This window comes from Bidens hawaiensis, unplaced genomic scaffold, assembly GCF_021521415.1.
Source record: "Bidens hawaiensis isolate Kalapana, Puna unplaced genomic scaffold, B.hawaiensis_p1.1 tig00001721_1, whole genome shotgun sequence".
Lineage (NCBI taxonomy): Eukaryota > Viridiplantae > Streptophyta > Magnoliopsida > Asterales > Asteraceae > Bidens > Bidens hawaiensis.
In genome coordinates this window covers 344211-416299 of record NW_027491098.1, presented here as the reverse complement: position 1 = coordinate 416299, position 72089 = coordinate 344211, and the positions used below count along the sequence as shown (strand labels likewise).

Sequence of the window (72089 nt, the reverse complement as noted above, 5' to 3'; positions counted from 1 at the left end):
CTCAGTCGCCCGACGAGCTTCCCCCACCTTCCCACCTAGAGTATGCCACTCACTTAAGACCTCCTGGCTACCGGCTAAGGCATTAGCCAGATGATAAGCAACATTTGTATGAAGGTCGTGGCGGGAAAGATCACGCTGATATGCCATCTCAGCAGGGGGTGCGCAATGTTCGACAAATTCCATACAAGTTCTAGGTTGGGAAAACCGGGAACCATTGGTGATGCCCCACGGAGGGACAAACAACTCGTGTTTGTCACCCAAGCCCGTATCCCCGTAATAACGGGAACCCGAGGGTTTAAGGCGAGCCGGGGTAGAAGAAGACTGTTGAGGAGGAGGTTGACGTGGAAGCTCGTCAGTCTTAATATGCTCCTCCTCAGCAGTAGGATTGTCTTGCTGATTGCCAGTACCACCTCTAGCCTGAAAAAGATAGTCAAAACGAGTATCAGATTCAGACTGGACATTAGCTCCTTCCGTTGAAGTATCAATCGGAGGAGTCGGCATTCCCTCATCTACAGTAACCTGGGGGAATGTTGGTCGATCCTCCATATCAGCAACATCAGGCGGAGTAGATGGTTTATCTTCCGCCTCTCCCTTTGTCAAATGGGATGATGGTTTTTCAGTATAAGGAGTGGGTGTTGATAATTTCTCAGATACATCCTCGCTAAAGATCAACGGATCTGCACAAAGAGTTATGCTTAGCCAAACATCCATAAAAAAGAATATAGTATTTAAAGGCTGGCATGTACCTTCAACAGTGTCAAGACGGTCACCAAGGCTATACTGTGGCTTCTTGTGACGATGAACTTTCCGTTTCTTCTTTGATGGTCCCGCTTCAGGAGTCACGGTCCTCTCACTCGCAGAACTAACCTGAGAAGCAAAGAAATCTCTCTTTTTCTCCAGCTCTGCTAACAAATGAGAGACAGAGGAAAATTCAGAAGCACCCTCATCAGAGTCTTCCTCCCCTTCCGAAGCAGAAAACTGAGAATATCTTCATAATCATCACTTGATGATAAGATGGCAATCGTTCCGTCGGAAGTAACGGCAGTAAGAGGAGGAGGGTTTAGAACATACGCACCTGTTTCAAAGGTGGCGTTGGAAATTACAGGTTCAGCCCGAACCTTCTTCGGAAACAAAAAAATGGGACTTGGTTTTGTCAAGAATAGGTTGGTCCCCCACCTGGCGGATACTCTTGCGGACACAACCCCTGTCTCCAAAAAGAACATTAAACATGGAGCTTCGACCTGCAAAGATAGAAACTTAACCATCAGAATATTCAAAAAAGAGAAGAGACAGCACAAAGAATCTTATGTTCATGCAGATATGAAAAAATGGGTTCCATAAACCCTGTCGGCCACAACCGGCTCATGCCCGCCCACACCAAAGCTTCTTCCGGTAAGGCACGCATAGGTGAGGGCTCCATGGTAAGTACACGATACCATTCACGACCCTCATGAGTGGTCGTGACAACGTCCGGAAGAGCAACATTCACTGGACGGCGAACCATGGCAAGAGGCACCACATCCTCAGATATCCAGAAAAACTTGTTGCGCCAGTCAACGGACAATTTTTCGACTTCATACCCAAGGCTTCGATCAGAGAACCCTTGACATGTATACCAACCGTTACGGTTAGTAAGACAGTAAAACACTGGAAATCGATCTATGTGGGGAATCATATCACGTGCTATACATACAAATTCATAATGACGAATTCGCATCATAGCACGCGGGTGTAGTTGAGATAAATGAATTCCATAAGCGGTCAGAATTCTCTCTAAAAATTTTGTTATAGGAAGACGAAAATTCCCATGAACAAAATAATCGGCATACAAAGCCATTTTCCCAGGCGGTGGGAAACTGGCTATAGATCCAATGGAAGGAAACTCTGGTTCCCACTCGGGTGGAATACCATACGTTTCCAGCAGTTTTTCATACTCTGAATAGTCCCATGCAATTTCTATCTCATCAACCTCAGTTTGAATATTCGCCATTATAAGAAAAATTTAAAAACATGAGAAAGATCGGTAATTTATCAGAGAGAAAGCAAGAAGATAATCAAGAGGAAAAGAGCGATAAAACTTCAAAAAGAAGAAGTTTCTCCTTATTTATACTCATCGCAATTAATGCGATGGGATATGAATACTAGAGAGAGAAGAATATCACCCAACCAGCGACAGACACGTCACGCGGAAAATTCTAAAAGGAGAAAAAGTTGTACAGTCGGGTACAGTGACAGCCGTCAAAAAGTTCCATCATCTGTTCACGCGCCTGCGAAGGGTCAACTTGTCCTTTTTCATGATTATCCATACAACAGAAGATATTTTCTACCTAACTTCTGAACAACAAAAATCCCCAACATACATTAAGTCCAGAAATTTCACCCGCACAAAGACTTCACGCGGAAGAAACACTGGACTGGGGGAACTTGTAGAGGTAGGATACCAAAAAGACCCAAATACCCTTAAGTACCACCCGCGGGTCGTAGAGAACCATCTTCTAAATCACCCTCGGGACATTCGGTTCACTCGCATATCAAAAGTGAGGAGGAACGTCCTCATAATACACGCGGAAGCATCCTGGCGTCCTCAAAAGTCGTCCGCAAGACAGGACATCTGTCTGCTTGAACAATTGGAGGACAACGCCAGCGGGACAGCTGTCACCACTCAAGTATTCTATAGAGAAAGGTTCATGACTCTTACTTGGGGAATACTTGACATACTAACCAATGAATAAAGGACACCTGGCCAGGTTGTTATAACCGTGCACATGGCAAGGGTGTGGTAGTCCTATCATTTGGTGACACGTGTCCAAGTTGTTATACCCATGCACATGAGACGTATAGCTCAACCTATCACAAAAGGACACGTGTCCAGACGGTTACTAGAAGATCCTCTAGAAGAGGACAGCTGCCCCAATCACCTTCCTTCATCCTTCGGCTATAAATACCTTGTCAAATGGTATGAGGTATTCATACATATTCACTCACCTATATTCTGACTACACTTAGTCTTTATACTTCAGTACTTTCTTCATTACGAACGTTACTGATTCTCACTCCGGAGGGTGGTTACAGGAAGACCCTCCCTCTTGTCCTTTCTGTAACGAGACTCACGGTGTCTGTTTTGCAGGTTCCGGTCACTGGACTTTGGGAAATGTTACTCATATCGTGGTTGTAGTTATCGTATTGTATCATGTGGACTCATTGGATCCAGGACCCATACCCGGGGAGTGGATCCGTGTTTCTTCAATTTGGATGTTCATATAGATCATCATCCTCCGTATATCCAGTAGCATAGATCTTAAAACTCTTATTTCATCTTGTAGTTGTAAATGTTAATTTTTAAGTTAATTGAAGCTGGAAATTTGATTTGATCAGAAATTAAGTTCGCCATTTGTTAATTTGTGAATGACGCAGTGGTGCAGGTTGTCATGGTGGAGGTGGTGGTTGTGGCTGCTGGCATGGTGGTGGTGGTGCAATCTGCTACATAAGCACGCATTGTATGTACCACATAAGCAATAAGTTTATGACACGCAGGCATACCACGTCATAAAAAAACTAACGACATTATGATCTCGTTAGTCAAGGTTCGTTAAAAAAATGATAAAATGTGGGATATGTACCAATCATTTCGTTGGATGGTACCTGTAGTGATCAAAAGGTGATAGTTGAGACCATCTAAAATCAATATACCTTTTTTTATTAACGATCTATGAATAAAACCCTGTTACCCGAGGTAACCCAATGCAAAAGGCGACTTCATACGTGTGCAATTGCAGGCAGCGCTGGGTAGCTCAAGCACACCATCTCCTGTTTAAGTAAAACCCGCTTGAGATCAGACTCGAAATGGAAACCTTGTAGTGTCTGTAGCCAGGGCCGGCTCAACGTCCTCGGAGCCTAAAACTAACTAAAATGTTGAGGCCTTTTTCTTTTCTTTTCTTTATGCGTATAGCGTTAGTGAGTATACAAGAATTATAGAATATGGATGATATGCAGTGATAATGTATATGAAACAATCCTTCTTAGCTTGTGGCCCATTAATAAGTTACTAATTTTAAAAGAACTTTACTTTCAAAATCTCATAATACGTAACTCTTATTTAAGATGGATACCTTATAAAACTGGAGGCCTAAAGACATCGCCTCATTTAGCTTACCCACGAGGTGGCCCTGTCTGCGGCCCTGTCTTTAAACTTGTTTTTACTAACGAAGGCCAATCTGCCAACAAAAAAAAATAGAGAAAAACTGTTCATTTAATTTCTTTTGAAAATTTCCCAGACTTTCTCATGTTAAATTAATGGGTTGCTAAGTAAGTGGGCCTGTTCTCTAGCCCAAAATCATGCAGATTTATTATTTATATATTGTTTTAGAGGGATCACAAACACGTTTGAATAACAATTAAAAACATTTTACTAGTCGGATTTTATAAAAGCTTTAAATGTGATTTTACAAATCTATGGTTCTTGTAAACTTGTTCCTATAACATTAAAGAAAAATTTCAAACAATGCTAATATTAGTAAATGTGATGTATTAATTAGAATATTGTATATTGAAAAAAATGAGAATATTTACACAAATGGCGAACGATTTATCAATTTATATTTTTATAATATTTCGTAGTTGAAGATTTAGGGAATTTAGCGAATTGTAAAGTTGAGTTTTTGGAACACTTCATACAGTAATGAAATAATCTATAGTTATACATGTTGATTAAATTCAAAATGATTTAAGAACACAAACGAACTTATCAATTGAAAAAACTTGGTTTGGTATTTGATGTTCCGTTAAAATGCTTGATGTTCCCACTTGGATCTAATAAAGATTTTAAAACCCACTTGCACCCTACCGGATTAGCATCCTGTGGAAATTCTCTACGTTTCCACGCATACACTTGAGCTCGTCTTTCATAGCTTTAAGCCACGCTGACTGTTCACTATTAATGACTTTACTAGTGGAGAAAGAATCGTCAAGTTTTCCCAAGTCATAATCAGGCTCATTTAGATATGTTATGAAGTCGTCATATTAGATTGGTCTACTTGCGACTTTGTGGCCTTCGTAAAACCAATTCAACTTCTTGAGAGTCAATTTGAACATCATGGTCGAATCTCAAGGACTTCAATAGTTTCATCCCTAGGCTATATTTTTATATTTTGGATACGTATATAAATTGCCATCATTTTTTAAGGTGTCTCTAATAATTTCTTATTTAGTTCAGTTGTCCTGTTTCATCATCCTTCCCACTAATGCTTGAGTCCTAAAGATGCTTAATATTACAAGTCTCAATTATACCAGCATCATGATTTGGGCAATAAAAAAGATATGGATATCCTATAAAGAAACAACTGTTTGTTCATTATGGATATCCCGCTGAGCTTGTCTTTCAAGGTTTAGGTTGTTTACTTTGGGTCGACTTTCATGGTTATAGGCAACTTTTAAGGCCTCAATTTAGGGAGATCATATTATACTTCATACCAAATCCATTGAGGTATGGTTTCGTCCTTCAATGACACCATTTTACTGTGGCGGACATAGCATTGGAATTGATTAACAATTCCATGTACTTTATAAAACTCAATGAGCAAGCCTGGACTTTTACCCACATTCGTGTGACGACCATAATACTCACCACCCTGATATGATCTTATGAGTTATGACTTTAAACTTTTGACCGAGCTTATTTTTTACTTCGACTTTATACGCTTAAAACATATCAAGAGATTCAGATTTTTCATGTATTAGGAACAAGTACGTAAAACATGAGTAGTCGTTAACGTTGGTGAAAGTGATAAATGAGTTTTACCCTCCAATGCTTACAAGAGAAGGACATCTATGTAACTATGTTCATATGGATCAAATTGTATAATCCTGTACTTTTTGATGAACCTTTCTTATTTGATTTGGCTATTTACCCTTAATACATGGAACACATTTCTCAAGATCAGAAAAAGTCAACTTTTAGTAGTACTTCATCTTTAACAAGTTGATTCATTTTTCTCGTGAAATCTAACCTAACCTTTGATGACATAACTGAGATGAAATCTTCATTTTTCTTTTAATCTTATTACTCACTTAAGTGGTCACATTTTGGGTTTTTGAATTGGGCTTGGTTCGGTTTTGGTTTTACTATTGGCTCAAATATACTAGGCTGCAAAAGAAAAAGTTTGGTGCTAAATCTTTTTGTTTATTAACAGTTAATTGATTATTATTTGTCTGAAATAAAAAATTTGAGTTACATTAATTATATACTAAATCATTATGAATTGCGTATAATTCAAGAAAAAAAGAAGCAAAATTACGCTATAATTGTATCGGTTTCTTTGGATTTAATTAAACGTAAAGGCGATACCAAACTAAAAGTTCAAATTTTACGAAGACATAAAATCAAACTATAAACTATCAATTTATATCTCGGTTTGTTTGTTATTTTTATTTTTTATTGTTTTATTTTCTTAGCAATTTTCTTTCTTTTTTTTTTTTTGTCCTCAGGCTAGTAATTCTAAATCTAGATAAACTATAAATCATTAAAGTGTAGTTGCATGTTTGAGGATAAGCATCCCCGTCAATAGTCAATACGAGGCCTTATGAGATAAGAGAAATATCCAACACAAAAAGAAAAAGAAAAAACAATAATGATTAAAGAAGTGAGGTGCAGCGCACCGTCGCAGCTCTTTTCAGTCTCTTTTGTTTGTTTTCATGAGTTATTGCTTGTCTTCTTCCTCATTTATGATTTGCTACATTGAAATATTTAGGTTTCCAGAATAAATATCTAAACTAAACATTTTTTAGTTTGCTTCCCAAATATTAAAAGATATAGATCAGTTATATAACCTTGCATTTGTACACGCACTATGATTATGGACAAGCTTCAATTCAATTATAAGATAAAAACTACAACTTCGTATCAGTCGATATGTTTAACTCTCGTGGCTCGAATCAGATTTGAACATGTATGTTTCTTAGTACATAGAATACGTTTGAACTTACAAAATTATAAATTTAAACATCATAATTGTGTTAAAACACTATAAAATTACATATTGGCGTAAGAGAAAAACTGTTCTATTTCTTTAGGAATATATAGATTTAATGATATTAATAGCGGACAATTTCATATTAATATTCCATTAGTCAACATAAGTAATTATTTTTTTACCATCTAAATATTATTGTATACTACGAGGGTTGACATTTGAACATGAAGAAACACGGATCCACTTCCCGGGTATGGGTCCTGGATCCAATGAGTCAACAGGGTACAATACGATAATTACAACCACGATATGAGTAACACTTCCCAAAGTCCAGTGGCCGGAACCTGCAAAACAGACACCGTGAATCTCGTTACAGGAAGGAAAAGAGGGGGGGGGTATTCCTGTAACCACCCTCCGGCGTGAGAATCAGTAACGTTTGTAATGAAGAAAGTACTGAAGTACAAAGACTAAGTGTAGTCAGAATATAGGTGAGTGAATATGAATATCTCATACCATTTGACAAGGTATTTATAGCCGAAGGATGAAAGGAAGGTGATTGGGGCAGCTATCCTCTTCTAGAAGATCTTCTAGTAACCGTCTGGACACGTGTCCTCTTGTGATAGGTTGAGCTATACGTCTCATGTGCATTGGTATAACAACCTGGACACGTGTCACCAAATGATAGGACGGACCACACCCTGGCCATGTGCACGGTTATAACAACCTGGTCATGTGTCCTTTATTCATTGGTTAGTATGTCACGTATTCCCCAAGTAAGAGTCATGAACCTTTCTCTGTAGAATACTTGAGTGGTGACAGCTGTCCCGCTGGCGTTGTCCTCAAATTGTTCAAGCGGACAGATGTCCTGTCTTGCGGACGACTTTTGAGGACGCCAGGATGCTTCCGCGTGTATTATGAGGACGTTCCTCATCACTTTTGATATACGGATGAACCGAATGTCCCGCGGGTGATTTACAAGATGGTTCTCTACGACCCGCGGGTGGTACTTAAGGGTATTTGGGTCTTTTTGGTATCCTACCTCTACAAGTCCCCCTAGTCCAGTGTTTCTTCCGCGTGAAGTCTTTGTGCGGGTGAAATTTCTGGACTTAATGTATGTTGGGGATTTTTGTTGTTCAGAGGTTAGGTAGAAAATATCTTCTGTTGTATGGATAATCATGAAAAAGGACAAGTTGACCCTTCGCAGGCGCGTGAACAGATGATGGAACGTTTTTGACGGCTGTCACTGTACCCGACTGTACAACTTTTTCTCTTTTTCGAATTTCCCGCGTGACGTGTCAGTCGCTGGTTGGGTGATATTCTTCTCTCTCTAGTATTCATATCTCATCGCATTAATTGCAATGAGTATAAATAAGGAGAAACTCCTTCTTTTTGAAGTTTTATCGCTCTTTTCCTCTTGATTATCTTCTTGCTTTCTCTCTGAAAAATTACCGATTTTTCTCATCTCTTTAAATTTTTCTATAATGGCGAATATTCAAACTGAGGTTGATGAGATAGAAATTGCATGGGACTATTCAGAGTATGAAAAACTGCTGGAAACGTATGGTATTCCACCCGAGTGGGAACCAGAGTTTCCTTCCATTGGATCTATAGCCAGTTTCCCACCGCCTGGGAAAATGGCTTTGTATGCCGATTATTTTGTTCATGGGAATTTTCGTCTTCCTATAACAAAATTTTTAGAGAGAATTCTGACCGCTTATGGAATTCATTTATCTCAACTACACCCGCGTGCTATGATGCGAATTCGTCATTATGAATTTGTATGTATAGCACGTGATATGATTCCCCACATAGATCGATTTCCAGTGTTTTACCGTCTTACTAACCGTAACGGTTGGTATACATGTCAAGGGTTCTCTGATCGAAGCCTTGGGTATGAAGTCGAAAAATTGTCCGTTGACTGGCGCAACAAGTTTTTCTGGATATCTGAGGATGTGGTGCCTCTTGCCATGTTTCGCCGTCCAGTGAATGTTGCTCTTCCGGACGTTGTCACGGCCACTCATGAGGGTCGTGAATGGTATCGTATACTTACCATGGAGCCCTCACCTATGTGTGCCTTACCGGAAGAAGCTTTGGTGTGGGCGGGCATGAGCCGGTTGTGGCCGACAGAGTTTATGGAACCCATTTTTGCAGATCTGCATGAACGTAAGTTTCTTTGTGCTGTATCTTCTCTTTTTTGAATATTCTGATGGTTAAGTTTCTATCTTTGCAGGTCGAAGCTCCATGTTCAATGTTCTTTTTGGAGACAGGGGTTGTGTCCGCAAGAGTATCCGCCAGGCGGGGGACCAACCTATTCTTGACAAAACCAAGGCCCATTTTTTGTTTCCGAAGAAGGTTCGGGCTGAACCTGTAATTTCCAACGCCACCTTTGAAACAGGTGCGTATGTTCTAAACCCTCCTCCTCTTACTGTCGTTACTTCCGACGGAACGATTGCCATCTTATCATCAAGTGATGATGATGAAGATGTTTCTCAGTTTTCCGCTTCGGAAGAGGAGGAAGACTCCGATGAGGGTGCTTCTGAATTTTCCTCTGTCTCTCATTTGTTAGCAGAGCTGGAGAAAAAGAGAGATTTCTTTGCTTCTCAGGCTAGTTTTGTGAGTGAGAGGACTGTGACTCCTGAAGCGGAACCATTAAGAAGAAATGGAAAGTTCATCGTCCCAAGAAGCCACAGTATAGCCTTGCTGACCGTCTTGACACTATTGAAGGTACATACCAGCCTTTAAATACTGTATTGTTTTTATTAGTATTTTGCTAAGTATAAATCTTGTTGTGTAGATCCGTTGATCTTCAGTGAGAATATATCGGAGAAGTTATCCACACCAACCCCTCATACTGAGAAGCCACCATCTCCTCTTCCGAGGGAAGATGTTGAAATTGAGCAAGCTACTCAGCCGAGTGGTCTTAATGCGGAGGGTCAATCAACCCTTCCTCGAACTGAGACTATTGTGGAAGACAGGGTATTGACTCCGCCAACTGATACTGCAACGGGGGAACCAATATCCTGTCTGAGACTGATACTCGTTTTGACTATCTTTTTCAGGCTGGGGGTGGTACTGGTGGTCAGCAGGAGAATCCTGCTGTGAATGAAGAGAATGTAAGGAACGTGGAGTCTCCTCCTCCACAACAACCTTTTTCTACCCCAGCTCGCCTTAAACCTTCGGGTTCTCGCTACTATGGGGATATGGGCCTAGGTGACAATCATGAACTGTTTGTTCCTCCATGGAATATTACCAATGGGTCCCAATTTTCTCATGCTAGGGTTTGTATGGATTTTATTGAGAATTGTACACCACCCACCGAGATGGCATATCAACGTGACCTCTCCCGCCATGATCTTCACACTAATGTTGCTTATCATCTGGCTAATGCCTTGGCCGGTAGCCAGGAAATCTTAAATGAGTGGCGTACCCTAGGTGGGAAGGTGGGGGAAGCCCGTCGGGCGGCCGAGGCTGCCCAGAAGGAGGCTGAGGAGCATCGTCTTGCTGCCCAAACCGCCAAATGGAAACAATCCAATGCGGAAATCTCCCTAAAGGCCGAGCAAGATCGTAATGCTGATGCTGCGCGCCGATGGAAAGAAGCTTGCGAACGGCTGAACGCCTGTCGTGAAGCTGATCGGTCAAGGGCCCAAAAGGATAAGGACGAGTTAGTCCGTGTCCAAGAAGCCAATTTCGTGTTGGAAAATCAAGTGGCTCTTCAGGGTGCCCGAATCCATGATCTGGAGGAGGAACTGAAGTTGCAGAAGGAGCGAGTCGAACTTAAAGACAAAAGTGCTGCTGAAATTCAAACTGCCTATGACTCTCTCCTACAAGACCATGAGGAAGCTATCGCGGAGTCAAAGGAGTTCCGAGCACGGGCGGAACGTGCGGAGCAAAGACGTCAATGGTTCCTTACTCGGGGAGTTGATGCTGTAAGTAATACTTTTATCCTTTGTTGTTTTACTCACGCCTTTTGATATTGGGAACTTACGTTTTTATCTTACCATGTCGTCCGCCATATCAAAGGAAGCAAGGAACTAACTCACAGTTTTGCAAATGTGATGGATGCATCCTCATCACTCGGGCGTGTTACGGGTTTTCATGAAGGGAAAAACTATGCTAGGAGTAACCGCTCCTTTAAAGATCATCCGCTTTATGGCGTAAACGTCAAACAAGACCGTACCGACCGTGTTAAGGAGCATGACACGTTAGTCTTCCCTCTACAGGATATGCTTCCGGAATTTGCTTCCGCATATGACGGTGTACAACTTTTGAAGAACTATCTTGGGGAAGAATCTGAGGATGATTCTTCAGAGGATACATCTACGAAGGCTCCGAAAGGCCCGTCCGCCTCAAATCCTTAGAGTAGGTTTACCAGTTTTTGTAACTTGCAAAATTTTTCCCTTTTCCTTCTTGTAATTTTTTGGATCATTAATGAGGAGTATTTCTGTTGTCTTTTGTGAATATTCTACTCTTTTAATGAAAATATCTTTAGGAAATGTTTTTGATATTTTATATCTCTTGAGAAGATTTCTCTGAAATCTTCGACTTTTTTGAAGTGTTTGAAAGTTTGGATAACTATGATGACGTGGCGGAGAGAGAAGCCTATTAAGGACAACTGATAAGACGTTCATGACGCTTTTGACAGCCTGTCTTCATTGTCTTGAATTTCTCGCCTGACTTGTCAGTTATCTGGCGGTCCGCGGTTTCTCTCTCTTCTGGCAATTTATGAATCGCATTAATTGCGATGAGTATAAATACAACCCTTGTGGTTTCCATTTAAACTTTATCACTTTCATATTTCTTCAAACACTTGAGGCCTTTCAAACTTCTCCAAAACTTCTTCGGCTTTCTGATATTGTCATGGCGAAAGAGAGGAAGAGTACCCCTACCATCAACGAGGTTGAAGTCTGTCTTAAAGAAGAAAATTATAACGATGTTGTCAACGTGTACGGACTGGCGACGGAGTGGGAACCGGAACTTCCTGCTAGTGGTTCTATCGCCACTAACCCTCCTCCGAGGAAGATGGCTGTTTATGTGGATCATTTTACCACTGGAAACTTCCGGATTCCGATTACCAAATTTGTCCAATCAATTTTAACGACTTATAGGATTCATCTTTCCCAGATCCATCCCTTCGGGATGTTGAGAATTCGACACTTCGAATTCTGTTGCCAGGCTCGCAACCTTGACCCATCTGTTGGCATGTTTGCCGTTTTTTACAGGATGACCATCCGCGATGGGTGGTATAGCTTCGCGACTGTGGAGAAGAGGGTTATAGGCACGGAATGGCTCTGTAGCCTCCATGGCTGGAAACCTAAATTTTTCTGGATATGAGAGGATGTTATTCCTTTCGCGATGCATAAGCGGAAGGTAAAAGAGGCTATGCCAGTGGTTGTGGCTTCCGCCTATGAAGATCAAGCATGGTATCAAACGCTGATCTCCATACCGACTCCCATGCGCCCAATCCAAGAAGGGGCAATGGTGAGTGCGAGGATGAGCCGATTGTGGCCATTTCCAACTCTGGAACCGTATTATGAGGATACCGACATGAGTAAGTTTGTTATTGTCTCTGTTTTGTACTTAAGAGATTTCTAATTTGTTTCCTTGCTTTGTGTAAGTGAAGGTTCCGCCTTTAGCACCTTGTTGGATCGCAAGGGGGGAATGATGGTGCGCCGCCCAATTGATAAAAGGGATACGCCCTTTCTTGAGCGCACCCGTTATAACTTCGTGTTGTCCACAGCTTTCTGCCCGAAACCCAAAGTGTCCGAGGCGATGTATGCTAAAGGTGAGGCATACGTTAAAGAATGCATCCAGAAAGGTGAGGGCATTTCGAAACCCAAACCTATAACTGCTCTTACTTCTAGCGGAGTGATTGTGCTCTTCACGTCTAGTGAGGAGTCATCATTTTGCGAAGAAGTTTATTCAACTGATGCTAATAAAGTTGTGAGCTCAACTGCAGGTCTTACCCGTCAACGAGCCGCGGTTAATCAGGCAACTAGCCATGAAGATGTTGATGCCAGCGCGGATGTTGAGGGTCCGGGACCTGATGATGCTACCGTCGGGGGTGAACGTCCGATCATTGATGCGGGTGCTTCCAAGGCGGCAGGCAAGCGAAAAATTCATCTTGTAAAGGATGTTTCCAAAAAGAAGAAGTCCAAAAAGACCAAACCTTCCGCCTTGGAAGCGCGATTGGAACAACTTGATGCGGAGGACCCTTCGCTAGGTATGCAACGTTTCTACTTCCCTTTTTCTTTTTGTTTGTTGTGAAATAAAACACTTTTCTGAATCATTGTTGGTGTTCTTCAGTGAACCTGGGTAACCTTTCTGGAAGGTATTTCCGGTTTGAAAGATTCTCCCGTTCATCCGCCACCACCGCCTCCTAATACTGCTGAGGATCCGGTTGTTGTGACGGACGACTCCCCATTAAAGAACAAGGAAGCTGTCATAACTGATAATGCCAAGAAGTCGCCTCCTCCTTACGTTCATCATTTTAGGGATCAAGGGTGTGTGAGCACATTTCCTTATGCTTCCCCGACTTCTCCTCCTCCTGAGGGGGAGGATCCCACCCCGCACCAGCCTAACTGGTCCCTCCGTCGGGATTCGACATTCCGAGAAGTGGACACATGTTTTGAATTTCTGGGGGAGTGTCTCCCACATGGTGAAAAGGAGAGACGCCGCCTCAGTGTTCTCCAAGAATTGCTGAACTCCCACTCTTATTACTTGGCGAACTCTCTTTCCACGACCCGCGAGATAACCAGGGACTAGTTATTGATGAATGAGCAGTGGGACGAGTTAGCAGCTTCCGCCTCTGATGCTAAAGACGAAGCTCTTAAGGCTATGAATGAGGCTAGGGAGGCCAGACAGGACCTGGAAGCAGAGAAAACTGCTCAGTCTGCTGCTGAAGAAACCAAGGTTGTTCTCCAGATATAGTTGGAGGAACAAGCCAAGTTAGTGGAGGCATTTCGAGCTGAATCGGTGGCCAAGGACAAGCGTTCGACTGATCTCAACGTCAAAAGTCGTGATCAAGCCTTGGAATGCGCCAAACATAAGATGGAGCTTGTCCGCACCAAGGCGGACCAAAAATGGCTGTTAGCAGAAGCCATTCCTGTTGGTGCATGTTTTGTAACAGATGATCTTTTGTGTTTGTTAGAATTGAGAGCAACGGTCAAAGGGGAGACTGTTGGTGCATTTTGTGACCGTCGCTATGCAATTCAGACCAGCGGAGACGCCATAGGTGAAGTTAGAACAACTTCGCCTTAGGCGAAGTTAGAACAACTTCGCCAACGGCGAAGTTAGGACAACTTCACCTTAGACGAAGTTATCACAACTTCGCCATAGGCGAAGTTATGAACAACTTCGCCTACTGACGCCTACTGAAGTTTATATATATATGTGTGTGTCTTGTTTAGGTTAAGTATCCAGTAATTCAGAGAGTTGTGTGTTACAGTTTGAGTGTCGAGAGAGAACAAACAGAGAGAGAGTGTCGTTAGGGACGACCCGAGGTAGAGCTCACCTCGGGTCGGACGTGTTTCTGTTTATGTTACGGTATGTAACTTGTTTGCTTAATTATTATTATAAAGAATCTGCAGATTTGTTTATCCCGTTCTTGTATTTGTTCGTGTATTTGTTCGTGTACGTGTTTGTGTTCTTCATCTTTACACCAATAAACGAGTCTAGGAGGATTCCGCACTCCTAGACCTCGTGCGGATCTCGTATCGATCGGCGACGCCCCCGGGGGGACCTACAATTCCCAAGGTATGTACTTTCTACCTTTGTATAAATAATCTAAGTGTTTAAAGTTATTTATACATGATTAATTCAACAGGTCATTGCTGATGTTCGCGCAAGTGATGAACTTGGGAATTGTGTTGCTATCCTCCTCAAAGCTTCGAAGCAAGCTGGTCGCCAACTGGTCTCTAAAGAAGGTTATCAGTTTGGTTCCACTCCTAAGCTTCCTGAGGAGTATGTTCTGGCTGGCCAGGATACTGTTGCCATTCTTAAACAGAAATCAAAGGACTTTGATTATTTGAAATTTTCTTTGTCGGAACAGATATCCGGGCTAGCAGACAAGGAGGATAGCATTCCGCAATTAAAGACTCTTCTTGATCTCGATGAGGCAAACAAGGAAGAAGAAGAAGAAGAAGAAGAAGAAGAAGAAGAAGAAGAAGAAGAAGAAGAAGAAGAAGATCATGCTGAAGATGCGGGAGGTAACGATGCAGAACATGAAGATGCCGCGCTATAGATAGAATTTTCTTTTTTTATGTAACTTGATCTTTTGTTGTAATCCCATTTGTGTATATAAAGAAGTTTTAACTTTGCGTCCGTTACACTTTGTTTATCTTGTCATAATCTTAAGTGTTTTTGGTAGGACCTTCTTTGTATGACAATAAAGGATTACATTATAATACAAGTCTCAAATGACTGAAATGAAAATTTTCATAACTGAGGCATAAGCCAAATTACAAGAAATGAAATTACAGAGTTTTTAACATCTAGTTAGGCATGCAGGCCAAAAGACAAAACTACTAAATGTAACATTTCTTCAGTTGGGCCCCATTCCAAGTTATAGGGACCTCTGTCCCGTCCAACCTTTCTACTTTATAGGCACCTTTAGACAGAATTTTCTGAATTCTTTAAGGTCCTTCCCATGTAGGGGCAAACTTGCCCGGAGGCTCTTGCCCTGAGGCTTCGTTACTGCGGAAAACATAGTCTCCCGCATCGAATTCACATCTTTGAACCCCGCGAGTCATAATATTTTTGCAACTGTCGTTTGTAATTATGCTTGCGGATCGATGCCATTTCCCTCCTCCTCGAGGAGGTCAAGGTTCATCCGGAGTTCATGATTATTATCTTCAATCATAAGGACTCTGGCGGATGGGATACCAATCTCGGCGGGAATCATGGCTTCAGTGCCATATGTGAGACTGAAGGGGGTTTCAGAATTACTGGAATTCCTTTGAGTGCGGAAGGCCCATAGTACATGGGGCAATTCGTCCACCCACCCTGTTCGTTCCGTTCCCAATCTCATTTTGATTCCCTCTTTGATCGTCTGATTGGTTCTCTCAACTTAACCATTCGCTTGTGGGTGGGCTACAGAGGTGAAGATTTGAGAAATGTGTAACTCTTTTAACCATTCTTGCAACCTACTGTCCGCAAATTGTGTTCCGTTGTCACTAACGAGCTCTAGAGGGAGACCAAAACGGCATATGATAAATTCCCACAAGAATTTTTTAACACTTGCTGCTGTTATAGAAGAAACTGGTTTGGCCTCCACCCATTTTATAAAGTAGTCGATGGCTACTATCAGGAATTTGACACGTCCGGGGGCTTCAGGGAAAGGTCCCATTATGTCAACTACCCATTTCTGGAATGGCCAAGCTGAAGTGACTGGAACTAACTCATTCTTTGGTCGAAGTGTGTTAGGAGCATGGCGTTGACATGAATCACACTTTCTGATCTCATTTACAGCATCCATATGCATCCCCGGACAGTAATATCCAGCGTTCATTACCTTTGCTACGACCATTCGCGGACCCGCGTGAAGACCACAAATGCTTTCATGAACTTCTCTGATTAAGTAATTCGCGTCCTCGGCATCTACACATCGGAGTAGTGGGCCAAGGAAGGAACGTCGGTATAAAACACCGTCAAGTATCTGGTAATTCAAAGCTTTGTGCTTTATCTTCTGGGCCACGGCTTTTCCTTCCGGAAGTGCTCCGGATGACAAGTATGCGGTGATGGGTGTCATCCAGGATTCTACTCCCGTTTGGATCACTAAAACTTGATGTTGCGGAACAGACGGGCGATCTAATACCTCGATGCGGATGTCTTTGGCGAAATGTTCAAAGTTTGTTGAAGCCAATTTACTGAGGGCATCCGCTGATTTATTCTCACTTCTCTTTATATGAATGACTTTGCAAGAAAAGAACTGGAGCATCAAATCTTTCGCCTGTGACACATATGAAGCCATGACATCTTTTTTTGCTTCGTATGTGCCATTGATCTGTCCCGCAATCAGCATGGAGTCTACTCGGGCTTCCAAATGTTTAACTCCAAGCTTTTTGGCTATCCACAAGCCTTCAAAGAAAGCTTCATATTCTGCCTCGTTGTTGGTACTTTTGAAGTCCAATTTTATGGCATATGTAAACTCATGGCCCTCGGGATTAACCAGTCTGAGATCAGCGCCACATCCTTCACTGCTTGAAGCTCCATCCGTGAATAAGGACCAAATCTGTCCCAATTCTGGAGGTGCTTAGGGTTGTTGCTCGATCAACATTCTTTCGTTGTGATGCGGAACTTCTGTCACGAAGTCCGCCAACACCTGCCCTTTGATTACTGGCCTGGGTTTGTATTCTATTGCATGCTCACCTAGCTCGATGGCTCATTTTTCCAGTCGCCTAGACAATTCCGGCTTACTTAGGACGTTTTTGAGCTTGTACCTGGTTAAGACATTGATGGGGTGTCCTTGAAAATATCCGCGGAGGCATCTGGCAGCATATGCTAGTGCTATGAAAAGTTTCTCGAGCATGGAGTATCTTGTTTCGGGGTCCAAAAGTGTTCTGCTGACATAGTAGATCGGTGTTTGAACGTTCTTTCGATCTGTCAAGAGGACGGCCCCGATGGAAATGTCTGACGCTGATAGGTATAACGTTAAAGGTTCCCCCGCACAGGGTGCTGTTAACGTGGGCAGCTCCATCAAACATTTTTTATCCTCCAAAAAAGCTTGTTTTGCTTCCGCAGTCTAATTGTAATGTGCTTTCTTAAGGCAATTTCTTAGTGTTGAGATAAATGGATGAGATTTGGCTGCATGATTTGCCAAGAAACGATTCAGAGCAACCAGTCGGCCATTGAGTGTCTGGACTTCCTTGAGAGAAGATGGGGAAGGCATGCAGGCTATAGCTTGAACTTTATCGGGATTAGCTTTGAAGCCCGCATCCGTAACGATCACTCCCAGAAACTTTCCCTCTTCCATTCCGAATGAACACTTAGCCGGATTCAACTTCATGTTGATATTCTTCAAAGTATCGAATGTTTCTTCGATATCTCTCAACATTTAATCTTCCTCAACACTTTTGATTACGAGGTCATCCATATATACCTCTAGATTTCGACCAATTTGACTTTTGAATGCTATGTCCATCAATCGTTGATATGTGGCTCCCGCATTTTTCAGTCCGAAAGGCATCATTTTGTAACAAAAGGTGCCTTGATCGGTGCGAAATGGTGTTTTGTCCTCATCACCCAGTGCAATGCGGATCTGATGGTAGCCTTTGTAGGCATCCAGGAAACACTTAAATTTGAAAGGTGCCACAGCATCAACCTTGAGGTCTATCTTGGGTAAAGGATAACAATCCTTGGGACATGCTTTATTTAAGTCCTTGAAATCGATACACATCCGCCATGCTCCATTACTTTTGGGGACAATAACCGGGTTGGCGACCCAAGTTTGGTAACGTATTGGACGAATGATCCCTGCCTGTAAGAGATCCTGGACTTGTTCGTTCATTGCTTTTGTTTGCTCCAGACCCATCTTACGTTGTTTTTGAACAATCGGTGTAAACAACGGGTTTACCCTTAGTTTGTGTTCCGCAATGTTCCGCGGGACACCCGTCATTTCCGCAGGTTGCCATGCGAAAACATCGAGGTTCTTGGATAACAACTGTTTCAAGAAAGTCCGCACTATCTCGGAGATAGCAGGTCCAATTGTTACAGTTTGATCAGTGAAATATTTGTTCAAGACCCATTTTTCTGGTTCGGTTCTCAAAGTTTGTTTTGGAATCTTGCTAGGCTTTGAACTCTCGGTTGCAAAGCAGTGTCGATTGACATGGATTATTGCGATACCGGTACAAGTCGGAACTCCTACTGCACCATGCGCTGTGGACGGGTGAGCGTTGAAGTCACCAATTGCTTCTCGTCCTAGAATAATATCATGTTTCGATGTCGCTGGCAAAACCAGGAATTCGACTTCTTCGGTTCTCGAGTGAACTCCGTCACTTAAGGTAACTGGAAATGAGATTACCCCTCGCGGATGCATTATTTCCCCTCCGAACCCAGATACTGGAGCGTGGATGGGTTTCAACCTTTCTTTGTCTTCCTCGTCGAGCTGGTCAAAACATTGTTCATACATGATATCCGACGTACTGCCAGTGTCGAAGAAGACGTAATGAGAACGATAATGCCCGAAGAGAGCAGTGATGATCAGGGGATTCTTATTATTCGGGCCCCCTTTAATTCGCGGGAAGATTACTCGTTCATTCTTCCATTCTTCATCATTTGACTCTTTCCTCTTTTTCTCTGTGTGGTACCCGCCTTCTATCATATGGACATTCATATCTTTGATTTGCTTCTTACTTGGACCTTGGATGTCCCGAACCGGTGCTTTTCTATTGTTCGGTTTTCAATTTTTTACCAAGTGTTTGAGCTTTCCCGATTTCACAGCCGTTTCGATTTTATTTTTCAATGTTCTACATTCATTCGTATTATGACCAATGTCACCATGATACGAACAGTGCTTGGTAGCGTCCAAGAATGATCTTCTTGTTAGTGGCTGTGGATTTCTAAATTTTATATTCTCCGTAGTGAGAATTTCAACGGGAGTCTTTGAAAGAGGAGTCCAATTGTTGGGACCTCTGTTTGCGGGCCCTGCTTTGTTCTTGTTGCCTATGAGGGATCTTGCATCAAAAGGTTTTGACACTTCCGCACTTGGCTGAAGTCTTGACCAGATAGGGAGTTTTACCTATCTATTAGGGCTTGGATACTGAAATTCAACTTTAAATTTTTGCTTCGGGTTACCATTCCTCAAAGTTTTCTCAGTGTTAGCATACACCTTTGCCGCAGTCATAAGGTCGTCCCACTCTTTTGGCATTCCATCCCTACCAGTATGTGTGCGGACTAAATCATCACATTTAACGTTTTTACGGAAGGCACCGCGAAACATGTCTTTGCTTATCCCACCAATGTTCAAACTTTCGTCATTGAACCTGGTGATAAAATCTTCTATGGACTCGTTATCCCGGCGGACAACATCCAAGATTTCTGACTGGTCTCGCGTATGTTTTTTCTGTTGACTGAAGTGTTGGGAAATTTTTTTCACCAAATCGTCCCAACTAGAGACTTCCTCATCAGGTAACTTTTCAAACCATTCTCTTGCTGCCCCTATTAGTGTCAATGCGAACATGTGACACCAATAAGGGAGCGTCCAACCACTAACACCACCTACCAAAATAAAGTTCTGGAGATGATCACTTGGATCAGTCATACCATTATACTTATCCACCGATGTAGGTATCTTAGCATTAACAGGAAAGGGTGCTGTGACAATACTTGCTATGAATTTTGATTTTTCGGCGAAGGCCGCGGGGGCGATACGGTTTGGTGAAGTCTCGTTCCGCATTGCTATGGTATTCAGTATGGCGGACTATGTCATGCGGACGGCTGCTTTTTGCCTGATAACTCATCCTACTGTCTCCGGTATACATACTGTAATCTCCCGGGTGATAGGATGAATCGTAACCATCTAACTCGTCTAAATAAGATGGCATCCGCATATTTATGCGAGGACGAGGACGTAGCCTCGGAAGTTCGCAAAACTCTAGTTCTGTCTGTTGACTGTAACGGGTTTGACTTCCGCGCACTGTTGGTGGAGGAGAAGGAGATCCCCTAGGGGATTCCTCGTAATCCAAAGTGTGGGCCTGAAGTTGCTCGTTACGCTTTCTACGCTTGTATTCAGCCACCAAACTTTGTTGTTGCACGTGGAGCCACTCTTCAGGAGTCAAGGCTCCTCTGGATCTGGAATTACGTCTATGAGATCTCGCCACGTCAGAGTCATCTGAATCATTTTCTAGATCCAACGCTGACCGCTTTCGGCGAGTTTCTTCCGTAATCCGTCTGAGATTACCCAAATTAGAACCTTCCGGTGCCGAGGCCCATCCCATATCTGGGGGGGTCGTACCGGTTGGTGCTATGACGTTCTCTAGGGTAAAATCCCCAGGTGTTACGTCAATGTTTCGTGACCCTGGAGCCGTGACTCGGTCAAGAGTACGGCCACTTGGAGTCGTGATGCGTGCAAAAACACTAAGACCCGGAGGTGCTTCTGTGTTAGTTACACGTGACTCAGTTGCAGGAGTTCCCGTAGGCCCTTCAAGAAGTTTACTCATATCAAACGAACCAAAAAACCAACGAAAACTATTACTGTTCTAACACAAATCACGGATGGCGCCAATGAAGAAACACGGATCCACTCCCCGGGTATGGGTCCTGGATCCAATGAGTCCACAGGGTACAATACGATAATTACAACCACGATATGAGTAACACTTCCCAAACACAGGGAACATGCAAAACAGACACCATGAGTCTCGTTACAGGAAGGACAAAAGGGGGGCTCTTCCTGTAACCACCCTCCAGCGTGAGAATCAGTAACGTTCGTAATGAAAAAAGTACTGAAGTACAAAAACTAAGTGTAGTCAGAATATAGGTGAGTGAATATGAATACCTCATACCATATGACAAGGTATTTACAGCCGAAGGACGAAGGAAGGTGATTGGGGCAGCTGTCCTCTTCTAGAAGATCTTCTAGTAACCGTCTGGACACATGTCCTCTTGTGATAGGTTGAGCTATACGTCTCATGTGCATGGGTATAACAACCTGGACACGTGTCACCAAATGATAGGACGGACCACACCCTGGCCATGTGCACGGTTATAACAACCTGGCCAGGTGTCCTTTATTCATTGGTTAGTATGTCACGTATTCCCCAAGTAAGAGTCATGAACCTTTCTCTATAGAATACTTGAGTGGTGACAGCTGTCCCGCTGGCGTTGTCCTCCAATTGTTCAAGCGGACAAATGTCCTGTCTTGCGGACGATTTTTGAGGACGCCAGGATGCTTCCGCGTGTATTATGAGGACGTTCCTCCTCACTTTTGATATACGGGTGACCCGAATGTCCCGCGGGTGATTTACAAGATGGTTCTCTACGACTCGCGGGTGGTACTTAAGGGTATTTGGGTCTTTTTGGTATCCTAACTCTATAGAAAACTAAATTCATACCATCATAACCAATCAAATAAACAAGTTAAGTTAAAAAAAATAAGTTATTTATTTTTTAACGAAAATAATGATATTAGAAATAAATCATTTGAACTCAGAGGAATTGGTGTAAAGCAATGCACATCTATAGTAGTCGTTCTCAACACCCGCGTGTCGATATATTTTTGGTACCTCTGCAAAAAGTAGATAATGCTAAACTACCTTTCAGGTAGTTTTTCTTTGTTAGCCTTACCATTTCTATTCAAATTGCTAACTATGTTTAGCAATACTAATGGGTTGGGTTTTGGTATTTAAATTCATATTCGATTATTAAGGTTTGTTCCAACCTCGTTGAGTATTTTTCAGGTAATTACCTGTCTGGTATCGGGTATACCCGTGAGGTTCGGGTATATACGTTAGTAAATTAAAAATACCCGCCGGTATACCCGTCTACTCGTCTCGAAACCCGTCAGGTTTCTATCGGATTTTGACAAATTATAATTAATTAATTACAAAAGTTGAACCAGTTGCATTGATGTTTTGAATTTGCGTCACTATCCTAGGGATCGCAGCAGCTATCTCTTTGGCGATACAGGCAGAAATACGGTGGTCGTGAGAATCAAACGATTGATGTCGAGGATAACGCTGGTTTCTTGAATGAGACATTCAATAGGGACCAAAAATGAGGATTTATAAGATGAAGGATAAACTCGGGAATCATAAGAATAGTAAAATGTTTAATTATGTGGATAACTTATAACAACATTGCCTTAAGAAGTAAGAGGAATTGCGTCATGAGGATTAAAAGTAAAATATTATAAGATGAGGGGGGTACATAGCGTAAATAGTTATTAAAGATGTAGTCAATATGATTAATGTGTGATGACTACATGAGGAGTTAAGTCAGTTTAAAATTTAGATTTGATTAAGTTTACAATAAACTAACGAAATATAAATTGTGGATGTTGGCCTCCCATGAGCTTTCCATGGCAATTTGAATGGCCCAACGAACTAACGAATAAAAACAACTGAGTTGGACAGCCCATGAGCATTACATGGCAATTTGATTGTCCCAACTAATTAACGAATTAACAATACAATGAAGTTTGTCGGCCCAATGAGCGTTTGATGGCGTTTTAACCGACCAAACTAAATAACGAACTATCGAAATAAATATGGGTAGTCGGAGTATCTTGTGAATCACCACGTTGATCACTCCAACAAAAGTACGAAAACAAGTTAAGAAATGAATAATAGGAGTGTCCATGGGTTCCATGGATTTTTCACCCAACTAACCATTTAAATAACGGAGCACAATAATCGGGAAAATCGAGTTTAGCCACGAATCACCGTGAATTCGGTTTAATTATAGGGATGCAACCACTAATGTGGTCACGGTTGACAGCCTAGGGTGTCGGTCATATGGTATTTGTGGGTCTCGCTTGGGTTCATACGGTTGAGTACTGTGGTCAGGTTATCACCCAGGTAAGGAATAGTATCTTACCTTTGGTTCTTGGAACCGTTTTGCCAGTGCCCAACTCACAGTTTCTCTCCCCTTTTCATTTGTGATAGGGACATGCCACATAACCTAGCCCTAAGGTGTACGAGCGAAAACAACACGTGAGAATTCTTAAGGAATTTCCCGCAAATAAAAGCAATCTAATTTTTTTTTTGAAAAGTTTTCTTGAATTTTGAGCCATAGCCTCGGAGTTTGTGTGTGTGTGTGTGTGCATAACAATTCAATAGATAGTAAATAAATAATTATTTCGTTTTTTTGTTTTACATGTTCTTCTTCTTGGTTCTAAATAAAAATCATTTTCATCCATGGACAGTATCATTATTTTGTTTTTCCGGTAAGACACATTTAAATTATCCGGTTATAAATTATAATTCTAATATTCCATAATATCAATGTTATAACAAAACTTTATTATTTCAGGTTATTTACTCAATTGATTTACGGAATATTTCAGTTTACCTTCTAAATCTAAATCTGAGATACCATGGTTATTATCATTATATCATTTTTCCGGTAAGACATTCAAGTTTTCCGGTTATAAATTAAATATCAAATTTTTCATAATATCAACATTAATATTCTACCCTAAAATTTCAGGTTAATGTCCCTACTGATACAAGCTAATTTTCATGGATTGAGCATTACTTTATAAGATGTATTTTTTTTATATGGATGTATATTTCTTTTTTGAATATTCAATTATATTCATTATGTGTAGATAAAATAATATATTGATGTATACCGGAGATACCTTGATGTATATTTTTTTTCTAGCGTACCTTAGTATACATAAATTACACATTTAAGTATCTCATTAATACAATTTATTGAGTTTGACTATCCTTATTTGTTTAATTAACGAATTAACAAGTTAATTAACTTTCCAACTTAATAAGTTTTCCGACCATTTCTAATAATAAGTTTTTAAATTTAAATTACATTTACATATATATTGTAATTTATATATTTAATTATCCTATTATTATATTTTATATACTTTGACTTTCCTTAATTTATAAAAAGCCGATTGAAAAATTAACTACATTTCCGACTTCATTTACTATTTGACCATTTATATTAAATCGTTTTTGACCATTTATTAAGGTAAATTGTTTTAAATATTAAATAACATTTGCATATTCATAGTACTTTCTTACTACCATTTTTTTAATTACGGTGATTCCTTTTATATTATATATTACCTTAGTGATATTTTAAATTGTTTTAATTGTTTATGGCTTTTATAACAAAATTTTACTTTTTCAGTTTATATATATTATTAATTATGTGTGTTTAAATTTTCTCAGATTTAACTTATTTAATAAACTAGAATAAGTTATCATTTTAATATTCAAAAAACTGATTGTCAAACTAAAAATACTTACCATAATTGTAATGTAATCTTACTTTAATTTACGTGAATATTAATTATTAATTAATACTAAAATAATAACCGCGTTATTTTAGAACACAATATTCAAATAGACATAATTTCTAATAATCAATACTTAAGATATCATAAATTAAATAACTATTTTATCATCATTTATAAATATTATTCGGCACATATAATTTAGTAAATATTATTAAACATGACAACTTTTCATAATTTATTAATATTATTATTCCCATGAATCAAGATATTTCAAATTATTTGTATCTTTACATGGAAGACCAAATTTAAACTTAAATTTTGGTCACTTATAAGTTTACCATTCGATATCGTATTCTTCATTGATATTCCATCATAACTACATCCAAATTTCAATATTTTCGCTGCAACCATGTAATTTCTTCAACGAAGTATTAATATTCATTTCACTTTGTTTTTCAAAAATTAAATTAATCACATATTAATTTCTTATTGTTATTATTTATAGTAGATTCAATTGATTATGGGATTCCACACCCAAAACATAATTTTCTTTTTATATTCACCCTTTTAAATTTGGTTATGTATGTTCAATTTTTATTTTTTTTTTGAATTTCTGTTCCTAATATTTTTACAATTAAATTGTTCTTACGTTTGCAGTCAAGCAGGTCCAAAAGATACACAATACAAAGTTGATCATTCATTTCAAAGTTTATATTGTTAGGATAAATTAGACGAAAGTTGTGGGAGATACAATGGAGAATTTTTTTTAGGTTGTATATCAAAATGTGAATAATAAAAGATATTTATTTAAACATTTTGAAATTCGAATTCTTGACCACTTATATTAAGTTTACAAAAATAGGTTATACAGTTGGACTTTGACCATATTTTCAAACACCAAATTTTAATAGGTTAATCATTTTACTGAGTTTACTATTTTTATTAATATGATTTGATTCTTATTTTGGTAAATGTGTACATTATTATAATTTTAATAATAATAATAATGATTTATTATCATTTTTATTTATACATTTGTCCCCATTGTTCTTATCACTTTACATATTGATTTACACTTATATGTATATAAATGATTTTTAAATTCGAATTCTCAACATTTATATATAGTTTACAAAAATATGTTACACACCTGGACTTTGACTATATTTTAAAAATCCGAATTTGAATAAATTAATCATTTAAATTCAAAACATATATGTATATTTTATGTTTTCTATAATTGCCGCCCATGCGTTACACGGGTCGCTCATTAGGTTATTTAAATCATTTTTTTTCAAGATGGTAATTTACTAACTATATATATATATATATATTTCAATCTGACATTTGTTAGAAAGAATTTGAATTTGCAGCTAAGCAAGCCCAAGAGACTCACAATAAAAAGTTGATCATTCATTTCAAATTTCATATTGCATCAAGGAGATGGAGGTTGTGGGTTGTAGTTTACTTTTAATTCGTAGTTTGGTACCATATTGTTCTTTTGTATTATTAGATTATAAATATATTTTGGTATATTGTTAATTTAAATACTAACTGGATTATTATGGATTTGAAACTATGACCCGGGTTTGAAAAAATTAAGTATATTTTTTTACAAGTTCTTATGTTATTGTTTTTATATTTTCAACCGTGTGTAACACGGGCTCAAGTTATAAAATGGATTTGGAACCATGGACTCGCGCTGCAAGTTATAAAATATTTTAACTTTTCATTTATCTTTGTTAGTCTTTGTTATGATATCTTATAATTCATGTAAAATAATCATTTATTTATAAGTACAACATTTGCATTTCATTAAATTTATATGATGTTACATATATATTATGTTTTTAAATATGTTTCACAGTGTGTAACACGGGTACTATCCTAACTTATGTTTAATATGTGTGTTTGTTTAATATGAAAGTGAAAAAATATTATGATTTTGATGACCAGTTTGTTGCATTTTTTTTAAAGAAAGCATCTGAATTTTAAGATTGTGGTTATAAAGTTATGTTAAAATTTATGTTTTTCTAAAATGTTTTTTTTTTGAAATTTTATGATTGTAGCCCTGCTTGGTGTGAACCCTCGGGTGGGCAAAAGTGAAATTGCACTAGTTTTGACGTTATTTTACTAATCTCGTGAAAATAACGTTAAAAGTGACGGACGGTTAATCAGGCATCATGTAGTGGCGTTGATAGCTGAAAGATAAGGGTACATGCACCGATCAGCCGGTGTCCCGATGATTGAGTGCTATGTGCCTTATGTCTAAGGCTTGATGCAAAACTACTATCGAGCCGGGGGTCTCACCGGAAGCAGCCTCTCTATCCCTATGGGGTAGAGGTAAGGCTGCCTACATCTTACCCTCCTCAGACCCTACCATAGCTTTGCTATTGGTGGGATATACTGAGTACGATACCCATGTTGTTGAATATCGATTGAAACACATGTAAAAAAGAAGAAATCAAACAACCCTTGTAATTCTAATGTAGAAGACGAATGCAAAATCAAACAACGATCGTTAGTTGAATATGTATATTCTAATTGCATTTATACTTTGAATTAGGGTATAATCATTATAGAATTAAGGTTGAAGATTACATATGAATATGTATATTCAAATAGAATATGCAAATATAATCTGTAAATTGAATATGCATAATGGAATCGTTTAAATTGAATATGTATAGTCCAATCAAATTACATTAGATTACGATTAACGATCATCATCATAGAATTAGCACTGAGGATTACATATCAATTCCAGTTGTCATGAAAGAATTAGGGTTATGGATAACCTTTAAAGTTGAGGACATCGATTACAAATAAATTCTGATTGAGAAGAGCATCGACCAATGAGAATTATTAGGTTTAAGACTGAAGAATGAAAATGGAATTGCCTTTTACATAGTCTGGTTGTTTACAGAACCCACTATATGTGAATTCAAATTTAATTTTAATGAAAAGTAAAAAATAAAAAAAATTCAAAATATCATGTAATAATTTAAAGAGATTTGATGAAAAGTATTTTAATGAAAAGGAAAAAATAAAAATAAAATGCAAAATGTCATGTGGCAATTTAAATATATTTGATGAAAAGTATTTTAATGAAAAAGAAAAAATTAAAAAAAAGGCCAAAATGTCATGTGGCAATTTAAATATATTTGATGAAAAATATTGTAATGAAAGGGATAAAATAAAAAAAATGCTAAAATGGCATTTGGCAATTTAAAGAGATTTAATGAAAAATATTTTAATGAAAAGGAAAAAAATAAAAAAAAATATTCTAAAATGCCATGTGAAAATTTAAAGAAATTTAATGAAAAAGTAGGAGGATATGGTTGTTTGAAAATTCACTCTTTTATTAGATAGTAGATTTAATCGACCAAGTACACAATTAAGAAGAAAATACAAATAGAATCCAAATCAATCAAATATTATTGTTTATTATAATAGCCTAAAAATAAAATAAACTAAGTACTTCAATCACTTTAACCATCCAAGATAAACACATGCAATATGCGTAAAAATACAATAATTTGTCAACAACACATGTTGACCGAGACAACTAAGTGTAAAATACATGTAAACTACATAACTTTAAAAACTACCTAAACCAAACAAAAAGCTAACCTTATTCTTGCAATGGTTGACGGTTTCCCTAAATCTTGTAAATCAAAGTGTAAAACACATGTAAGACGAATGTAACTAACTAGTAATTCTTGTAAGATGTAAAACGTATGTAAAAAGTGCACGTATATAAAAAGTACGTAAAGTATACAAGTATCACGCATGCAAATAAAAAATGTGTTAGTGCATTATTTGTTGTCCTTACAAATAAAAAATGTGGTATTTTAGTCATTACCATATGATTGTAAATATGGCTCATTATCTAAACATGTTTAGCGAATGGAGTCCATTTGCTTTGATTAACACCCATTCGCTAGACTAGGAGCCCATATGTTTAGAGTTTAATGTATGGAGGCTCATTCGCTGACTAGAGAGCCCATTCAATGAGGAATTTGGCGAATGGGAAGCCATCCGCTAATGTGAACACCCCATTCACATGAGATGTCAACCAATGGAGATTGGGCCTATAAGTAGGATGTTCCTAGATAATGGGCTTAGAGTTTTGGCCATTTCCTTCAACGAGTACCGTTACCATGCCAAAATCTCTCTAGAATGATAATCCGCCTCAAGGTGCACATCTAGGCGGATCGAGGTTAACCGTATGTATGTATGCATGTATTAGTCCTTGTAATAATTCGGTTTTTATCAATAAATGTGTAATCATTCGGCTCGATATCATTCTATTCCGTCTCGTTAGATAACGATATATCACAATTGCGACTAGCTCCATGTAACTAGTTTAAACCTTTGATATGTTACTCTTTATCAAGACTTGTAAAATGATATTAAGTCCATATAAAATTGACACAAAAATAAATTTCAGAACCAAAAGTTAGATTAAAAACCCAAAATCATGAAGTCGACGTCGATCTAAATCCAAAAGTTAGATGCCCTGAGTCCAGACCTTAAGAAACAAAAATTGAACCAAAAAGTCACAAAAATGAAACCAAACTCAGAACCAAAACTCAAACAGAAAAATGTAAACAAAAGTCACCAAACCACAACCAAAGCTAAAAACAATGGAACACACTGAAGAAGACATTCAAAAAGACACATTCAAAAAGACACATATGAAACAATAATTAATTATAAATCAGAACTAAATACACATACATCAGGTCAATTATAATTAAATTGTTTACAATAATGTTAATCCATCAATACGAATTTATAAACTGAGAAATAACCAAAAGCTCAACAAATAGTCATCAAACCTAAATAGCTACAGGTTCTTAGCCAACAATCATGTCCAAACACTGAAAACAAGCTATAATAATACTGAACAAAACGTCAACATGTTTGATCAAATAATGAAATTCAAAAACAATAAACCGATTAAGCGAAAACTACCTAATTCGTGGTCTTAATTTTCAATTTTTGATCCCGAATGCCTCCTCCAACTCAGAATCACCAAAATAGCCCAACGGGACGGTTGTAATCAAACTCCTTCGAATATGATGTGTTATATACGATATGTTTTAGGGTTTTCAGCTGTATTTTAGGGTTTTTGAGCGTCGCAAATGAGTGAACTTGATTTCTCGCGTGCCACTAGAAACGAAATAGTCGGTTACTCGGTTGGTCATTTCCTAGATTTCACGTTCCTTGCGTGTCGTTAGGCATGTCTCTAGGTTATTTGCGACCGGGATGAACCTAGACACACAGTTTGTCCACGTTCATTACGAATCGGCCCTGAATGTTAACGATATACATCCACATCTCATTTTTTAAATCTCTAACCAATTTTTAATCTCACACGTACATTATTCTTTTCGTTTAAACATCAAACTAACATTTTCTTCTCGAACATCTTTCGTTTCTTGCTTTCTTTCCATGTTTTCCCACTTATTTTTAAAATCTTTCGTTTGAATATAATTAATGAAAAATATAATTGAATATATATATATAATATATATATATACATAATTATCAAATAATGACTAAAAAATAATTATTAAACTACTGTAAATAATTAATGAAAAATATAGAAAATTATGCATGCGACACATTACACGTCATTTGTTAATTTAATAAAAAATATGTTAGAAGAAAGTAAGGTCGATTATTTGGCTTCCGACCATCATAAAACACATTTGATGATAATTGATGCAGGCCCGACTCTGAGAACGGTTAAAAATTTCTGGGCCGTAGGCGAAAATTTTTTTGGACCTTAATAAAAAAGGGATATCTTGTTGGGTTTACAATTTAGTTTTTTTAAAAAGCCTTAATTTTTTGGGCCTTATGATTTGGTTGTGTAAAAAAAAATTTTATATAAAAATATAGTCAAAATGTCTCAAATGAGGTTAGAACTCACAACCTTTTGATTGAAAGTCATACCCCTTTGCTACTAAACCAAGCTAGTGGTTGTGATATTAAGTTTAACATTATACATACATATTGTTTTTCATTAAAATATATATCATTTTTTTTAAAAAAAAAATCCGGGCCTATCGAGGTGTCGGGCCAGGATCCGTCGACCACCTGGCCCTCCCTTATAGCTGGGCCTGAATTGATGCCTTATACTAGTCTTGTCTCATAGCTTTATATCATTATATGACATTCAACAATTTTAATAATAAAACTTTACTGTTAATAAAGAAAAAAAATTATATTCGAATATGTAAAACAGATTCTCTTTAGTTAAGGAATATTATTTGGTAGATGCTCCTCCCAATCGCTCGTACTCTGAACTCTGTAGTACCTAACAGATGCATCCAAGGAAGAGGTACAATTAATGCAAGGGTTATCATCATCATACTCAGTATATCTCATCAATAGCAAAGCTATGGTAGAGTCTGAAGAGGGTAAGATGTAGACAGCCTTACCTCTACCCCATGGGGATAGAGAGGCTGTTTCCGGTGAGACCCCCAGCTCTACAATTAATGCAAGGGTAAATTATCAAAATATATAACAAGTTTGAAAAAAAAATTCTAAAGAATAGGCATTTCTATTTGGGAAAATTTTCAAAATGACAGATTTTAAATTTGTCTTCTTGAAATCTTTTTTCTAGATTTGTCAAACGCATCACCAACGATGTATTAAGTAGTTCAGTCGACGAGTTAGCTAACACATATTCAACGATGCGTTAGGCCTCCAAACACATGGTTAGCGATATGTCAGACCTCCAAACACATAGTCAAAGATGTGTTAGGTTAGGGCTGTTCAAAATGCTCGCAGCTCGTGGCTCGCTCGAAAAAAGCTCGGCTCGAAAAAGCTCGATTCTAAATGAGCTCGACTCAACTCGGCTCGATTTTTTAACGAGCTGAGCTCGAGCCAGGGTCAGCTCGGCTCGTGGCTCGGTCTTGGCTCGACTCGTTAGCTCGACTCGTTGGCTCGTTTAGATTAAACCCTAAATTTTAATATCTATATATAATAATATTATACCAAGAAATAAATAAATAAAATTTATACATATATTATGTCACTCGATACCTAAAACCTTATAAAAGAATAACGAAAATAAAGCAAATAAATTTATAAAATCTCTAAGTTTATAAATTTTATATAATATGTATGTTAAAATTATATTTTTTGTATTTTGTATATCAAAATTTGTAAAATATAAAATAAAAAAATAATAAATAAAAAATAAAAAAAATTTAAAAATTTAAAGGAGTCCGGCTCGATGAGCTCGAGCTCGGCTCGAGCTTTATACGAGCCGAGCTCGAGCTCGATTTTTCTGCTCGATATAGAAAACGAGCCGAGCTCGAGATAGCTCGATTAAGTTCGAGCTCGAGCTCGAGCACACTTTGGCTCGACTCGACTCGGCTCGTTTACAGCCTTAGTTAGGCATACAAACACATGGTCAAAGACGTGTTAGCTTATTCTTTGTTTTTTTAATATTATCATATCATAACTAATTTTACTGATAGTTTGTTTTCTTTTAAAACTTTTAATATATAAAGTTTTATATAATTTTAAATATACCATTGAAACGTGTTTTTTTATTTACGGACCGAAATAAATTTTACTAATAAATGAGCCGTGTTAGATTAATATCGAAATGTTTAACAAAATTTGACTCGACATGGTTAAAAAAATTATGTCAACATGTAGATAAAAAAAATGTCTTGATGGTATATTCAAAATTATATAAAATTTTATATATTCAAAGTTATAAAAGAAAACAAAATATAACTAAAATTAGTTATAATATTACAATAATATTTAACAAGACATCTTTGAACATGTGTTTGGATGTCTAACACATCTTTGACTATGTGTTTTGAGGTATAACACATCGTTGACTTTGTGTTAGCTAACTTGTTGGCGGGACTACCTAAGACATCGTCAACGATGTGTTAAAAGAGGGACAAATCTAGAAAAACAATTTTGATGGGACAAATTTGGAATCTCCAATCATTAAAGGGCTATATTGGGGATTTTCCCTTTCTATTTTAGCCTAGAAACTCTAATCATTGAGTCTTTATCCAATATTTTAATAAACAAGCGATACGTTATAGAAGTCGGCTAAGCCTTAACTAACACTTTATTTGCACATAAATTGATAAAAAGTCGATGGGACAAATTAAAATTCGACACGTGTCATACATGGCTAAATTTAGAGCATCCACAATATGGACTCCGAAAAACACAAAAAAAACATGAATAATTAGTTGTCACGTTATATAAACACTATTCTTTAAAAACACCAAAACTAACGTAATAAGAAATCTTAAAAACACCAAAAGACATTGTCATGTCATCATCATCTTTTACACCCAAAACCCCCCCACCCGACCCCACCACCTACAAAAGGGCCACCTCCATCTCATTTTTTTAGTTCGTAGCCAAAAACTTCTTCTAAAAATGAGTCCCAAAAATCTTGTCTACAATAAGTAAAAACTGATGACATGTAAAAATACCCAAAAACAACCCTCAAAAACACCTTATTGTATATGCTATTAGCCTACAACCATGTGTTTTTAGTCGGCATGAAATATGCGTTTATTCACTTAGTCGGCTCCAACTCGGCTCATAAGCTAAAACTTCACTTAGCCGTCTTTTTTTTTCCTTTTAGACGGGTAAGTTTAGCCTCTAATTAAATAGTTTACCACAAAAAGTTTTTGAACAACAAAAATTAATAATTTACAAACTACCCCTAGTGAAGATCAAACCCTTGACCTTCATTTTGAAAGTAAATCACATTTGTCACCACACCAAATAGTGTGGGGAGTATGGTTTACCAACTTTACGTACCCAATAAAATACTTAGCCAGATTCTATCTTTTTATCTCTAAGGCGTCTTATTAACCGGTGTAAATTTAGTCCAAAATTAAATAGTTTACTAATTTACATACCTAATAAATACTTAGCCAGCTTCTATCGTTTTATCTGTTAGTCGTCTTTTTAGACGGCTAAGAGATAAAAAGATATAAGACGGCTAAATATTTAATTAAGTAGGAAGAGTTGGAAACTATTTAATTTCAGTGGCTAAATTTACCCTGCTAAAAGGGAAAAAAAAAGACGGCTAAGTGAAGTTTTAGCCTGTGAGTCGAGCTGGAGCCGACTAAGATGGAAAACAAAGAGCCGGCTAAGTGAGTAAACACATTCCAAAGCCGGCTAAGAGTCATGTATGCCGACTAAAAACAATGAATAGTATGCTAAGTTTAGCCGTGTGTGACACGTGTTGAATTTTAATTGGCTCCTCAACTTTTACCAATTTCAACGCAAATAAAGTGTCAACTAAGGCTTAGCCGATGTATTTGCACACCAAAGATCGCGTGTCGTCGTGTTTACAAGCCAAATAAGGCCTCACTAAGTTTTTGGAAGCCAAATAAGGCATGGAAACACTTTTTTCAAGTAATGTTCACAAGTAATATTTAGAGCATGTTTGGGATTGCTTCTTAAAATGGCTTATGGCTTTTTGAAGAGGCAAAATGTCCAAAATGCCCCTCCAAAAGCACCTAATTGCCTCTCCAAAAAGCCATAAGCCATTTCTAGAAGCAATCCCAAACACCCCTCTTAATTGGTTTTCTTGTAAACAATAATCTGATTACAATAAGTATTGATGTCACCAAACGGAGGAATTAGATGGCGTCTCCGCGACTGAATTCTATTGGAACTTCAATCGTGGGTTTGTGGGAAACTAACAAACAAATTGGGACAATAATTTAAAAAACTTGTATTAAGGGTTTTTGAATTCGAATGAAATATCAAAAGGGCTACAACTGATTTGAGGTCACCAGAAGAAGGAATTGGGCATCGTCGCTGCCGCCACAGTCCTTTGGAAGTTCAGTCATTGACGCTAGATTTCTTGTCACATGCAAGATTTTAATTGAATTTGAAGTTTTGTCGTTTCATTAGTAACACACATAGTGACTTCTGTTTTGAAGGGAACAAATTAAGAATTTCTAAATTTGAAGGACATTATATAGATCTCTCTCCTAAGAAGATAGAATTTCTAGCCATCCTCTAAATTTTTGTGAGAGGTTTTTGTAAATTATATGATATGGTTAAAAGTGGTTGTGAGTAAAGAAGGAAAAAAAGTTATTATTTTTATAAATTTGATGAAAGCTTGTTTGTCCCTATTTATTTTTTTAATATTTGTTGAAATTGAGTGTGAGTAGAAAATAAAGAAGAATAAAGAAACTGTAATGATAAATGTATAAAAATACATTATTTAATTGAACAATAAAGCGAAATGTAATGTTTTTAGCGAAATGTAAGAATAGTCGTTCTAAGAACTTTTCCTCTTTCCATTTTCAAAAGCGACTATTTACCTCAACAATTAAGAAATATGATATATTACGTATTTATTTGTCTTTCTGGAAAATTTAAGATGTGTATAGATAGGGTGTTCTTCAGGTTTCGGGTTTCTTGAGTCAGGTTCTTCGGGTTTCAAAGTTTTAATTTTAGATCTGAAACCAAACCCAAATCTCTCAAGGTTTTTTCAGGTTAAGGTTATTTGGATTTGGGTTTTTTCGGGTTGGGTTAATTGGGTTTGGTATTCTAAGAAAACAAAAAGACAATAAAAAAGAAAGTAAAAAAAACTACAACGCGAAAACTAAAACAACATATTTTTCTTTACTCGTTACGCAAATAACCAAATAATAAATACACATAACACGGTAAAGCAACATATTCTTATATTAGAGTTGTTATTAGCAACAAATATCAAAGATATATAAACAACAAATAGTCGACCAACCATAATAGGTGGAATAGAAACAAGTGGAATGTAAATAGTGTTCCGTATAGTCGACCAACCATAATATCAAGTTTTCAAACAAATAGTTTATTCGGGGTTTTCGGGTTGATCTGAAGCCTACAAATTAGACCCAAGAACCAAGCCGAATTACTTCGGTTCGGGTTCGCGTTTTATGGGTCAGGTTAGTTTGAGTTCGGGTTCAAGTTTTCTCATATTGAGTTTTAGGTTTCGAATAAAAGTGGCAGCCCGATAAATAGATGTCCTTGACTCCCCTAGGTGTTTTTATTAATTCACATGTATACGAATAATAATATTTGTAGCGAAGAGACTGAGTATATGGAGCCAAGTAGTCAAGGTTGTGTATTTATAAATTTGGTGGTCAATGGTGTAGGTGGGTTTTCAAGTCTATTTCAGTGACGAGGCTTCTCGACTCTGTCCTTTTGTCTTTTTCTTGTCAATTTTAGTCGTCAATTTAAGTTCAAAGTTAAGTTTTAAAATTGATATGTTTAAGGTTTTAGCTTCCAATTTTGTAAAATGGGATTTTAGATTATTAATTATATTCTTATTATTATTATTATCTTAATCTCATTTTATCTTAAATATATATAAAATATATATAAACGAATATATAAAATATATATAAACAAAACATTTAAAACCTCTCTGGTTGCCCTCTACATTCTCTCAAGCCATAAGATTACTTTATTTGTAAATGAAAACTTCTCATGCTTTTGACTCGAATTCACGGTATGAGTCTCACCAAACTTCGATAGCCTTAAACGTGTAATAACGTCTCATTTAATTAAAAATCAATCTCACTATATATATGATATGAAAATCCTATAAAATAGGGATATATTAAAAATTAATATCATAATCTAAAAAATATTATTTATAATTAAGAAACAACAGTAAAAAACAATAAGCGGGTCATGGGTCTCACCAAACTCACATAGCTTTTAAACCGAGTTTGACATATCATTTATGTATGAACTCTTTAATTATCAAATCTTAAGTATATTATTAAGTTTTTTCTTACAATAAATAAAATTAAAATAAAAAAAAAATATAAATATTAAATATAAATAATATAAAGCAATTTCGTAATACAGAAAATAAAAAATAGTTCATTAAAAAAACATTATCCTAAGTGTAGTTCTTTGCCAGTTTAAAGAATATACCTTTTGTCTCTTACTTTAATTTATCATTAACCAATTTTAGTTTATTAATTTAGTGTCATAAGTTTAATAAATATACTTTTTATTCCTCTATTCTAATTACGAATTTTAGTTAATTAAACTTTTATCACAAATGTTTCACGTAATATTTATTGCTCCCTCAACTTTAGTAATGTAACTTTTAATTTTTCAACTTACGTCTTTACATTTTGCCCCCTCAACTTTGATAATGAAATTTTTGCTACAAAACTTTTACCCCAACGAATTAAACTGATACCAATCGAATTCCCCCTGCGTGCATAATAGCTTTCAAACATGTAATCGATTAATCATTTCCACCACAACACATGGGTAGAAAACTAGAAGTACTTGTTTTTATCACTGATCTAGCCAACGACTAGTTTCACCTCCACGACAATGTAGTTTTTGCCGGTAAACTTTCCATCTAGACCTAAAATCTAAATCGTCATCCATACAGCCCTCAATTTCTACATAAACTCAAATCACTTATTAAATTTGATATAAAATGTATTCTGAATTTTTAATTTATTTTTGGTTTTGTAAGAGAGAATCTTAAAACATTTTATTTTGGTTTGAATGTAACAATTTGTAATGTTACTGTTCAAGATATAACTTCATCAATCATGTACTTTTGACTTCTCATTTGATTTGCAAGTCCTCACCAATAAGAGGTGCAAATGATGATGTTCGTCACTCATTGGTGTGAGTATCATCAAATATCGATTATTCTAATAATTAATTGCTAACCAGAAACTTGATTCTTGGTTCTATATATCAACAATGATGCCAAGGCAAAGGGAGAAGGATTCAAATCACCGGCTATATTTTTCTAAATAAATAACTATGGCGTATAACAAATGATTTAATTTTCTTGATATGCTAGAGAAGATGACTGGAGTCTGGAGAAGATGACCAAATAGGGTGTTGGAGACGATGATCGAAGATGGTGACAAGTGGTAGAGGAGGTTTCAGGAACATCGTTTGATCTCTTTTTTTCTTCTTAATTTTTACCTAAGGGTAAAATTTTTATTTATTTATAGATCTAACGTAAAAGACATAAGAAGACCGTACAACTCACTTATCATAAGCATGACACTTTGTAAACAATGCAAAAATATGGGATGAATAATGAAATATGGATAAATCATTGGACCTATTTGTAACTCTCTCTTTTAAGCGAATAAAAATCATGCTATATAAAAAGTCATGTACCGAATAATTCTAGCAAGACCTCAAGGACCACCACATATTCAGTTTCACATAACCATTCAAACCTGTTACAAGGCTATTTTCGTAATTTCACTACCCTTCGTAAAACACACCACTGCAACTAGTGCAACTACTCTCCTATATCTCTATCTATATCTCCTTCTTTCCCGGCTCTATATATACATATAATATTTACACATACACAATATCCCATACCACAACCTGCTTTAGGATCCGGGTCAAATACCAACCACCAAATCACCAACGCAAAGATGAAGTTATTCTTCATGAATAGTAACACCGAAGGCATTAGCTCTAGCTCAATATCATACTGTGTGAAACAAAGTAAACCATGTATCGGGTGGGTTGACAAGTATTTCAAGGACTGTTTGTGCAATATTAGCGATGAAATATCATTCGGGTTAGGAATAGCGAGTCTTGTTTGTTGGGGTGTTGCTGAAATCCCGCAAATCATCACCAACTTTCGCACTAAATCCAGCCATGGCGTTTCGCTTTTGTTCCTCCTCACTTGGATTGCTGGGTACGTGTTTGTGTTCAAGGGCGAAGCTTCTAAGAGACCGTAGGGGCCCAGCCGTCATTTTTTATTGCTCAGTAGTGCAAACTTACGCGTTTTCGGTCGAACATTTTTACATGAATTGAGTCTGCCCCGAAACAGGGTCCGTCTTGGGGCGGAGTCAAGTTTCGCCACTGTTTATATTATTGTCTAAGTGAAGTTTGTTATATTTTTTCATTATTTTGTTATATATTTCTTTTTTGCTATTTTGATGTTATGCAAAACTTATGCGTATTTTTATATGTATTGAGTTCGTGTCACACCCGGCCCTGAGCGGCGGAAACAGCCGGGCGCGCGCGAGTGGGGATTGATACTTAAGCACGGGCCATTGCAAAACATTCAAAGATTTTTATTGCGCATGAGAAGTTTAATACAAATACATTACATTGTTTAAGTATTACATAAAAACATCCAAGTACAAAAACTGAAGATTTTCTCGCCATATCCCCTTGCGCGGCGGGTAACCGTGCGCATCGAGGGGATAAAACCAAAATCTTCCAAAAAGCTTGTTTTAGATGTTCAGCGTGTGGTGCTCTAAGTGTGACTCCATGCGCTACCTAGTTATCTCCTGAAAGACACGTAAAAACATTTGAATCAGTATAAACTGAGTGAGTTCACAAGTTTTAGTAACTTGATAAATCGTATTGCATCATAATCTTGATACAAATCATTCTGAAACATAATTCTGGTAGCATCATTAAACACATGCTTGGTAAAACATAGTTATATCAACATATTCTGATAAAATCGTTCCGCGGGTTACGCGCGAACATTTCTGGGAACTGTGCTCGTCTGTGTAAGTGGCGCTGCCACTACGAGCTAAAATAACGTAATACCGTCCCGCGGGTTACGCGCGGACACTTCTGGAAAACTGTGCTCGTCTGTGTAAGTGGCGCTGCCACTACGAGCGAATATATGCTGTAATACCGTCCCGCGGGTTACGCGCGGACGTTGTGCCGGAAAACAAGGCGCTCGTCTGCGTAAGAGGAGCGACCTCTACGAACGGGCTCAAACCCATAGTACTGCCCCATGACCATACTAGGCACTCGTCTATGTAAGAGGTGCGACCCCTACGAGTGGGCGGATCAAACCAGCAGTCCCTACCCTTAGAGTTCCAATGGTAAAGTGATCACTTACTCGAATCTGGTGCACTATCATCGAAAAACCATAGATAACTGTTCGCATTGCTCATCATGAAACATAACTTAAACACGTAATCATTTGCTTAGCTTGTAAATATACCATGATAAAACATTATTTAAATACGTGTCCCTCGCCCCGAAAACAGTTTAAAATGGTGAAAACAGTGAAAATAGGGGCTGTGAGACTCACCTGTGGTTCTTGTTAAGGGATTAATCGAGATTCGGGTTTTCTTGGTGTTGGCCTCGGAATCGAAGGTCTAGAATACGATTAAATAACAAATATATATATTAAGATCAAGATATAAGGGTTGGAAAGTAGATCTCAAGGTTATAATCTCGGCTTACCTAGTAACAGGATCGGAGCTGGAAACAACGGATGCTTGGGAAAAGATTAGTGCAAGTTTGTAGTTCTTTGAAGTGTGTTTTGGGTGATAATTTAGGCTACAAATTTATAGGCAAACTCAAGGGAACATAATCCCTTGCTTTAGGGAATTGTAATCTTTTGAAATGATGATAAAGTATGGAAATTATTATTATTTATTAAAAAGAGTAGAAAAGTAGATTAAAGATTCTGATTTGATATGGACAGGACATGCAGGGCTGTGGTTGGTGAGAGTGGGTGGCTGGCAGTTGACTTTTACAGTTTGCTTTTTCAGTGCTTTAGACAGTGTTCAGTAAAAAGTAGAAGTTTTCTGAAACACGCTACCGCCCTCTTTTGGGCGGGGACAATTTCCTTAAATCTGATCATTTTGACTAAGTGTTCTGCGCGTATAACTTGGTGCGCATAGCTTCCTGCGTGTAGAACATTTCTTTGCTGCGGGTAGGTGCGTAACCTTCTCGCAGTTAGGGACATTTGAGTTTCATTTGTAGATTCTCCAGGTGGTTTTGGTATTTCAACATAGTGATCAGTCATGTTGAAGTCAATTCCATCCTGGAGCTTCAGACAAACTAGCTCTCAACGTTCCCGCCATGCGGGTAGGTTAGTTCCCTTCCGCACGCGCATAAACGATGTAGGATGCACCCGCCTTAGCATCATGCGGGATGGTCAACCCATAGACAACATAACGTTTAAGTTACATGAAAACATAAGGCCAAAACGTTCACGCATGGCGCATATAACATATGCTCACGCTGGTTCTTAACATGGTGCGCTCGCGCAGGGCGCACATAACACATGCACGCGCTGACTAACATGGCGCGCTCGCGCAGGGCAAACATAAATGCCCGTGCTGATCCTTAACATAGCGTGCTCGCGCAGGGCGCACATAACAAATGCACGTGCTGACTATCATGGCGCGCATAATATTTACAATCACCTAATTATTAGGTTGATTACTTAGTTTAAGGGGTTGGGAAATTACCGGGTGTCACATTCTCCCCTCGTTAAACGAATTTCGTCCCGAAATTTAGGAGACGTTGCTGGCAGAAGCCATATTCTGAAAGAGGTGTGGGTATTTTATGCGCATCTGATCTTCTCTTTCCCAAGTGAATTCAGGCCCACGCCTTGAGTTCCATTGAACTTTTACCAACTTGATTCTGCTTCTGCGCAACCTTTGTTCTTTCCAATCGGTTACTGCTATAGGCTCTTCTACGAAGTGCAGCTGTTTGTCAATATGAATTTCTTCCACCGGTAAAATCAACGTTTCGTCAGATAAACATTTCTTGAGGTTGGATACATGAAACGTATCATGAACTCCACTGAGTTCGGCGGGTAGACGGAGTTTATAAGCAACTGGACCGATCCTCTCCAGGATCTCAAAAGGTCCAATGTAGCGCGGATTTAGCTTTCCTCGCTTACCGAAACGGGGGACTCCCTTCCATGGAGAGACTTTCAAAAGTACTTTATCCCCTTCTTGAAACTCCAACGGTTTCCTTCTTATATCAGCATAACTTTTCTGTCTGTCGCGTGCTGCCTTAAGGCGATCCCTTATCTGAAAAATCTTGTCTGTTGTTTCTTGGATCACTTCTGGACCAGTCATTTGCTTGTCGCCCACTTCCGCCCAACACAGTGGGGATCTACACTTGCGCCCATATAAAGCTTCGAACGGCGCAGCCTTAATGCTTGTGTGATAACTGTTATTGTAAGAAAATTCAACCAACGGGAGGTGGGTATCCCAACTACCTCCAAAATCGATCGCGCACGCGCGCAGCATATCTTCCAATGTCTGGATTGTTCGCTCGCTTTGCCCATCCGTTTGAGGATGATAAGCTGTACTCATATCAAGGCGAGTACCTAGAGCTCCTTGTAACGATCTCCAAAACCTTGATGTAAACCGACTATCTCGATCAGAAATGATGGACACTGGGACTCCATGTTTTGAAACTATTTCTCGAATATATAGTCGGGCTAGCTTTTCCATTTTATCAGTTTCTTTAATCGGCAGGAAGTGTGCTGACTTAGTTAACCGATCCACAATAACCCATATTGTGTCATAACCCCCAGGTGTCCTTGGCAGTTTGGTGATGAAGTCCATAGAGATTTGTTCCCACTTCCACATGGGAATTTCTGGCTGTTGAAGCAACCCCGATGGTTTCTGGTATTCAGCCTTTACTTTTGAACACGTCAGGCACTTACTGACATACATCGCGATGGCGCCTTTAAGATTGGGCCACCAATACAGCGTTTTAACATCTTGGTACATCTTGTCTGCGCCAGGATGTACGGAATACCGCGTCTTGTGAGCTTCGTTTAATACCTGCTCGCGCAATCCTCCCTTGAGAGGGACCCATATGCGGTTGGCAAAATATCGAGTGTTGTTCCCTTTAAGTTCCAAATTCTTAACCATACCCCCAAGGCATTCGTTTTTAACAAACTCTGGTTTCAAGGCTTCTTGCTGAGCGTCTCGGATGCGGGTAGAGAGATCTGCGTGAATGGTCAACCTTAGAGCCTTGACTCGTAGCGTTTTTATTCGCTCCTTTCTGCTTAGCGCGTCTGCTACCACATTCGCTTTCCCCGGATGATACTTGATCTCGCAATCATAATCATTCAACAATTCAACCCATCTTCGTTGCCTCATGTTTAATTCCTTCTGATCGAATATATGTTGGAGGCTCTTATGATCCGTAAAGATTACACATTTCGTACCATAGAGGTAATGGCGCCAAATCTTTAGCGCGAAGACGACAGCTCCAAGTTCTAAATCATGCGTTGTGTAGTTCTTCTCATTGGTCTTAAGTTGGCGCGAGGCATACGCTATGACTTTGTCTCGCTGCATAAGGACACATCCGAGTCCTTGATGTGAAGCGTCGCAGTAAACAACGATGTCATCTGTCCCCTCGGGCAGGGATAAGATTGGCGCACTACATAACTTCTGTTTCAACATTTGAAACGCTGCTTCCTGGTTTTCGCCCCAAACAAACATCCTGTCTTTCTGAGTTAGCGCGGTCAGAGGTAGAGCTATCTTGGAGAAGTTCTCAATGAAGCGTCGATAGTAGCCAGCTAGTCCAAGGAATTGCCTCACCTCAGTTGGGGTTTTTGGCGCTTCCCAGTTTTCGATGGCCTTGACTTTGGAAGGATCAACGTGAATTCCTTTCTCGTTTACAACGTGACCGAGGAAGTGAACTTCTCTAAGCCAAAATTCGCACTTGGAAAACTTCGCATACAACTTTTCTTTCCTTAACAATTCCAAAATCAATCTCAGGTGTTGCTCATGCTCGGCCTTGGTTCGAGAGTAAACCAAAATATCATCTATGAACACAATCACAAACTTGTCCAAATATGGTTTGCACACACGGTTCATCAGATCCATGAATATAGCCGGCGCATTAGTTAGCCCGAAAGGCATCACTAAGAACTCATAATGGCCATATCTGGTTCGGAAGGCTGTCTTTGGCGCGTCTTCCTCATGGACCCTAAGTTGGTGGTATCCTGACCGTAGATCTATCTTCGAATAATAACTGGATCCCTGTAACTGGTCAAATAAGTCGTCAATCCTCGGTAAGGGGTACCGATTCTTGACTGTCAGCTTGTTCAGCTCCCTGTAGTCAATACACATTCTGAACGAACCATCTTTCTTCTTTACAAACAGTACTGGAGCTCCCCAAGGTGAAAAGCTTGGGCGTATGAAACCCTTATCCAATAGTTCCTGTAACTGATTGGATAGCTCTTGCATCTCAGATGGAGCTAAGCGATAAGGCGCTCGAGCTACTGGCGCAGCTCCTGGGACCAAATCAATACGAAACTCGACTTGTCGCGGCGGCGGTAACCCGGGCAAATCTTCAGGAAAAACTTCTGGAAATTCGCGCACTACTGGTAAGTCTTCAATTCTTCGCTCATCTCCTTTCTCTACTACATGCGCCAGGAAGGCGTAGCACCCTTTCCTTAGGCACTTACGCGCCTTTAGGCATGAAATCAGTTTCGTCGCAACTCCCCTTCTTTCCCCTTGAATCATCAAAGTTTCTCCGTTCAACAGTGGAATCCGAACCTGTTTCTCATGACAAACAATCTCCGCGAGATTCTCGACCAACCAATCCATACCTACCACAATATCGAAACTTCCCAAATCTATTGGTAACAAGTTAATATTGAACTCATGACCTCCCATGACTAACACACATTGCTCAGTCCTTTCATTCGCGCATAACTGCCTACCATTGGCTAGTTCTATAGTATAAGGTTTGTCTAGCCTACTGGTCGCTAAGCCCAGGGAGTTTTTAAACTCATGGGATATAAAACTTAGGTCAGCGCCAGTATCAAATAAGACAGATGCATAATGACCGTTAAGCAAAAACGTACCGGTTACCACATTCGGCTCTTCCTTTGCTTCACCCGCGCCGATCACAAAAGCTCTCCCGCGAGCTTGGTTTCCTTTCTGTGGGCAATCCCGACTGAAGTGTCCAGGCTTCCCGCATGCGTAGCAGTTGTCATTGGCTCCAGCTTCTTTAGCACGGCAATTCACCGTCTTGTGTCCTGGTCTGCCACATTTGGCGCACGTGACGTTCGCGCATTCGCCTTCATGGTGATACTTGCATTTGCTGCACCATGGGTAAGGCCCGCTGTATCCTTTCCTTGATGGTTCCGCGGCTTGAATCGCGTAAACCCTTGTGCTTTCCTGCTTCTTGGGCGGTGGCTGCTTGAAGTCTGATCCTCGGTGGGAGTTCCATTTCCTCTTGGAGTCAGAGGTTCGCTGCTCGTTCAAGCGGGTGGTCAACATACCCGCACGAACCGTATCCCTTGTAAGGGTGATGGCTCGCGCAACCGCCTCGTCAAAGGTCGGAGGTGCGGCGGCGTTGAGCGGGACCCTAACGACAGGAGGTAACCCAAAGATGTACCTCTCGATTTTCTTTTCTTCTGTGTTTGCCATGTCTGGCACCAGCTGGCAAAGCTCGTTGAAACGATTGGTGTAGGCATCGATATCTGTTCCTACCATGGTGTGGTTCCAGAATTCTTGTTGCAAGCTCTGAATTTCTGCGCGAGAGCAGAACTTTCTCATCAACATTTCTTTCAATTCTTCCCAGGTCTTGTGAAGAGCAACTTCTCGCCCCAAAGTCTTTACTTGGAGCTTCCACCAAGATGAAGCTGCTTCTTGGAACATGCAGGTCGCGTAAAGTACCTTCTGGTTTTCACTACATCCGCTGATGGAGAGAACTGTCTCCATCTTGTCAATCCAATTGTAGAGCCCAATGGCTCCTTCGGTGCCTTTGAACGGCCAAGGCCTACAGGCCATGAATGTTTTATAGGAGCATCCTTTGTCCAAGGCTCCTGATTCGGGTTCTGGGGTCTCGTTCTCTTGGCGACCTGACTAGATTCGGCCTTGCTGGCCTCATGCGTTGCAATCGCCTGCGCGATTATTTCTGCGAGCTCCTCGGGTGTCATGGTAATTCCCTTGGCTCTGGTTGGAGGCATTCTTTTCATAAAAAGAAAATATAACAAACTTAGCGCATGTACTCAGAGCACATAATGTTCTTATCTCTAGACACTGTGACCCGTGTTCCTAAGTGCGTGTGTGATTTTTCTTTTGAAAATATTCTTTGAAAAATATTTCATGCGATTCCCCAAAGGTTATAGTCTAGGTAAAAAAAAAAAAAAAAAAAAAAAAAAAACTTCTTTTCCTAGTTCGCTATAACCAGTGCTCTGATACCAATCTGTCACACCCGGCCCTGAGCGGCGGAAACAGCCGGGCGCGCGCGAGTGGGGATTGATACTTAAGCACGGGCCATTGCAAAACATTCAAAGATTTTTATTGCGCATGAGAAGTTTAATACAAATACATTACATTGTTTAAGTATTACATAAAAACATCCAAGTACAAAAACTGAAGATTTTCTCGCCATATCCCCTTGCGCGGCGGGTAACCGTGCGCATCGAGGGGATAAAACCAAAATCTTCCAAAAAGCTTGTTTTAGATGTTCAGCGTGTGGTGCTCTAAGTGTGACTCCATGCGCTACCTAGTTATCTCCTGAAAGACACGTAAAAACATTTGAATCAGTATAAACTGAGTGAGTTCACAAGTTTTAGTAACTTGATAAATCGTATTGCATCATAATCTTGATACAAATCATTCTGAAACATAATTCTGGTAGCATCATTAAACACATGCTTGGTAAAACATAGTTATATCAACATATTCTGATAAAATCGTTCCGCGGGTTACGCGCGAACATTTCTGGGAACTGTGCTCGTCTGTGTAAGTGGCGCTGCCACTACGAGCTAAAATAACGTAATACCGTCCCGCGGGTTACGCGCGGACACTTCTGGAAAACTGTGCTCGTCTGTGTAAGTGGCGCTGCCACTACGAGCGAATATATGCTGTAATACCGTCCCGCGGGTTACGCGCGGACGTTGTGCCGGAAAACAAGGCGCTCGTCTGCGTAAGAGGAGCGACCTCTACGAACGGGCTCAAACCCATAGTACTGCCCCATGACCATACTAGGCACTCGTCTATGTAAGAGGTGCGACCCCTACGAGTGGGCGGATCAAACCAGCAGTCCCTACCCTTAGAGTTCCAATGGTAAAGTGATCACTTACTCGAATCTGGTGCACTATCATCGAAAAACCATAGATAACTGTTCGCATTGCTCATCATGAAACATAACTTAAACACGTAATCATTTGCTTAGCTTGTAAATATACCATGATAAAACATTATTTAAATACGTGTCCCTCGCCCCGAAAACAGTTTAAAATGGTGAAAACAGTGAAAATAGGGGCTGTGAGACTCACCTGTGGTTCTTGTTAAGGGATTAATCGAGATTCGGGTTTTCTTGGTGTTGGCCTCGGAATCGAAGGTCTAGAATACGATTAAATAACAAATATATATATTAAGATCAAGATATAAGGGTTGGAAAGTAGATCTCAAGGTTATAATCTCGGCTTACCTAGTAACAGGATCGGAGCTGGAAACAACGGATGCTTGGGAAAAGATTAGTGCAAGTTTGTAGTTCTTTGAAGTGTGTTTTGGGTGATAATTTAGGCTACAAATTTATAGGCAAACTCAAGGGAACATAATCCCTTGCTTTAGGGAATTGTAATCTTTTGAAATGATGATAAAGTATGGAAATTATTATTATTTATTAAAAAGAGTAGAAAAGTAGATTAAAGATTCTGATTTGATATGGACAGGACATGCAGGGCTGTGGTTGGTGAGAGTGGGTGGCTGGCAGTTGACTTTTACAGTTTGCTTTTTCAGTGCTTTAGACAGTGTTCAGTAAAAAGTAGAAGTTTTCTGAAACACGCTACCGCCCTCTTTTGGGCGGGGACAATTTCCTTAAATCTGATCATTTTGACTAAGTGTTCTGCGCGTATAACTTGGTGCGCATAGCTTCCTGCGTGTAGAACATTTCTTTGCTGCGGGTAGGTGCGTAACCTTCTCGCAGTTAGGGACATTTGAGTTTCATTTGTAGATTCTCCAGGTGGTTTTGGTATTTCAACATAGTGATCAGTCATGTTGAAGTCAATTCCATCCTGGAGCTTCAGACAAACTAGCTCTCAACGTTCCCGCCATGCGGGTAGGTTAGTTCCCTTCCGCACGCGCATAAACGATGTAGGATGCACCCGCCTTAGCATCATGCGGGATGGTCAACCCATAGACAACATAACGTTTAAGTTACATGAAAACATAAGGCCAAAACGTTCACGCATGGCGCATATAACATATGCTCACGCTGGTTCTTAACATGGTGCGCTCGCGCAGGGCGCACATAACACATGCACGCGCTGACTAACATGGCGCGCTCGCGCAGGGCAAACATAAATGCCCGTGCTGATCCTTAACATAGCGTGCTCGCGCAGGGCGCACATAACAAATGCACGTGCTGACTATCATGGCGCGCATAATATTTACAATCACCTAATTATTAGGTTGATTACTTAGTTTAAGGGGTTGGGAAATTACCGGGTGTCACAGTTCGTCCCTAAACAGGAAGTTAAGCTTCGTCAGTGTTTATTTTAATGGCTCATTGAAGTTTGTTATATTTTATTTTTTTTTGTTATTTTGATGTTTTGCAGGGATTTCTTTAATCTTGTTGGGTGTCTTCTTGAACCCGCGACGGTAAATATTTAATTAATGTCTTGTTTGCAATTTCTTACGGTTTGTATAAACTTTGAACGTTATTATTCTTGTGGTTGCAGTTGCCGACTCAGTATTACACAGCCGCGGTAACATCTTAGAACATGTTACTAATTGTTAATCATACTGTAACAGTTCAAGTTTAATTTAACTAATGTTGTCATTTGAACACAGATTTACACTATAAGTACGATAATCTTAGTGTTGCAAAGCTTGTATTATGATCATATCTATACATGGTTCAAGTCTAGGAAAGCCGATGCTAATGCCAACACAGAGGTTAGCACTATAATCTATAACTAATAACTCCACCAATTCACCATATATATCTTCTCTTTTTTACATATTAAATTGAACCTAAATTTATGAGCATTTTAGGTGGAAGAAGTCAAGAGACCTCTTAGACCGCAAAGTTTTGAGGAACCGCGTGGTTTAAGTTCAAGAAGTTATGCAATTCGATCACCGTCTCCTAGACAGGACTATTTCTTTACGTATGTATTCATGTTTATATTTATGTCTAAATTTGTTCATTCACTTTTAAGTTTGTATGGATGAAAGAATTGAATGTGAGGTCTGTCTATTTACAGGTCAGCAAGATCAATGGCTGGAAGTGCAACTCCTCCAAATCGGTCTTATCTGTGGACACCAAGAAGTGGTCCAGCTTCTGCAATGGTGGCTGAGGATGATTCAAGCTCAGAAGATGAGTCAGCTGTTCAAATACCCAAGTCAGCAACCCAACCAAAGCCTATCCCACGTTCTGTAAGTTCGTTTTTATAAATTTTAATTTGGTGGTGTCTTTTAATTTGTTTGTTTTCGTGTTTTTTGGCTCACTTGTTGTTTGTATCCTTATAAAGAAAACGCTAAGAGCGAAAAGCATATGGGAAGCGCAAATAAAAACAAAATAATTTCTCAATTTCACGTGAGGGTCACTTTTATGCAAGTTGCCAAATTTTCGGAATTACAACCTATCATATAAATATTAGAAGTAATGACAAAATAAACTTGTAATTTAAGACAACTAGTGATGTGATATACGCGCTTGAAGCTAAGAAAATGACATAATTGAAAATAGCGATAGTTGGACCAAATCGCCCATGGCCTTTGTAATTGTGAGAGGTTTTTTTTTAACTAAACTGAAAATGATAAAGCACTCGTGTATATGCAACGATGAACTAATCACTATAAGATTAACCAACTATGTATTAACAACTAAGCTAATTATATATAGGTGGTACGCTATATTTCACAGCCTTTGCCACATGACCTGGCTCGTTGAGACTTGAGACCTTTCGTTCTGTCGTTTGTGGGCCCCCATAACTTCACTCATAGCCCAAGTTATGTTTTTTTTTTAAATTTGTGTCGTTTCTATTATATTCCCCTCTGTCTAGCTTGTCTAAATAAGAGTCCCTCAATTCTTGGATCAACTCCATCTCATTTATAGAGTTAAAAGTCAAGAAAATATATATTACTATCCATAAAGTTAAAACTTTTATATATTTGAAACGTGACAGGTGGGTTACGGAGCGTTCTTGGCGACCTCGTTGAACTTGCCTTCGCATACTAAGGCTTTGATGCAAGTTTATGTTGGCAGGAAGTTGCTACAAGTATGAATTTTGTTAATTGAACCCATCATTTTCTTCAAAATAAATCAAGAAATTGTGTTGCTTAATTAGTTAGTTTTGCAGGAGGGTGGTGGAAGTAGTAATGTGTATGGGCAGTGGTTAGGTTGGATGATGGCAGCTATTTATATGGGTGGTAGAATTCCTCAAATTGTATTGAATGTAAGCTAGCCATGCTTCTTAAATAACCTAATTGTTAACTAATCAATCTTAAACTTACTAATTTTTTATTTTATTTTTGTTTTTTTACGGACAGATTAAAAGAGGCAGCGTTGAGGTGAGGTCATGCAGAGGTTAAATTATATAACCTGCTTAGTTGTTTTGGTAAAAAAAAAATTCTAACTTCTCAAAATGTACCTTCAGGGTCTGAATCCACTCATGTTCATCTTTGCTCTTATTGCAAATGCTACTTATGTCGGAAGGTCCTCTCTCTAATGCACATCTTTCTCTCTCTTGTCGCGTGTACTGACGGGTTATATTTGAGTGCAGCATACTTGTAAGAAGTACAGAATGGTCAAAGATTAAAGCCAACTTGCCTTGGCTACTCGATGCGGCTGTGTGTGTGGCACTTGATTTATTTGTATCCTTTTTTATTTACTGCATTGGTCTAAAGACTTACCATTAATACTTACCAATCACAGTTTGACCTTAACGGAAGTAATTTGTACAGATAATTATGCAGTATGTGTACTACAGATACATGCGAAGGAGAACCGAGGATGTTGAATACTATGGTGACTATTTGGAAGCCAACAAAAACCAAGTGTCTTGAATATAGCAAGAGATTTGTTTCTTCAGGTATTCCATTAGCACTTGCTTGTAACAAAACAATTTGGCTGGGAACTCTAAGGAAGTATAATAGCTTATATAGTTTCCGAGTTCTTTACTTATTTATTGGGTATGTAAATATCAACTTTCAGTTATTATCAACTCTCTTTTAATAGCTATTCTATAAGGTTTAACCTATATGAATTATGAATCAGTATTTATAATTCATCATCATGCAAATTGGTTCCTTGTTCATTTGAAATAGTTGATCCACATTAAAGGTTTCAATCGATTTTTATTACGAAGAAGAAATTAAAAGGGTTACAACTAATTGATCACAATTGAAACACTGAATAGAAACCCAAATTGTATCTATTTATCCCCATATTAGACGGTTAATAGTCTATTAACTATCATAGACTTGTCACTTGTAAATCAAAGCTCATAACTATTGATAATTGACAAGTTAGACCTTTGTAGTTTTAACCAGTCTATATTATCATGATTTTTCTTTTAATTTTCCAACAATCTCCACCTTTAAATATCAAATCTAACCTTTTAACAAATATGCAAACCATCAACACACACATCAAACTTCGAACCGGGTGGAGACTTTGTCAAGAAATCAGCAAGATTTTGAATAGTATTAACACTTGAAACTTCAAGTTCGTTTGAACATACTACTTCCCTTATAAAATGCAATCTCACATTAATGTGTTTTGTTCTTTTATGAAACCCCTAACTCGGAATCTGAGCCAAAAACCTTCTTTGATTGCTTCAGCTAATGCCATATATCCGGCCTCAGTTGTAGAAAGTGCTATAAACGTTTGAAGCTAAGCTTTCCAACTAACAACACTTCCAATAACTTTGAAAACATAACAAGTTATTGATTTTCCTTTGTCAAGGTTCTTAGCATAATCAGAATCAGCATACCCTTCAATTAGACCTTGACCTTTCCCCACCTCTTTCCCAAACATCAAACCATAATCCTTAGTACCCTTCAAATACATAAGAATCCACTTAACATATTCCCAATGATTCTTACCAAGATCTGCCAAATATCAATAATTGACCGCATAACCCAAATCTGGCCTAGTACAGACCATTAAATACATAAGACTTCCTACCACATTTGCATAAGGAGCGTGTTCCATGTTTACTATATTCTTATGATCTTGGTGAGTGTTGTAATGATAGTCTAAAATGAGATGCAATAGGAGTTGACACCACCTTCACATTAGCATTATTAATACCATATGTCTTCAAGATTTTATCTGCATTACCATGCTGAGTAAACTTCAACTGTCTTTGACTTATGTCTAAGTATTTCCATTCCTAAAATCTTCTTAGCCTCCCCAAGCTCTTTCATGTCAAACTCTAGAATCGTTAAATTTTAAGTAGCTTCTATCCTTGCCTTGTCTTCACATGATAATAGCATATCATCAACATACAACAAAAAAAAATTAGATGTAATTACCACTAATTCACTTTCTATAGCACACACAACAATCATAAGAGCTCCAATTAAATCTATGAGTATTGTTAAACTCATCAAACCTTGATGACATATTAAACCCATACACAGATCTTTTCAATAAACAAACCTTTTATTCATTCCTTTCTTCTATGAATCCCAGAGGTTGTGCCATATAGATATTTTCATCCAAATAACCATGCAAAAATTGTTTTACATCCAATTGTTCAAGCTTAAATTACATGTCGCAACGATTGACGAAACTACCCTTGGCCATAATCAATGCTAGACCTCTAATTAAAACCCTTGGCCACTAATCTGGCCGTAAATCTTGGACCATTATCACCATGCAGACCATCTTTGACTTTGTATATTCATTTACAGGCAACCACCTTCTGATCTCTAAGTTTATCAACCAGAACCCAAGTTTGGTTCTTGTCTAGAGAAGTCATCTCTTCTTTCGTGGCTTCAAGCCATTTTTCGTTAATCTTAGAGCAAACTACTTGTGACATCCGCCAATTCTTATTCGTATTTGTACTTGTATTTTTATTCAGTATACCGACCCGTTTTGTCGTTTCAATGTATTCTAATTTATCATTCATAATTAATAAATATCGATACCAATTTTGTCAATTTAGGAAGTTGAGGGACTAGTTAGTCATTTAGATAAATATATATATATATATAAAATTGACGTGTCCTATGACTCATCATTACGAGAAGACACATGTCACATGGTGACAACACAAAAGGACACATGTAACACATAACAACTCATACCCTCACAAAATGACATGTGGCTAGTGACTAATCAATATTAATGCCACATGTCAACACCTTGGGGCACGACTCATCATCAAGTATGACACATGTCGCATGGTGGTGAGTGAGGGTCGGATCGAGGATGGTTATAAATAGTGAACATAGGCTCTTCCATTGTGGCATCAAAAACACCAAACCACTTTCCCTTTCTAGAAGTTCGTGCCACCGAGTTAAAGTCCCGATACCACTCTAGAGTTCGACGTTCCATACCCTGATACCCTACGTATAGTCGAAGTACTGCTCGTTTCCTTAAGTTTTATATCCATTTTAAGCTTGTAAGGTTCGTTCGCTTCGGTTCCTTTAACGCATCTTCGCTTAATATTCCGAGTTATTCTCATTTTCAAAGGTGAGTTTCTTACACCCCTTTTTACGTTTTTACTTTTGGGGGTAGCATACATATCCTACTCAAATACTTAGTTTTATTTCGCTTCGTATATTCAAACTAAAATTCGTTATCATGGACTTGTGTTTATTTGCTTACTTGCTCAAAGATTACGTGCTCTGATTTCCTCATTAATAAGTATGATAATACGCTCCCCTTTGCACTTAGGACCTCGATGTTATGAATGGAAAAGGGACCCCCAATTCGGGTACATTGGTTATTACCAATTAGAAAAGACATTGCTTGCGTTATCACTACACTAAGTTTTATGGAATTGTATGATTTTTATGTACTTGTATCAAACTTGTGTGAACTCACCAACTATTCAATTAGTTGACTTTATTTTATATGTATGATACAGGTACATATATTAGAGTATGAAATGATGAAGACACTAGAGTTTAGATTATTCAAATAATAAATAAAGTTGATGTACGTTTTATTCCTTCCTTAGTAATTTGTTTATTTGAACAACTTGTGTACTTGAGATTTGAATAAATTAATGGTATTATTGTCGCTTAATAGTGTCACATGTGTTTTGAGCAATCTGTACATCACACTCGGGCGTTTTTACTTAAGCCGAGGTGTTACACTACTTCATAGAAAGTCAAAGGTTCATAGATGTTTTTATATTCAGCAATGCTAAAAGCCACTGTTGACACATCTTCACCATCTCTGAACCTAACAGGTTTTACTACATTTCTTCTTGTCCTGCCTCTAGTAAGGTTATTACTAATAGACTCACATGAATTTTCCAATTCTACCCTTGTAACAACTTGGATTTTTCAATTTATATTACCCGGTCCGTTTTTGTTTTCGGGAAATATAATCAATAAAATACCGTATTTATCGAATTTTTATAATGTTTATCATGTTTATTTATTTCATTATATCTTTGAATTATATCCAAAATTTACCCTAACATTAAGTTTTAACAATTTTTGAATCCTCACTGACCAAACTGCAAATTATTTAAAAGATTTTATATTATAACTCTTCAACCCATATCCATACCCGTATTCATATCCAACCCGTAACCCATTTTATTACTTGCACCTTAAATAGCGTGCTATAATCAAAATTGATTTTATTAGATCATTTATATGATTTAAACCGTCCTAATCCTTAAACTAATTAAGTAACAAGATCAATTTGATTCGGGTTACGTTTTCTAAACAAACCGTCTATAGCAATATATAAATTTACTATATAAACATCATAAGATTTCAATTAAACTCTGTTGTACCTCCTATATAACCCAACGATCAAAACCCCTAAACGTAATTGCATCAATTTTGGTCGCAATACCATGTTCGTCATCGCGTTTTGGCCGTCAATGGACTGATCAAATTAACCACCTGTTTAACATCTAATAAGATAATTTAATATATGATTATATTCGTCGTTCATCATACTGTATTAACCCTAAGGCTAATTACACGAAAAGTTAACTAATTGATCGATTAGGAAATTAGGGTTCATATATTTTGATTTGAGTTGAGCCGACATGTTCTTATTTTATCCGTTCAAGCTTATAACCAACTAAACCCCCTAGCCACTGGGCTATGGGTGTGCGTATTTCTCGCTAAGCCAGTCACTGGCGCGGGTTCGAGTCTCGGCCAGCCCTTTATTTTTTGGAAATTGTTTTAATTTAAATCATATTAAACCAATAATTAATGTTATAAGTATATTATAAAATCATAACTAATTCATATTTTGTTAAAAACAGACATATTAACTTGTCATGTTTCCGAAATTTGGTTAAAACTATACACACACACACACACTTAGTTATTAAAATTTGTTAAAGGTTTTAATTTATTTAAAAAGGGTTTTAACTTTATATATATATATAGGGGTGGGTTATAATAAAAAGAAATAGTTTTCTAGGAAGAGTAAAAATCAATCTAGGCCATTGGATTTATGATCTAATGGTTGAGATTGGTAGTTTTTAAACTACCAAATAGTTTCCTATGATTAAGGATTTACGCTACATAGTTTCTTAACTCTAAATTTTGTGTTATTCCTACTCTTCCTACAAAACTATGTATTTTTATTTTAACCCTTATATATATATATATATATAATATCACGTTAATTCACATATTAAAAATATAGTTTAAGTATTTTATAAAAGATCATATTATTTATTATTTATTAATTTACAATATTACTTTAAAAGAGTTATTCATTACTAATAATAAAGTGTAGTAATTTATTTTTTCACAAATATCGTTTGACTCTGATAATTTATATATAGTTTTTATAACTTTAATATCTTTAAGTTAAAATAATTTATTTTACGTTATTTATAAATAAATCTTGATTAGAATAAAACTTTTAATAAGTTATTTTATACACAATGCCCGTTCATATCATAATTCTCTATTAGTCTGTTTATTAATTCATAGTATTCACCGTTATTACTCTTGTTAGGATTTGTCTTTGCTACATCTTGAGTGTGACGTTTATTTACCATTCTTACCACATTCATTTACCTTTGCTTATCTACTAAGGTGAGTAATCACTCCCCTTTTTACTTATTTTTAATCCTTTTGAGGAATATGAGTATTTACAGTATTTATCTATTATCTAGTATTCAAAACTGCAATTGTTTAATCCTCGTGTGTATATCAGTTTATGCCTAACTTGCTATTTGCTTACTTGCTTTATTTGAATACATTTCAGTGAGGTCCAAAATATTCACATTATAATATGATCATACGACCGTCGTAGTGGCCAGCGTCCGACGCATTGACAATGGTTTCACCGACAACTCATTCTTGGTAACCAATGCCCGACCCATGCCAACGGTTTAGTCCTATCTTTATATTTGGGTGATTTGTTTATATGCTATGGTTAAATTTCTTATCTCACATGAACAGTTTGCATTTTTCTTTATTTATTATATATTATTGTAGTGTCTTAAACTCGTGTTTTACTCACTCAACATGTGTTGTTGACAAACATTTCTATTGTATACGCATATGCATGTTATTGTTTGAACTAGTTGCAAAGTTTGGTGAAGACTTAGTGAAGAACTTAAGTTAGAAGGAATTATCAAGAATAAATCAAGACTAGTTTAGTTTAAAGTTTGCTTTATTTCTAAATTATATACTTTGTTTACTTGGTTTTGTTTGAATATTAAAATCAAATAAATAGATATTGTCATTTTAATTATTTCAAGACAGTACCTTGAGAGCTGTGAGCAATCAGCTCACGTCCTGGCATTTCCGCCTTAAGTTGAGGTGTGATACCTGATAACCCAACCTCACTCTCTTTTTCACTAGGCTACACTTCAAATTGTTTACTCTTGGGATCAGAATTATCGTTGGAACTTTTACTTCCAACTACATGTTTATACAACGCAGATTCATTAAACTCTACACTTCTTCTCAAAATTACTCTGGGACTCGCATTTCCTAATTTCCACAACATGTACCCCTTTACACCTTTAAACAGGACCGACCCAATAGTAATGTTGGGCCAAGCTAGTGCTTGAGGCCCCAAAAAAAATAAGGTCCCAACACTATTTTTATATGGAGAGAAACTGCTACTAATAATGTATAATGTGATAAATGAAATAATATTAGACGCTGCTATTGGTGTAAGGCCTCGGATCCGGCAACCCTACACTGTCGTTGTATTTACTCCTAAACTCAGTTTGTTATAGCGGAAGCATATACAATTTGCAGCGGAAAATAGAACTTTACATTTAACTTCATTCTACAACTAATCTTCAATACAGATAGCCTCATACTCACTTCAAGCGTGCCACGTCATTAACATTACCTGCATGCATACTAAAAGCCAACTACTCGTTGAGTAAGTTCTAACGTGTAAGGCTCCGTTACCAGTGCCCTACATTGGTCGTTGGATTTACTCATAAACGCGGTTTATTATACCAAAGTTAATTAAAACATTTCGCGAAAGAAATAAAACATAAATCATTCGTTACAATCATCCAAAATTTTGTCTTTTAAACATAACATAAAATATAGTAATAAAACATCATAGCAAAATCTTCATATGCCAGCCTCATCCAATCCTGTCACGAGTCTCCCTCAAGCTAACTATCTCAATCTATTCACATGCGTGCATACAAAAAGTCAGCTACGCTGAGTGAGTTCTAGTTAATAACATAACATACAATACATTCTTATTTTACATACTTAACCTTCTTAACTTTCTTTCATACATACATAAAAACATATACTTTCATTCTTACTTTCATACTTTCTTTCTTTTGTACTTCATACTATATATTTCTTTACATACATACTTATACGTTTTAAAGAGCCTTTCGCCCTATAACCTCACAGATATTATTTGGGTCTGCCACCCTTAAAAGATCCTCTCGCCCTATAACCTCACCGATATTATTAGGGTCTGCCACCCTCCTTCACAGATATTATTAGGGTCTGCCACCCTTTACCGTCAATTCCTTCATGTCATACTTTCCTTTCTTTTTTATAAATTTATATACTTCCTTCATTCTCATAATCTATAACATACATCCATCATACATACAATATATAAACAATCACATCTTTTAACTATCTCTTGACAGCACATGCAATATCCGAAGATCGTTCGTGTACCGTCAAGCATTCTTTCATAACTTACACATATATCATAATAGGCATACACTTACCACTTAAGGTAAGTGTATTAACTAATCACATCAAGTATGCACAAAGCCCCGAAAACACAACAAGGAATGGGGATAGAAACTCACCTAGATCCTGTTACGCTCCCCGTTAATCGTTATTCCCTTCTTTAACTGAGCCCAGCTAACTGTTAAATATATATATGTTAACTAACCGTATTGTTGTTTAAGTTGGTATTTTAATTAAACACACTTTCTAAGTTGGGCTTGTTTAGTTTAGATGGGTTATGGGCTTGAAGTTTGCGGGTTTAGCTAGGTCAGGCCCAACAGTCCATTATGGTATCTTGGCCCAACTGGACTTAGGCCCAAACCCAACAAAGGCTGGGTCAGCCAAGAATCCTTGGCAGAGAACCCATGTTGACTGAGATCCCTTGTTTGACCGAGATCCCCTGTTCTGGCCGAGAACTTGGTCTGACCGAGAACTTGGGTTTGACCGGGATCTCATATTTGACCGTTGTTACCAAGAACATGGGTTGACCGAGAACGTGGGTTGGCCGAGAACTCCGTAGAGTGGCCGAGAACCCTCAGTCATGGCCGAGTTCCCTCAGGTTAGGAGTGTTCAGCTCATCTTTCCATCTTTATCATTTTTACCTAGCTCAGTTAACTGTTTTTATGGTTCCCATCACGAACTTTAACCACCCATTTCTATTCATACTAACCGTTTTACACCCGCCACTATATCATCATCTAGATTTAACCCGTTTTAGGCATAAAGCTTAGACCTTTATAGATTTTAAAACGTTCTAGGCTAGATCTAGGGTTTCCTTTAAGAACCGTATACACCCATGAGTTCATTTTGTCCATTTTAATCATCAAGTTTGCATTTTTATGAAACATCTAGACCCGCTCTATGCTAGGGTTAAGTTTCATGGCAAACCGTTCATAAAAACGTAACATTTAATCGTAAAGAACATACCTTTGGACGTTTTTAAGCTATGGATTAGCTTGGCTATGAACCTCCAGGTTGTATCTTGCTCTTGAGGTCAAGATCTTCCAATAATAAACGCTCGATCTTGGTCTTGGATCACCTTCTTAATCGCAACCGTGACTAGGAGTATGTGGGAGTTTTATGGTGTAGGCAAGGGTGTAGAATGGATGGAAATGGAAAGGATTAGGGTTTAACGGGGGTATTTATACTCTCTTAAGCCCATGGACCTAAGGCCCATCTTTCCTTTTTTAGTACATAACTATTTCCTCTAATTAGCCTACCTATCTTTCCCCATTTATTAGTATTTTATTTACTAACTCAAGTAAACTTTTCCATTAGAAGAATAATATATAAAATATTATTATTGGAAATTTTGGGATGTTACATAACGTTTCTTTATTTTCATAAATGATCAATTTTAAACTTCTGGCTTGGCTTTCTTTACATGAACAACTTTTATGGTCATCCATAGGAGGAACATTACATAATATCTATTAAAAGAGCATTTACTATTATCCAGATAAGGAACCTATGACTAAGGAATACCGTGAATTATCCATTAAAGGAACCCTAAGTATTTTCCATAGAAGGAACATCGTGTACTATCCATACAAGGAACACTATATATTTCCATAGAAGGAACATCGTGTACTATCCATACAAGGAACACTATATACTATCCACATAAGGAACATCGTGTACTATCCATACAAGTAACACTATATACTATCCATGGAAGGAAAAACGTGTACTATCCATACAATGAACACTATATACTATCTATAGAAGGAACAACATATACTATCCATACAAGGAACACTATATAATACCCATACACATTCTTTTACATTCTTACCCTTGCATTCTTCATGCGTATCGGAGCATGCATGCCGTTCACATGCGCTATCAATTCTACTAGTATCCATAACTGAACCATATTACACATCTATAATTCTATTATTCAATACCTTATTGTGTTCATGCCCGTGCTTTTCTGTCCTTAACAACACACTATCAGTTCCATAAAAGAAACGTCTACTCATAACCATAAAAGGAACATCTGCCTATCATATAAGCACTTGCATACTGCCCATGAGCATTCATTATGTGGACATGTATAAGGTACAACGACCTCCCTTATGTCCACATCATGACTTATTCGCATTCTTCATATAACTTTAACATAAAAGAGACACATAAATTTGTTACTAATTTACTTGTTTATGTTATTATATAAACATGTCACATTTCTCTTTTATCTTCTTTCATGAGTATGCATACAACCCAAAAACGTTTAAAGGTAAAAGGGGGCTTGAACTTACCTTACTCTTGTTATGTCGGAGCTGATATAACTCTTTTCTTCGATTGGGCACGACTAACTGTGTAACATTTATAATGTTAATTAAGTATCCTTCTAAGTCTTACTATCTAAGTTAGTAGACTACTTTAACTTAGCTAATTCGGTTACTTCTCTCAGTCTCAATCGCATGAGGTCCGAATCGCAATTGCATTTAACCCCTTAATATCAATTGCAATTGCACCCCCAATGGAATCGCAATCGCATATCCCTGAAATTGCATTCGCATATTCCTAGAATCGCAATCACATTCATCCATCATCTCTGTCCACTTGAAGTGTTCCTTCTTACCATTGTTTTCAATGACTTCTTGTTTGCTCATGATGACTTTCTACATAGTAACATTAATAAAAGAAGTATACTTGTTATAAAAATTAAATAAATGAAAATAGTAAATGTAATAACAAAACCTATATAAATACAATTAAACTCAAACGCTTCAAAAATAAAAGAACTAATGGGCGGTTTTGCGGTTTTAAACCATACCTAAACTATGAACACCTATGGATGACAATGAAACCCGAGCCCGATGAAAAGATCTGAAACATTTGGTACGGATTTGAGATTTCTTTTGAAAATTTTCACGGGTTTGGGATTTGTAATATGCCCGCTAATCCGACCCGATTAGCCTCGTTATAAGCTAAACCCGACAAACACCTTTATCAGCTAAAGATTTAATACATTTAATTTCTGTTGAGAATCATACTGTTAGTGCAGTACACTTTATGAGAAACATGAATTTCAAGTTCATATTAAGTTAAAAAAGATAATAACTTAACAAAGAACATAACTTCCATTCCGTCAACTACAACATGTTTGGTGATGTATTATTTAACAATTATTTCTAGATATGCTGAATACCTAATTAAGTTAACAAGAAACATATTAATCTTATAGCATAATAATTAACACAAGAGAAACCATATTAATATTTCCTTAATTGGTCACTACAAAGCTAATTTGTAAAATCAAAACAAAGGGAGATTAATTTAAAATACATGGTAAAAGAAGAAAGGGCATTGAGAAGCGGTGTACTTCTGATGATGAACGGTGGTGGGGATGCTTGTGATGATGAACGACTGGTTAGGTATAGATAAGGATTAAAACAATGACCTAATATAAATGGGAAGAGAGTAATATGGTAATTATAAGTGTTTTCTTTTCCTTTCCCTTTGTCTCCGTCCAAATTGAAAAGAAAATAATTATCATCAAATAACACTCTTTTTTCATTCATTTCATTCTAAAAAAAACTAGGGAACCCCACTTTCTTCTTAATTCCTTCCATTTTCTTTTCCCTTCTCTTCACAAATTAACTCTGGAACACAGTTTTAATGCTAGAATGACTACTTTGCCCATATTTAAGGTTGAATTATGTACTTGAAAAATTATAAAACTATTAATTATATAAACCGTCTTAATTTGCCCGTCACTCATACATTATATATATATATATATATATATATATATATGATTGATTTCTTTTGAGAAACACTTTGAGTTTTAAAAACTCAAAAGAACTCAATCTAACAATTTTTTTAATCTTTTTTTACACATGTAATATGTAAGTGTAAGCAACGTAAAATTATTATAATATTTTTTACACACCGAATCGACTTTTTACACATGTGTAACTAACATTTAAACTTGTGTAATCATCAAAAATCTTTATTCTCTTTATTGATTATTTTTTTAATCAGATTTATTCTCAGCCACATATTCAATACCCATTTAATTGATTGTATGGTCCATATTGAGTTCTTAAAGTTCTTACAACTCATCAAGTTTTTAAAAGATTCTTCATATATATATATATATATATATATATATATATATATATATATATATATAATCGGGATCAAGTGAGAACCCTTTTGAAATTGAGAACCATTTATAAGAATTATAAAAAAAGTTATACAACAACAAAATTTTGAAAATAAAAAAAGTAAAGAAACCAAAAATTTTGATTTTTCATCCCGTTGTGACCCGATAAAGCTTCTTTCCTTTTAACTTGGTCTAGTGGTTGGAGCGAACATGAGCCAGATTGCAAATAGGGATCGAATTCTTAATATTTTTAACATCAGGCTATCATGTTAGAAGGCTTCTATCTTCATGTGGGCGTTTAAGTTTCTTCAATTGAGTTACGGAAACGCTCCTGCGTATTTCTTTTCTCTTTACAAAGTGCATTTTAAAATAATCGAGCAACTTGAAGCGAAAATGTGGAATTTATCTTGAGGTGGGTGTTCAGAGGATAAAAAAATTTACTGGGTGTATTGGGATAAAATCACGGCTCCTATTGAGGCGAGCGTCCTCGGCCTCATAGAGGAACAAATGGCAGTTGTGCTTTAAAATTGAACATAACGCTCTTTGGTGGAAAGTAATCCTATCGATCCACGGCTCTTAGAGGTCGTGGTCATTCGTTCCCCATGCGAAACAGTTAACCAGCATCCAAAACTCGATAACTAAAATGGAAAATTAGTTGGCATGCTCCAACTCAAATATGTCCAAGATGATTATCGGTAAAGTTGGGGATGTATCCCAACATGTTTACTAATGTTTATAACAAAAACAGTTTGATTCGACTATTTTGACTCTCAAACTCAGACTTGGAAGTTGAGCTGGAAAATATGAGCTTCAAATATTATCGAGTCTAGATAACTTGGAGATATGATCAGGGCTGTCTCAACGTTCGTGGAGGCCTAAAGCAAACTAAAATATCTATTTGATGCAAACCCTCTTTTTCCTAGTCTTCGAACTGGCAATAATAAACTAATAAGTTTATAGTTGGCGGAGTTGAATTTTTTTTTCGTTTCTTTAACCTTTCAGAATGACCCGATTCAAACTTTCGAATTCTATCTGACATTATAAAAATATATAACTATAAATAATCTAATATTCTAACTACCGGCCACCATTAGCTTATGTCCTTATTTTTATTTTATTTTTTCTATTATGCGACCATAATACAAGGATGAATCATTAATGACATGGGTCTCACTCTTAACTTGTGGTCCATTAACAAGTTCTTAATAAAAAAAACCCAATTATAAAAGATATAAAACATAATACATATAAAATTGAAGGCCTAGAAATATTGGAGGTTCAAAGCCACTGCCTTATTTGACAGGCCCATGGGCCGGGCCTGGATATGACATTCTGTTACTGGAAGCCGATCACGTTAAGTGGTGGTAAGGAAGATTGGATGTGGATTGGAGACTCTTTGGGAAAATATTTGGTTGCTTTTATGAGGAAGTTGTTTTGGCCTAATGTTTGTTATGCCATACATTGGAATTGTTGGCTTCCTAAGAAGTTGACTATTTTTGTTTGAAAGGCGAAGATGGTAAGAATCCCCACCTGACTGGCTCTCAAGTTTGGAGTTCGTTAAGCACATGATGTAGGATTTCTCGTATTTATGTATTCCCGGTTCAGAATCTCCTTTCCTTGCACAAAACCGCCCTCTTGCATGTGCAATAACAAAAGAAAGTTTTTCACTATATCATTTGATGGCGTATTGATATATTTAGAAAACTAGGAACGAAGTTGTTTTCTCCAACAAATAAGTGTTGGTTGTTAAGGTGATTGAAGATCTTAAGTCGTTGGTCTTTCTTGAGATTAAAAACAAGTTCAAATTTAAAGTTTTGTGTTTGAAAGATGGCTGTATAAATTTGGTATGACAATATTACTTTTAATTTAATTTATTGAATCGGATAAAAATACGGTAAAAGATAATAATAAATCTTTGATTTCAAAATATATTTTCCTAGTATAATAAGTTTAAAAGGAAACTACATCCAAACCCTATATTCGTGCCTCATCATTCTTTCATTAGTTACCCATTTACCCCTATGTTCATCCATTATATCTTTATCTTTTATTGTGTTAATCAAGGGTAATCTTGTCATTATACAGAACCACCCCAACTTAATTATTTTTTGACCGACTTACAATCTGCTATAAAAACCTAACCTATTCCTCCTGTTTCATAATGCATAAAACAAACCAAAGAAAACTATATCAATAATCAACAAGGTCGATATATCACCATGCATGTGGAAAACACATACAAGTTGTATGAAGCAGATAAACTGTTCTTGAAGAATCTGATGACTGAAGGACATGAGCAGCCAATGGTGTTACCATACAACGCTGATTCGGTTAGGGCCAGACAGGTATACCTCAAAAGCTACCCGTTAACGCCCGACAATAGCACCTTGCTTCAGAAGACCAAATTTCTTCGTTTAAGAAGAAGGGTTACTTGCGGATGAAGATTGCTATGCTTGTTGCTTTGTTTTTGTCTCGAATAAAAAGACCAAACGTCTCACAATGTTCTTGACATGTAGTTCATGTTTGCGTTTGATCGTGTTTAAGGCTAAAAGTTGAATATTATAGCAGTTGGTGTTGACCTAAATAATGATGTTTTTTTTCTGTAGTACTTGATATTCGCTTGTGGGTAGTTGTTCATGATATGTAACGAAAGAGTATTTTTCAGGTCATCAAAACAAAAGGGGGAAAAGTTTATGAAAAAGTTTTTTCTGCTTTTTTTATTTTTCCAAACCCCATATACCAAAGTTTAATTCGACTCGCGAAGCTATTATTTACAGAGGCATGGTATTTTTTTATTTTGTATATGTATTATGTGATGAATGATGGTAATGGTTAATATTAGAGGTGTACATAAAATCGGTTTGAGCCAAACTGATTCCAACCCAACCCAACCCAAACTGTACATACTAGACTACTAGTATCCCCTCTCATCAACGAAAACTGATTCGTAATTTGACCCGGTTCTCCTCAAACTGGTTTCAAATATATCAGATCGCAAGTTTGTATATCCAACCGGTTTCGAACCGATTCAAACCAATTTCTATAGGGTACACCAAAACCGGAAATAAATTAATAAATTAGTTATTGAATAATCTCAAAACTTGAAATTGTAACTTGCTTACAACTTACAAGAGTTATAATGGGCTACACAAATAACAAGCCCATTTTACCTAGATAAGATTATTAATTTGGACCATTAAAGGAAGTGTTCAAATTAAAAAACAGTGACTATTTTCCGTAGAGGTGGGCAAACAGGGAACCGGGTTGGTTCCGGGTTTGGTCAACAAAAGTCAATAACTAGGTCGGATATGAACTAATTCTGGGCATGGTCGGGATTTTTATCGGGTTTTGAGCGGGTAGAGGTGGAACTAGTTCCAGCAGGGCCGGGTCATTTCCAAGTCCAAGTACGGTTTCAGGAAGAAACCGAAACCTGGTTTGTATACGTACCCGCAAGTATGGTAGAGCCCGACCCGGTTCCGGGTCGGCTCCGGAAACAGGTTTGATGCCCACCTCTAATTTTCCACTTTGAGTCGTTTAAAAACATATACGGATTCTTCCAATGGCGGAGCCACATTGTGGCTACCGTGTTCGGCCGAACCCAGTCTTTTTTCGGTTTTATATATAATTATAGTATCGAACCAACGAGTGAATCTAGTATCATTTAAAAAATATGTTCGAACCCATTAATTATGAAAATTTTAGTTAAATTTTTTTAGTAATGAATATGTTTATTATAAAATATTAAAAACTTTAACAATGGCTAACAAACATCATAAATGGGCCAATAATAACCCATATATAGGTTATGAAAAAAGTCCAAATTATTCATAGAATTGCCCAGTAAACCCAACCCAATTAATATTTTTAAATTTTTCACTTAAGTGAAAACTGAATAGAAACACGAAATACATACATCGCTTCAACAACCTATAAATTATGTTTCTATCGACCAAACGACCATCGCCTCATCGCCTTATCCAGTTCGCTTCAAGGCTTGAACCCTCGCCTTACCTGCCGAGCTTCAACCCTCGCCTTACTTGCCGAGCTTCAACTAGACAACAACAACGACCAGCCAACCGACTCTTTCTTTGATTGCTTCAAGCCTTCAATCAATGCAGACCTCGCAATGAATCTTTTCTTTATTTTGCGTAGTCAGATGGGTGACGACTATATATATAGTATATATGATGCTTGCATTTGTTATATTGAAATGAGTTTTTTAAGTCGCGATTAAAGATGTTATGTGTCGTTTTCGAAACATGAAAATGCGTATGGAACACTTATAATACGCAATATCATTTTTTTATTAAATTAAACGTTGTATTTTAATGAATGTTGACAATGTGTATTTATTATTATAGTGATATTGCATTTATATATCTCACTGAATGACCGACCCGACCCATTTGGGCTCGAAAACTTTGACGCTGGAAAAAAAATCATGCACCAAAAAATCCGAACCCGTAAAAAAAATTTCTTGGCTCTGCCACTGGATCCTTCTTTCCCCGCTGATATTTCATATTTTTAGTTCTGCAATTCTTTCGGTTAATTTTTGTAAGCAAGTTAGCTCCTAAATGTATTAGTGGGTAGTTCCTTATGAATTGGTCTTGTTAGGCTATATGTATTAAGCAAGTATGTTTTGTGAAGTAAAAAATACATAGAATAGTTCCCAAGTCTAGTCTTTCTGATCTACTTTACTTGGAAAATTAGCCATCTCGAATCGGCTTCTATCACGTAACAAGGTACCGTCTACACTACGAATCAAGATTAATCTAGCATGCTGATTCTTTCTTGGTAGAGGTGCACAAACCGTTTTGGGCCAACCCGGATGAGTTTTAAAATAGGTTTGGAAGTCAAAACCGAACTGGGGCCAAATCACTTCAGTTTGAGACCGGTTTCTAAAAAATATCCAAACCAAGTGAAACAAAGTTAAGTTAAAACTGTGTGTGAAAACTGGTAGTTCTTGTATTTCTTTTATTTTGGAAATTAAGAAAAGAAAAAAGAGAAATTGCAATACATTCAAAGCTTAAAATTAAAAACATAAAACAAAGAATTTCTAAGCGAGATCTTTATCGGTGTTGTTTGGAGTTTAGTCGTTGTCAACGTTACTGCGTAGATCCTCTTCGGCAGCTAATTCCTGCGTCGTAAGTTGACTTATTGGTTGTTAAGTTGTTACCAAGTCACTAGATACCACTCATTTTTTTCAAATGGGCATTGAACAAGTTGACCTGAAACACAATGTGATGTTAAGTGTGTGGTTGATTTTTTTGACACAGGTAAACATATGGGTTGTGTTTGGGTACACCTATTAAAGCCATCAACTTGTAATCTACATTCTGTTAATCCGCAAACACAGACACGATTAAACCCACCAGCAGGAAAGCATAACTCGTCGTTTACTTTTGTTTCTCTTTGAAGTCAAGTAAGAACACAGTCAAAAGAAAGTGTAAAAGCTAGGGGTTCTCTTCATTCCACATCAAATACACAATGCATACATAACAACAAATTTCCAGAATATTCCTACCAAAATATACCATCCGAATAAAACTAAAACCGACACTAACCACTTAACAAAGATCTTTGCTACCACTAATAGTTGGAAAACTACCAGAATAAACCATATAAAAACTCTTTATATCCGCAGCATGCGTTGTGCCCCCTAACTTAACCTTAAAAACATCATTGCTTTCTGCACATGCATCTTCCACCTCAGCAGCCTCCCTAAACTTCCCTTCTTTCCACAAACTCTTTACAAGCAACCGCTTTGTAGAGCCATCAACCTTCACATTAAAAGTTTTCATTTCTTCAAAAGCTCTAAAAGTCAAAACAGCTCTATCGGAGTTGCAGTAACCACATATTAAAACCTTAAACATATGACCATCTGGTTCCAAACCACTCTGTTTAGCCATTCCAAACAGCCTCTGAAGCGTTTTAACATCCCCCGTAGCCGCAAAATGATTCATTAACGAACCAAACGTGTGAATATCTGGAAGAGTTCCAGATAATATCATATCGTCCAGTGCATCTAACATCTTAGACTCCATTTTGCATTTAGCTAATGTTTTCAGAACGGATGAGTACAGACATAAAAGCTGTTGTTTTGACAATGTCCCACAAAGGGTTTTAATGTTTTGAAAAACGTTAAATGCAGCTTCACCGTTCTTTGATATGCCTAAGTAGTCAATAGCCATTCTTGCAGTAGTATATGATACCCGAATACCTTCACTTTTCATTTCAAATATGAGTTGTTTGACTGTATTAACATGTCCTTCACGAGCCGATTTGGTAAGCATTTTAGACATTGTATGAACATCATGACGGAATCCATCTTGACTACCAACCCAACAGTAGAAATCCCATGCTGACTCAGCAGACCCGAAGCTCGTAATCATCTTTGAAACCACACGCGTGGTCCAAACGAACTTTGCATCCTCAAGTGCTGATACTTCATCAGGCCTCCAAAAACGAAGCGAGCTCGCTAAAACAGTCGGGTCAAACCATGGTCTTAACTTCACCCCATCCGCCACCTCATCATCCTCCACATCATCATCACCATCATCATCACACAATTTCACATTTCCAATTCTCTTATCTGGCAACATTTCCTTAGTTAATTCTACTGTTTCTTCCACAAATCCCGCATCGTGCATACGTTGCAGTGACGAGAGCATCACTCGAGTAGGATAAACGCCATCCGCTTGCATTTTATCAAGCAAACTCTTCACCACATCGAACCGATCATCGCCACAAAACGCATTAACCAAAACCGAATACTGCTTCAACGTACGCTTCACATCCATCAATGGTAACATGTTGAATACTTCCAACGCTGAATCTAACTTTCCGGAACTCACTAAATGTTCAATAATCACAGTGTACGTTCTAGAATTAGGAGCCAATCCTTCATCAACCATCCTATTAAAAGTCTTAACCGCCTCATAATCCTTACCCGTTTGGGCACATAGGTTCATAATAATATTATACGACTCAACATTCGGAGATTTTTGTGACGTTTTCCACTCATGCCACACGTTAAGAACCGAATCAAGATCACCCGCGGCTGCATATAGCTTCATCTGATCCATAAAGCCCACGTTAGCAACATTCTTGAATTTCTTCGAGTTTATCCCGATTATGAGGGCCTTAAGTTTCCCGGTTTGTTTGGATTTCGCAAGGACTTTTGCTAACGCGTAAAGGGTATTTAGGGTATGATTAAAAGTTGGGATTTTTTTAAGGGATTCGATTAGCGAAAGCGCAGAGTCCGGTGATGGGGCGGATTTAAGCGCATTGGTGACTACAAAAGAGTCCAGAGTGTGATCGTTCAAGACCGAAACAAGGGTATCCTGGGAATCTGTTCTGAGAACAATACGGATTCGGTCTATGAGTCTTGCGCGTTCCAGGTAAAGGGATACCGCGTTATTCGAAGGCTTGTTTGAAAAGTTGTGAGCTTGAAGATTTGCACATTGGTGTAATAATGCGATAGAATTATGATGGGCAATATTAATACGATAGAATTTGAGGAGGTGGTGTATGGGCATGATGATTTGAACAAGTTATAAAGGCGGGAGGTTTATAGGACTTATGTCGAACAGTTGGTGTGCAATCCAGTATTTGGACATTAAAATTGACTTACCCGGTTCGTAATATTGAGGATCCGTAGGTTCCAGGCCAATGGTTAGGGGTTACGGGTCTTGAATTCGGCTACGGCTAGATTGGCATAGTTGTTTACTATATGCTCATATCATTATTGTTTTTATTTTAATATATATATTGAGTTCTAATGATTTTAAAATAAATTGAATTGTAATAATTTAATATATACTTCAATAGTGGATAATAATTCCTACTTACAAGTTCATCATTAATTCTACTTGCCTATTCAACATGGATTTACACTTGATCTAGATTTGATTTTTATTCGATTTTGCTTAAATAAAATGTAATTTTTTCTGTTTAGTTCATAATCATTTATGTGAGCAAAGCTTGAGAGGAAATTAAGTTAAATCTATAAAACTATGTGAGCTGGATTTCTCTTGAAACATAATTGAAAGAAGAGTGTAATTAGTTAAATTATTGGTATTTTTTTATTAGAGTTGAACCCGGACAAAACCCATGAAAATACTCTCAGTGGGTTCGATGTCATTGGGCCACCTAATGTCACTAGTTATATTATCGGTATTAATTATTAAAATGCAATTTTTTTATAATTAGTATTTTTAAGATTATTTTTTTATGAAGTAAAAAATTTAGCAGTACGTGAGTAATTATTTAAGGTAAAAACTTGAATAGTGATAAGTTCAAATTTATCAATTTACATGCGTAGAAGTTTCTCCTCCATTTTAAAGTTTGTCCCACCTCATTCTCTTCATGGCAAACTAATAATGTTTACCATGGTCACCACCACCCTATAAGATCATTAGCAATGTCAAATAACAAATTATGTTCACATAAAGCACAATAACTATGTAGTAGGGGTATAGAATGATTATGGACAATTTGAAAAATGAAATGAATTAATAAGAGGTTGCCATCTCACAGTTATAGAGATTATTAAAATCTATTAGCAGCACTCATAGAGATTATGAAGAAACATTTTTAGATACAAAATCAATTTATATACTTAAAAACACGAGAAAATAGTAAATAAATTTAGTTTTCATTTGTCAATATAAAACTAAATTTATATACTTGAAAAAGAAAACGCAGTCAATTTTATAACTTAAATAAATATAACCAAGTGAAAGAATATTAATAACTTTTTTTTGAACGACAGAATTTTAATTAGTCAAAGACAAATATACCAATACAATTAAAAAGAATTAAAAAAAACTTATGTAAACATTGGGCCCATAATGTCAATATTAGGCTAGGGGTTGTTTGGTAGCCTCTGAATGACCATTAAGAGGCTACTTTTTAATGGTTCATAACCTTTTAACCATTAAAAGGTTGTCTCTTAACCATTCAGACTTAAGGTTACCTCTTAACCATTAAGAGGTTATAAACTATTAAGAGTCAGTCTCTTAATGATCATTCAGAGGCTACCAAACAACCCAACCAACAAGCACATGAGAATGGGAAACAATAAGCCCAGATTTGGGCTTTTAATCCAAGTTTTCTATACTAAAATTATAAGTTGACTTAAGAATTGATATTATAGTAATTATTTTGCATATTTGAATATGAATAACATCAATATAAGTGGGTGCCCTATGCTTCACTGTGGATTGGTAAGAGTTACATCTAAATGACTTGTCTTTAGTACGTATTGATTATATTATTATTATTATTATTATTATTATTATTATTATTATTATTATTATTATTATTACTTAATGACCCCATATTATTTGGTATGATGACAAAAATAGTTTAGTTTTAAATAATGATTAGTGGTTCGATCCTCTCTAGTAGTGTTTTGTAAATATATATTTGGTTTTTTTAAAAAATATATACTTAATGTAGTGAATTTAATATGCATTAAATAATATTTATATTGGTGAAGTTTATTAAATAAAGGTATACTAGAAACTATTGCATACATAACAGAAGGTCAAGTTATTTAATAAAAGGGAACAAAAATGAGAAGGATAAGAAAGATTTATAGCCATACAAAAAAACTTTTAAAAAAGCTATAAATAAATAAATCATAATTAAAAATTTAATAAAAACACGAAAAAAAGTAAAAATACAAAAATGTTTCCTTCGTATTTCTCGTTCTCATAAAAAACAAAAAAGAACACAATTTTAAGTGAAAAAAGTCATTGTGTCTTTTTGTTTATCATTGTGTTTTTTGTTTATTTTTGTCATAAATTGTTTTTTTTAGTTTATACTGTGTAATATTAGTCAACACTGTGCTTTATCTTGTTCGGCATTAATGTGTTATATTTTGCGATCTATTGTGTCTTTTTAGTTATAATTGTGTCTTTTGGTCATTTTCGTCATTGTGTCTTTCG

The 72089-nt window shown here is 37.2% G+C and overlaps 1 protein-coding gene and 1 pseudogene across 1 annotated transcript; one reads left to right on the top strand and one right to left on the bottom strand.

Moving 5' to 3' along the window:
• The first annotated feature begins 38270 nt into the window (after positions 1-38270).
• On the top strand, positions 38271-50789 carry LOC143595773 (vacuolar lysine transporter YPQ1-like). Its single transcript, XM_077074714.1, has 12 exons — positions 38271-38614; positions 48236-48278; positions 48359-48385; positions 48471-48575; positions 48675-48787; positions 48884-49055; positions 49808-49900; positions 49982-50077; positions 50172-50192; positions 50279-50337; positions 50405-50495; positions 50586-50789. The coding sequence occupies exons 1-12, from the start codon at positions 38346-38348 to the stop codon at positions 50685-50687; spliced, it is 1191 nt and encodes a 396-aa protein (XP_076930829.1). The 5' UTR covers positions 38271-38345; the 3' UTR covers positions 50688-50789.
• A 16725-nt stretch (positions 50790-67514) lies between these two features.
• LOC143595747 (pentatricopeptide repeat-containing protein At5g66631 pseudogene) lies at positions 67515-69830 on the bottom strand (annotated as a pseudogene).
• Between the last annotated feature and the right edge of the window lie 2259 nt (positions 69831-72089).

Coding starts and splice junctions, on each gene's coding strand:
- LOC143595773 (XM_077074714.1), top strand. CDS start 38,346: ATGAAGTTATTCTTCATGAATAGTAACACCGAAGGCATTAGCTCTAGC. Junction 50,193..50,278: donor TTAAAAGAGGCAGCGTTGAG/GTGAGGTCATGC, acceptor ATGTACCTTCAG/GGTCTGAATCCACTCATGTT. Junction 50,496..50,585: donor GTGTGGCACTTGATTTATTT/GTATCCTTTTTT, acceptor TAATTTGTACAG/ATAATTATGCAGTATGTGTA.